Raw genomic sequence first — 72,089 nt, 5'->3', positions numbered from 1 at the left:
GATGTCGTGTGTAACCACCTGTGTTTCCCCCAAATTCTCCGTCCATACATTCGACCATCGGCGAAGCAGAGGTTTGACTTCATCCAGCTGGTTTGACACAATATCCGGATCTTTGGTCTCACAGGCCTCCACCTCTGCAGCATAAAACCCCAAGTATGCCCCATGCAGTTCTTCCCGGACCTTTGTAACAAAAGGTTCCCCATTGCCTGGCACCAAGTATTTTCTATGATGGAAATGAATGGTCATCTTTACTGCAGTGATAGAGTCTAGGCCCAGGAGCAAAGGCAATGACAGGTGCGCATCCTCTAGGATATAGGTTTCCATCCTCCAAGCTACATTATGGAGTAAATACCTCAGCGAGACCTTACCCAGGGCCCGGTGCTCAGTCCCATCGGACATAATAAACTTAATGGTCGAGGTAGCCAGAAGTTTTTCATTCTGTCTGGCTATTTTGTTCCACCAGCTTTTCTGCATCAATGTGAAATGGCTACCTGTGTCTACTACTGCGTCCACACACCAGCCTCGAATATGGACTGGGAGCACTAAGAGGGTAGCTAGAGTGGATACCACTGAGACACCTGCCTCAGTCTGTCCACCTTTTGATTGCTTGGCTGCCTTGGTGGTTTGGGTTTCCTTTTTACTGGCATGAACTTTCTCCCAGTAGCCCTTGTTAGATGCCCAATCACGTTCGACTGCACACCCGACCTTTACCAAACCATCCACGGTGGTCACAATCCCTCTCAGTCCCCCAGCCAAACGGGGGTTACAGGCATTTAATATTCGACGCACTACTTCCTCTTCCTTCATCTCGGGTCGCCATCTCAAATATAGAGCCCTATAGTCATAGGCAAAATCTCGGAAGCTTTGTGTTGGAGTTTGCACCATGAGCCGAAGTTTTTCTTCTAATTCAGTTGCATAATCTTCTGGGAGAAACGCCTCCAGGAAGTCCTTCTTAAAAGCATCCCAGGTGTGGATTGACTGTTTGCTTGCCTGCCACCAACTTTTCGCAGGACCCTTCAAAGAGGCATTAATCACCCCCAAAAGTTCATCTTCCCCCATAGGAGCAACAGACAGAAAAGCATCTGCCTGTTCAATGAAATTAATTATGTCCTCCGAGGTATACAACTCTCCCAATTTAGGAAACTCCATGCGAAGGGACGGTACGGCTGGCGGAGTATACGAATGCACCGTGCGGGCTGCCTCCCGGGGAGTGGAATGCGCGTTCACTGAACCAAAGGAACGCAGATTATTCCGCACCTCGCGCCGAAGATGTTCCTTCCATAGCTGATCACGCCTCTCCAGGCATTGCACAACATCCCGCTCCAGCCCAATAATCTGCTCCTCCACATATTCTCTGTTTTTCCATCGAGTCATCTATATAATTTCGCAAAGCGACTTCACGGGATAAGGTGCTGTCAGCCATGGATGAGATCCGCTCGTCCAGCGCTTCAATCCGCTCCGTAATCTCAGCAAGCAGGGGCGGAGTGCCATCATTATCCGCCTCATCAGATCCGGGCAAATCACTTAGGTACATCGATTGAAGCAGGCTCGCTCTCTCTCGGACGGCTGAATGTGCCCTCACCGTTATGTGGCGGCTACCGGCTACCACTTCCTCACACAAAGAGCCACTCGGCGGGGCGATCGCCTGCCCCGATTGCCCTAAAGACATCATGGATGATTTAAATGATGATTTTTAAAGAATGGACTAAAAGGAACCAAAATATGACAGATGCTTATTATACTTCCTCAGAGAGGGCACCACTCTGTAGCAACCGCACAATACGAATACGCGATTCCTACACTTCACCACCCGTACAGGGGGTGGATGATGTTTGAAAGTATAAGAGCACAACCATATTCGGTCCTCATCCCCTCTAGCCACGATCCCCTTCTTAACAATTTGTAGCAATAAAACACAACAGGAAATGGAACAGAAAAAATATATTAAAAGGTGCTGCTACATAAACTTAACCGGTGCTTGAGTGCTCCTAAGTGAACCCCTTCCCCAGACGCCCTCCCTGGCGCCCCGTATACTAACCCCCGGTTTGACACAGACAAAAGAAAAAGAAAAAGAAATAATGAGAAAAAACTGTTCTTTGATACGTTTAGTTTCACGGAGTCCAAAGATATAGAAAGCACGAAATCCTGGAAGCAGGAAACACAACCGTCCTTTAGCGGGACAGCTTCTCTGCGGACTATCACGAAACGAAATTCAGGAATCCGACTCACCAGACGGGAGCACCCGGAGAACACCAGACCCTGGCCTCTTCTCGGGGATTCGTCCTTAAAATATTTCTTCGGGGTGGCCACCCATGAAAAACAGACGTCCCTGGGCGAAGTAAAATCCTGAACAGTTCTAGAGCGTAGATAGTCGCTGCGATGCCTTGAAAATTGTGTCTTTGTTTCTTCCTCCTTACTGTCTTCCCCCTTCTTGTTCCGCCATTCCCCATAAAAAGAGAAAGTTTCCCGCCGAAAATCCTTGCCTCTCTCGGTGGTCATGGCAACCAATACGCCGGCATCAGGCAGCTGGAGAGTGTACTCGGGCGGGATCCTCCCAGAACGGGACGTCACCAATGGTGCCTGAAGGGCTATTTAAAACACCCTCCCAGTCAACATTAAGAAGTGACGGACAATTCAGAAGGCTAACCCGACTGTCCATTATGTAGCCTTGCTACAACATTTATTTATACAGTTATGATTATAAGGTAGAAAAATAGCCTGGACATGAAAGTGTCGCAGGACAGCCACATACATATAAAACCACACTCACTTAGATTACTCCCAATTGGAAACACTAAATAAATTAACATAGACTGAAGGCAAAGAGACAGAGCAAGAATGAGTAGTCTCCATTATGACAGTGATGGCAACTTTAGGTCTGTAGTTGTCAGTTTACATTGTGCTGCAACCTTTTGATTATATCCATTCTCTGATCCGGCTTAGTGCATACAGGCTTGTGGGAAAAAAAGTGGCATATCCTGGCAGCAGTGCGTAGCAAGCACTAGGCCCTAGCAGGAGGCATATAATCAAACAGGCCAATTCACAGTTGTCAGCTGGTCTGTCTCTGAGATTAGGATTTTAAAAAAGAAGTTCTTCTTTTGGCTGCTCCTGTTAGGTGTCGCCACAGTGGATCATCTTCTTCCATATCTTTCTGTTCTCTGTATCTTGTCCTGTTACACCCATCACCTGCATGTCCTCTCTCAACACATCCATAAACCTTTTCTTAGGCCTTCCTCTTTTTCTCTTGCCTGACAGCTCTATCCTTAGCATCCTTCTCCCAATACACTCAGCATCTCTCCTTTGCACATGTCTAAACCAGCGCAATCTTGCCTCTCCGACTTTGTCTCCCAAACGTCGAACTTGAGCAGATCCTCTAATGTACTCATTTCTAATCCTATCCATCCTTGTCACACCCAATGCAAATCTTAGCATCTTTAACTCTGCTAGCTCCAGCTCTGTCTCCTGCTTTCTGGTCAGTGCCACCGTCTCCAACCCATATAACATAGCTGGTCTCACTACTGTCCTGTAGACCTTCCCTTTCACTCTTGCTGATATCTGTCTGTCACAAATCACTCCTGACACTCTTCTCCACCCATTCCACCCTACCTGCACTCTCTTTTTCACCTCTCTTCCACAATTCCCATTACTCTGTATTGTTGATCCCAAGTATTTAAACTCATCCACTTTTGCCAACTCTACTCCTTGCATCCTCACCATCCCACTGACCTCCCTCTCATTTACACACTTGTATTCTGTCTTGTTCCTATTGACCTTCATTCTTATCCTCTCTAGAGCATATCTCCACGTCTCCAAGGTTTCCTCAACATGCTCCCTACTATCGCTACAGATCACAATGTCATTAGCAAATATCATGTTTAATCTCGTCTGTCAACCTGTCCATCACCATTGCAAATAAGAAAGGGCTCAGAGCCGATCCCTGATGTAATCCCACCTCCACCTTGAATGCATCCGTCACTCCTACCGCAGACCTCACCAAGGTCAAACTTCCCTCATACATATCCTGTACAACTCTTATGTACTTCTCTGCCACTCCTGACTTCCTCATACAATACCACAACTTCTCTCGAGGCACCCTGTCATATGGTTTCTCCAGGTCCACAAAGACATAATGCAACTCCTTCTGGCCTTCTCTATACTTCTCCATCAACACCCTCAGAGCAAACATCACATCTGTGGAGCTCTTTCTTGGCATGAAACCATACTGCTGCTCACTAATCATCACCTCATTTCTTAACCTAGATTCCACTACTCTTTCCCATAACTTCATGCTGTGGCTCATCAATTTTATTCCCCTGTAGTTACTACAGTCTTACACATCCCCCTTATTCTTAAATATCGACATCAGTACACTTCTCCACTCCTTAGGCATCCTCCCACTTTCCAAGATTCCATTAAACAATCTGGTTAAAAACTCCACTGCCATCTCTCCTAAACATCTCCATGCTTCCACAAGCATGTTATCTGGACCAACGGCTTTTCCATTCTTCATCCTCTTCATAGCTGTCCTTACTTCCTCTTTGCTAATCTGTTGCACTTCCTGATTCTCTATCTCCACATCATCCAAGCTCTTCTCTCTCTCGTTCTATTCATTCATCAGCCTCTCAAAGTACTCTTTCCATCTGCTCAACACACTCTCCTTGTTTGTGAGTACGTTTCCAGGATTTAAAAAAAGAAGTACAGAAAGAAAATGTACACAAGCATAGGGAGAACTGCAAGTCAGTAAGATGATGGATCTTAAACAGAAATGACAACAAGAAGCAGTGCTAACCACTGGCCCTTTTTGTTTATTTAATTAATTTGCGCACATTTTTATTATGAGAGAATTTTTATTTAGCATTTATCAGTGAATTTTTCTCCATTTTAAGAGATGTCTCTGAAAAATATTGTGCATATTCCTTGCAGTGTAGAAAACTTTTCATTTTATATTTGGTAAGAAAACTGAACTAATTTCATACTTTTGCAGTGTTCAGGTTATCACTATTTGGTAAAAAATACATTATTTACGTCTATATAAAGACATAACAGAACAGTAATTCTAATGCATGGTGTGAAGGAATCTATACAGTAATAGCACTAGCAATATGTTTTGAGTTGCATGTTTTTCAGCGTTTCAGAAAGCTGCCACATTGAGGAAAACAGGGTAAACGGTTTTGACAGTCTTCACACAATGCACAAAGAAATGTCTTTTGTCAGGTGATATTTATTTATTTATTTATTATCATTTAATTCTCATAAGCACAAAAGATGGGATTGTCATCTGACATTATGGAAGTGACTAAAAAGTGTTGACAGGAAATGTACCTACAAAATCTAATCACTTAATGCACTTTTTTGACAGTCTTGTTGCAATATGACTCATAATAAATTATATTTAATTTGGTCTATGATCATTTTCTTATAATACGGGGTTGTATCATATAAACAATATGGAAGGCAATTTAATACCTTTGAAAATTACAGGTGAACTGGCAGCTCTAACTTGCAGAAATGAGCTCAGGGCAGGAGAATCTCACCATTTATGGCATCCTACTCAGTCACAGTATTTACAACCAAAGGGACTCATTTGGAATAATTATTCAGCCTAGCAGCATACATGCGCGTTCAGGGTGTAATAGCAGAGCACATATTGGATTAGTGAGTAAAGGGCTTCACTATAAACTATAAGACTTCTAGTTCATTTGCCTTCACTGACTTGGTGTGTGTGTCTCTGAGCAATTCATGTAACTTGTTTGAGTTCCATTTATAAATGTATACAGTGTTGTAAGTTAAAGATTGTAAATATAAATTCATAGTGTATCAGTTGGCGCTGACTCTTGGGCAGGCTTCTGTCTGTGTGGAAACTGGCCATTCTCCCATTCCAGTGTGGCTTTTCTCTGGCTACTCCTGAAATTCAGTACTGAGGACTGAAACTGCAAACTATACCTGCCTGCCTTCTCCAGTTCCATGCACCACCTGAATAGGATTAGGCAGGTTTGAAAATGGATGGACACGTACAGGCTGTAAAGTATCTTTCATCACTCCATATCATTGGAATAATCTGTTTCCAGGTGGATCTGCAAAGGCAGCTACAGTTAATGGAGACACATTCGTTGATTTTGCTAATAACTGGACCCCCACACCACTCTATATGTGTTTATTATTGAGTAGTATTTTAAAACAAGATCAATTATACTTGGCTTTTGTTTTGTGTGGCTTATTTGCTGAAAGTATTTCACTTTATTTGTTTTTGAATTCTTGCTGTCTTTGTCAGGTTATCTGGATATAAACTATTTCATTTCCAGCTTTTGTAGGATTAACTGGATTTGAAGGATTAGATTGATTCCAGGGTTAAGTCTTTGCCTTAGCTAGATATTTTCCATTTTTGTATTTTTACAGAATAAATGGATAAGTCTTTCTATTATGAAGTTTTAAAGTAAGATTTTAGCCTTTCTGTATTTATTATCCAAACTGCAATCAGTTTGAGAATTTTTTTCTTTGCTGACACACCACATTTGCTCAATAAACTTAAAAAATCATTCATCACAACTGAATGCTTTATGGTAACTGCTAAACATAAACTATAAAGTATAATTATGGTACTCTTAGCCTATAGACTGTTCTCAAGGTAATATACTTTGAAATTTGGGCGTATTTTTACATAACATAAATTCAGTGCCATTTAAAGACTGTACTGAAAATAAACAGGCAGGGTACTCAGACACATACAAGTGCAGTCTTAATGATTAATGTAATTTTTGCTAGTGACAACACTGTATATAATACGATTGTCTGTTTTTGAGTTAGGTTGTCAGTTACATTTTTATTTAAAGTTAAGCTTTGCCCATATACCTTTAGTTATTAACTCTTTGAGTTAAGCTCTTGACTTCTGCTGCATTTTCATGTATGCATTGTGAAAGAAGAGAACCAACACTGAAAAAGATTTGGGGCACATCCATGACCCCATATAATGTAAAGCAGACAGAGAAAATACACAGTGTTTACACAAAGACAATGCAAAGTCTTTTTGGATGCAAGTCCAAACAAAGAACTGACAGCAGTGGTGGGGTTTGAGGTCATATGGGTTGCAGGTAGAAAGGTTTGGGTCCAGGACGGTGGACAATGGAAGTGACAACATTTATTTATATAGCACATTTTCAAACAAATGATGTAGCTCAAAGTGCTTTACAAGATGAAGAAAGAAAAGTAAAAAAAAAAAAAAAAAATATATATATATATATATATATATATATATATATATATATATATATATATATATAAATAAGACTAGGCAATACTAAGTAACAAAGAATAAAGTAAGGTCCCAAGGCCAGCAGGACAGTAAAAACAAAACCAAAAACTCCAGAGGGATTGAGAAAAAAAAATCTGCAGGGGTTCCACGGCCACAAGACCACCCAGCCCCCACTGGCATTCTACCTAACATAAATGATCTAAATCAATCATCATGGTTTTCAGGCTTCACGTGGAAGAATTAGATGATGATGGTCATATGGACATCTGGCCTTCAATCCATCAATGTACTGTAGGTACTGCATGGTGCCTTGATCAGGTGGTGGTAGCGCAGATCGAAGCAGTGGAAAGGCTTCAATAATCTGTTCTGCAGATGAAGGAAGACATAAGGCATCAGACAACAGTGACAATCCCTGGTTTGGCAGGAAAACTACCATCATCAGAGCCATTAAGCTGCCTCTCAAGTGCAAGCATTGTGACAATGTGTAGTAATATTTTTCCCTTAGATTTACTTATTCATTACATAAACTTTTGACACCATTTCTCAGCGCTATGTTGCTTTTCAAGTGGTTCAGCCATCTTATAGCATTTCATCGTTGGCAACAGTGTTCATTACCAGCCACATGATGGTTGTTGCTCTGCCTATGTCATCAGCAGCTGCAGACCATTTAAGATGTTGACGTGCAGCCCATGAATAGAAACAAAAAACAATTTAGACATTGTTATATTATTTATGGGAATGTTTAAAAGTTATTGGCTGCACCATTCTAACAATAGCAGCTTCTGACTCTTCTTAGTTATTAGATGTTCTGCTCATTTAGAATCTAAAGGCTTTTTATATCCAGGTTCTTTCTGAAATCTGTAAATCCAAATCTTTTTGGTAAGCCACCCCGTCACCACCGTCTATAATATACACAAAAATAATAATCATAATTATTATGTTAAAAATGGCAAAAAATAGAATCATAATGTTAAAAACATGTTTTTGACATGTGCTTCTGTGACCTGTGCTATTTCTGTAAATGTCAGAGTTCTGCGGCTTTGTCAGAAGCATCTGTAATTTATGAGCTAATATAAAAAAAAAAAATGGGGAATTGGTTACCACTTTGATCTGGTTATGGATGTGTTAAGCCATGGGATAAAAGACCAATCCCCCTGATACATGCTTTTGCTGATGCCATTGTAGTGTATTGTATAGCGTCAAAACTGAAGCCGTTGATAGGAAGTTTCCAGAATGGAGAAGGGTTTTGGAAGATAGATGACTGAAAATAAGTGGGAAGAAAACCAAATGTATGAGGCTTAAGGATTCAGAAGTTAGCCGGCAGGGAGAGCTATTTAAAAAGAGTGGATACATTTAATTATCTAGGATCAGTGGTAGCCCGAGGTAGAAAATTAGATGCAGACATAACCTGTACAGTACACTGTGGGTGGAAGAATTGGGAGAAGATATCAGGAATATTGTGTGATTGGAGAATTAAAGTGAAGGTTAAAGGTAAAGTTTTGAAGACAGTGATAGGACTAACAATAATATATGGAGCCTGAGATATGGGTAGTAAAGGGAGTGCAGGAGAAGAAATTAAATGTGGCAGAAATAAGAATGTTAAGATGGATGTGTGAAGTTACAAAAAAATGACAGAATAAGAAATGAGACAATAAGAGGTGCAATAATGGAGAGATATCTAAGAAAGTACAGGAAAGTAGGTTGAAGTAGTATGGACAGGTGATGAGGACAGACAATGAATATGTGGGCAAAAGAGTGGTGGGAATGGAAGTGCAGGGGAAGAAAAAGCAAAGATGGGGCAGAGCAGAGGTGAGTGGATAAAGTAAAAGAAGATCTGAAGGTAAAGGGTTCAACTGAGGAGGAGGTGCAGGACTGAGCTATAAGGAGAAGGCCGATTAAGCACATCAACCCCACATAGAAGTAGGAAAAGATGAAGAGGAAGAAGAAGACTACACTAATTACATGCTGAGAAACTTAAGTACACCAAAAAGATGGCTAGCTCAACTGACAAAAGCTAAGACCCACTGTTTATCCTAATACCACTTGTGTAGACTCCATTTACTGAGTTCCCTGCAAATGGACAGCTCTGGCCAAGTTACATGTTTTGTTGACATTTGAAGAAACAAATAGTAAATACAACAGCAAACAAATTATAATAATGGCATTTTTAAGAAAATGTTAATGTACAGCTACAATGTATTTGATGAACTAAAAAAATTTAAAAAAAGGATGTTTAGTACATAGTCATCTTTCTTAAATAGCTCACTTTCGTGTTAATGATTGGAACTGTAGTAAAAGTTAGTAGTGACCAGCATATTATGTTTTTGTATTATTATTGTTTGCAGTGAAACTCTTACTTGTTTGTGCTAAATCGCATGCAACCCATCACGACTGTAATTGAAAATATATTGTAAAGCTTTCTCAGTTCCCCCCCCCCCCACCCCCAAATCTTCCTACCCGAAATGCAAAAGTGTACACTGTTATTGAGTTGTATTGTGTAGTGACACAAATGGCATTATACTATTGTCCATTTCAATTGGATAGATTTTGGGCTATTTTTAAGGAGATTTTAGGCTAAAGTTCCAAGTGATATCTGGCAACCCTGGTGCGCATTACTAGGTTTGTCAATAAATATCAGAAGCAGGCAGGTCTTCTTGTTTTGTTTTTTTTTTATTTTATTTTGATCTGATATACTTTGTTAATCCCTGAGAGAAATTTGTTTTTTCATATGACCTTTCAGGGTCACAGCACAGGGTCAGCCATTGTACAGCACCCAAGGAGTAATTTTCAGATTAAGGATCCTTTTTGACAGTAATGGGATTTGAACCGGCAACCATTTATGATGCCAGCACAGATCCTTAGTCTCAGAGCCACCACTTCACAAGCTGAGTGGAAAGGCATCTTCTTGTGAGCACCTCACATGCTTGCAAGTGCTGTATTCTTTACTGATGGTGGTGTGTCTGGCAGTAAATTGAAGTGTGTTTATGACTAGTCTTGAAAGGATGTGAGTAAGAGAAAAGAAACATTCAGTGTTATATTGTTGAGGGGCACTGCATTTCTTTCAAAAATACCTCCTTCTGTTTTTTCACTAGCCAGGAACCACTTATCTGTGACAAGGTGGGAAACTGGTTCACAACAAACAATTACCATAATCAGCATAATAGAAACAGCCACTTAGGGACACACATTCAGAGGTTGGAATGCACATACATAATTAAAAGTGGATGTTCTGCGTGATGATGGACAGTACGTCAAGGTAGTGTAGCTTTTGCTTGCAGATTGTGAATCCATGTATGATGCAATTGTCTACTTAAGATATATATATATAAAAACTGATACTGTTTTACATGGGTAATTTACTGTATATTCCATAGTACAACAATAAAATTTCAGTATTCAGATAACAAAGGAGCCTTACCAGGAGTTTCAGATTGCATGCGACATGTAATTTATGTTGGTGCAATATCGGAATATACTTGGCATGCCAGCATATTTGTGAAAGTGAGTGTCATATTTCTTCTTAAAACAATTTAGAGTTTAGTTGAGTGAAAAAGCCATTAAACCCAAAGATGCCCAGTGGTTGGCAGAAGCAGTCAGGTTCTGAAAATTGGCATGCAATTGCACTTATAAATAGTTCTGTACAAAGTACAATTTTATGAAAACAGTGGAGCCTTGCAAATGCAATGATTTGTTTTAGATCATTTCATCTTGCAATTTTTCAAATTTAAAATACTATGTGGTATATGTGATAGATCATCCACAAACTGTATTCTCTGACAAAGTAAAACCATTGTATGAGAATGCTGCAACTAGAGGTAAAATGTTGTCTAATGTGTTTGTTCCGTCATAGGTGGCTGGGTCATGCTGAAGAGTGGAAAAAGACCTCGAACTGGACGATTTGTGAACATTAAATGTCACCAAATGCAGGTTGAACAACACAGTCCCACCTTCCTAGCATACCGGAAGGCATCAGAGGAAAGGACTTTAGAGGCACTGGAGGAGGTAAAGTGAATGTAGATGTCCCCAACTGACAAATTCTTGAATCAAAATTCCGTTCTGTTTGTTTATTCAGTACATGCTCTTTATTTCTTCAAACATTTTTGCCCTCTAGCAACAACTTTTTCCAAAACCTGTCAGACATGCTTTCATGCATAATCTACTATTTATGCACCCAGTATCTCTTAGAAGCACAGAGGATGCCTTCCTCAATATCACAACTAAATACTTTTTAATGAGGAATTTAATTCAATGCATTTCCTCATAACCATAGACATTAAAAGGAAATATTCCTCTTGTTCTCTGAAACAACAATTCAGTGACATATTTATTCCTCCAAAAAAAAAATCACAAGAATATAAATGTCACCTGATTTGTAATAACAATAAAGATCCAAAATAGCTAGTGAGACAAAATATTAATTTAAATGCTATAAACTGTGACTTTAACAAATCTACTAGCATTAATGCATATTAAAGCCAGAATATCAGGAAGAAACCTGAACTAAAAACGTCGAAATAGTTTAATTGCGCATATATAATTTAATGGTCCACTAAAATTTCAGAGCATGAGCTAAAGATTCTTTTTAATAAATGCAAGTGATTCTACTTTATTACCAATGTGTTGGGTGTTTTCCTATTCCATGGCTTGAAGAAGCATGCTTTTCTTATCCTGATCACTGACAGAAAGAAATAAACACAAACATTCTTTATTTGCATCTGATCATAAAATATGTTGGTGGGTACATAACATGCACTATTATTTGTGACTGGATAAAGACAGACAGAAGGGTGCATTTGTGTTGATGAACTAATACCTTGCTTGCCCCACAAAAAGATTATAATAGCACAATAACTTGAAAGGAAAAAGTATCTTCTTACCTTTGCTCTGTATTTTTTAAGAGATGATGAAACATGGTTTCTGGTTTTCTGAATGTGTTAGTGAAGCTATGAAAGTATTTCATTTGGAAATGAGCTGTTCAGCTTTGTTCAGACCTATAGCACATATAGTATCCATATTCCTTTAATAACTATACTAAAAAAACATATACTGATATCTGCTGCATTGTTGGTCCACTTTTGGCCAGTGCAATGTACACTGTCTGGTACGCATACAGTATACCAGACATCTCAAGTCCCTGGAAATTCTGTTTGTCTCTCAGAAATCAGAGTGTTCTCTCGGACTCTGGCAAGTGATTCCCAATCTCCTCAAAATCCCTCCTGGAACCCAGAGGTGACTGGAAATCTCAAGGCGGAAAATGATTTTGATACCAGCAATTAGTAGAAATGCCCCTACACACAGCCCCATCATCCCTTTATTGTACACACATCAGTCTAAATCAGCCTTGCAATGGCTGAGTACACCGTCACGTGCAGCTGGCCATCACTATAATCTGAAACAAAGAATCTATACTATTTAAAAAAATTAATATAATACACAGAAAAGCAAATGTACTTCACAGCATTCACTTACTTACTTATCTACTTATTTATGTATTTATTTATCTAAAGAGACAAATAAAGTTCTATCGATAGATAGATAGATAGATAGATAGATAGATAGATAGATAGATAGATAGATAGATAGATAGATAGATAGATAGATACTTTATTAATCCCAAGGGGAAATTCACATTTAATATATTAAATATGCATGTAAATTCATATTTAATATGTCATAATTCCAGATCAAACATGAGCACAAGGAGAACATGGGAACAGGTTAAAGTGAAGTACAAGAATATACTTCAAACTGGTAAATATTGGTATATAACTATTTAAAGAATTGTTGACATAAAGAATCATATATAATATAAAAAACATTAATTCTAAAGCTAATAAGAAGGCAGACAAGCAAAAAACAGGTGGAGGTCCACGCGGTCCACACCTAACCCCTGCAGAAGAGTTGGCTATCCAGCAAAATGCCCATCGCCCTGTTTCTGAGGGCATTCCAGGGCAACGCTCCTCCTCAGAGCCAGTGGCAGGATGCAGTGGTCACTTCATTTCAGGTAAAGGATGGTCATTGCATATATTTGTCATCGATGTGTGCCATGGGTATGTTCCATATAGTCCTCTTTTTTATTGGGTCAGTTGCAGGGAATGTCATATCCCTAGAACCTGTGTCTGACCAACGAGATATTGACGAAGGTCAAATATTTGATGAAGACATTATTCAGATCTGCGTACAATCCAGTGCCCCAATCACATTTGGAAATCCTGGGTAATGAGAATGTTAAGCTGATTGTGAGATTCTTCATGGAACTGTGGGTGTTTTTGCCCGTGTGTTGCCTACCTGCAATGGCATGAAACACCTCTTTTATTTTCTGCACACACAGGTGTCCAGGAAACACTATGAAAACCCAAAGGAAATATTTCAGAGCCAAACAGACTTTACGAATTGCCTGGCAAACTGCACTTTTAGATAGATTTTCCGCATCACCTACAGTATATAAAAAAAGTGCCGCTTGCAAAAAACCTTAAAGCAATGCATACTGCCTGTGTGGTTGTGAGAACCCGACTTCGCCTAGGTTGACTTCAAATATAAGGTGCTAATAAATCTTTTGAGGTACAATATTCCCCCTCAGCTAAAGCGGTATCTTTCGAAAAGAATTTCCTCCGGGAGCAATAAAGGATCTTGCCAATCGCGCAAAACCCTCTCTATATGAAATTCTCTTCTTATAATTTGCACACCGATATCAATTGGTCGCTCATTCATGAACGGTGAAGTCATGACTAAATTAATTCCATGCACTGACACTGATTAAGTGTGTGAGCTAATCCTTGTTTTCATAGAACAAACCTGCTCCGAGCAGGTTTGAGGATTTGGATTTGTTGCTATGACAACACATCCAACAAAAGTTTCGAAAAACCGACAGATCCAGGAGCATGCCAAATCGTCAACAATTACATCCGGCTAAACGATTAATCCACGTACGAAAAATACCCCCCCAGGGACTCAGATTGTGCCTCAGGTTTATATTTAAAGGCATTAATATTTCGATAGAGCAGTGTCCACAAAAGGAACAGGCCTAATAGGCCTTGATTCATTCTTTGAAGATCACCAGCATTAAGAATGATTCATCAAAAAGATGTTGGTACAGAGTGAATAATTTCTGTTGCTGAGTCAGCCAAGATGATGTAACTTACTTTCTCTGGCAGTGACATGGTTGAATTCAATCCACAATTCAATGTCTGGATCACACATTTAGTTTTAAATATAATGTGCTCCATTTTTTCATCACTGCATATTCACAAAAATCTTCAGTCCTCCTCCTGATTTTTCCACACAGTCAGATGAAACCCATCCAACATTAAAATAGTGTCTGAAATAAGATAATAATAATCTATCTACAAACTCTATGCTGATCTGTTATAATTTTTTTTTCATTCCAGAGTCGGTCAACACTGAAGAATCCACAAGATAACCAGCGTTTCCTCAGACCACTTTACTGAGACCCAAATTGATCATATTTAAATTTCAAATTTCAGTCACTGTTGGATATGCAAGTGAAGATAGGGGGTGGATATTGCATCTGACCATCACTAAATGACTGAAAAAACACGGACTGAAAAAGACACGGATAAACCAAAAGGGAAAAAAGCAAGTTTTAAAGTACATTTCCTGGAAGACTCAAAGAAAAAGCAGGAATTCAAATGCTTATTAACAGCAAATTCCAGGAAAGTTTACACATCCAGTAAGACCAGTGAGGAGTGAAAATAGGAAGGTACTTACTGACGTGAATGAGCAGCTATATGTAGGTAGAACACTTTAAAGAACTTTTAAATAGACAAACCATAGAATCTCCTCCTTAAATTCCAGAGGTAGAAACAGATTTACCCATCAATTGTGGCAAACCAACAAAAGCAGAGATCAACAGGGTGATAGTAAAATTTAAAAAGAGAAAGGTGCTGGAACCAGCCCAGATACCATCAGAGGCACTGAAGGTAGAACCAGACACGATGGTGGAGATGCACTATGGATTGTTTGAAGATATCTGGGAGTAGGAAAAAATGTCCAGAGAGAAAGCCATTTATCATATTAGCGAAGAAAGAAGACCTTGGTTAATGTTCAAATTATTGAAGCATTACACTATTGTCTGTACCAAGCAAGATTTTTGAAAAGAACATTATGGAACACCTGAAACGACTAGTGAACTGGAACCTCCAAGTTATATATGCAGGCTTTAGGCAGGACCACTCCATTTTGCAACCCTCTGCATTATAGTTGAACAACCCATCATACTTGCCCCTAAATGTCAACTTTGTGGAGTGTGAAAGAGCATTCAACAATTTGAACAGGGAAATGCTGTGGAAGTCATTATAATATTATGACAAATGATTTCCGCAAAAGCTTGCTAACTTGAATAAGAATTACTATCTGAGAATGAGGTGCAGAGTAATGCATTAAGGGCAACTGACAGAACATTACTAAATAAAGACAGGAGTAAGACAAGGATAATTGTGCTCTCCTTTTTTATTCTTCCTGACCACTGAGTGGATTATAAAATCACTGAGAAAAGAAATGGAATCCAGAGGACTGATAGATAGATAGATAGATAGATAGATAGATAGATAGATAGATAGATAGATAGATAGATAGATAGATAGATAGATAGATAGATAGATAGATACTTTATTAATCCCAAGGGGAAATTCATATACTCCAGCAGCACCTGATACAAAAAACAATATTAAATTAAAGATTGATAATAATGCAGGTAGAAACAGACAATAACTTTATATAATGTTAACGTTTACCACCCCGGGTGGAATTGAAGAGTCGCATAGTTTGGGGGAGGAATGATCTTCTCAGTCTGTCAGTGGAGCAGGACAGTGACAGCAGTCTGTCGCTGAAGCTGCTCTTCTGTCTGGAGATGACACTGTTTAGTGGATGCAGTGGATTTTTCATAATTGATAGGAGCCTGCTGAGCGCCCGTCGCTCTGCCACAGATGTCAAACTGTCTAGCTCCATGCCAACAACAGAGCCTGCCTTCCTCACCAGTTTGTTCAGGCGTGAGGCGTCTTTCTTCTTAATGCTGCCTCCCCAGCACACCACAGCGTAGAAAAGGGCGCTCGCCACAACCGTCTGATAGAACATCTGCAGCATCTTATTGCAGATGTTGAAGGACGCCAGCCTTCTAAGGAAGTATAAACACTGTACACACTAAACTTGAAAACATTAATTTTGCAGATGATACCACCCTTATCAGACTTGTTTAAAATTTCAGCTCCAATGGGACTCTACATCATCAGGGGCAAGTCAAAAATCTTGAAGGTCAATGACAACAGTCATACCTTTCATTTAAATCAAATGAAGTTTCTCCAATGTTGTTTTTAATTAGTTGTGTTAGTGAATTAAAGGAGTGGATGGATGAGAACTACTTGTCTTTAAACACAGATAAAACAGAGATGTTAATTGTTGGAGAGAATAACACTGATCACAACAATATTTTAATATTTTGTCATTCTTTAACTCAGTTGGAATCCCCATTAATTTCACTGAATCAGCCCGCAATCTAGGAGTTATCTTTGACTCTAGCATGTCATTTAAAGCGCATATTACAAAGTTGTCCAAATCATGTTTCTTCCATCTGAAAAATGTTAGGAAATTAAGGCGCTTTCTAAATAAACAGGATTCTGAGAAAATAATTCATGCATTTATCTCTAGTAGGATTGACTACTGCAATGCGGTGTTCACTGGATGTTCAAACTGTTCTTTATACAGCCTCCAGTTAATCCAAAATGTGGCTGCAATAATTATTACAAGAACAAGAAAATACAAACACATAACTCCAGTTCTTAAATCCTTACACTGGCTCCTGGTTAAGTTTAGGGCAGATTTCAAAATCCTCCTTTTAACATATAAAGCATTAAATGGCCAAGGTTGGGCTTACTTGTTGGAACTTATCATGACTTACAAACCAGAGCGCACATTAAGATCTCAAGATGCTGGTCTGCTTATGATTCCAAGGATTAATAAAATAACAGTGGGAGGTCAAACTTTTAGTTACAGGGCCCCTAAACTGTGGAATGGTCTGCCTGCTACTATAAGAGATGCCCCTTCGGTCTCAGTTTTTAAATCCCGGCTGAAGACTCACTACTTCAGTTTAGCATATCTTGACTAGAGCTGCTGATTAACTGTACAGACTGCATCTCTGTTCTTAGTCATTAGAACTATAACATACTGTAAGTAACATGATAGTTATAATTGGATACTAACCCTCACCTATTCTGTTTCTCTTCTCTGTACTCAAATGTGGCACTTGGTACCACGGCCCACCTGTCAAGTGGTTTTGCCTGCCTAAGGTAAAGTCATCCCTGATGGAGGATCGCAGGAATCGTGGGAAGGAGGGGTCCTTTCATCGGATTGGCTGACCCAGCGCTGTTTTAGCCATGGAATGGCCAAATAGGGGAGGCAGCTTGATGGATGAGGTCTCCAGGACTCTAAAAATATCCAAATCTTCTTATGTGATATCATCTACTGTTAAATTCTGCTCCGTACTTCTAAAATTTTTATTTTTATACTGTATTGAGGATTTGTTCTGTTCTGTGTATTGTATTGTATTGTATTGTATTGACCCCCTTCTTTTGACACCCACTGCACGCCCAACCTACCTGGAAAGGGGTCTCTCTTTGAACTGCCTTTCCCAAGGTTTCTTCCATTTTTCCCTACTAGGTTTTTTTTTGGGAGTTTTTCCTTGTCTTCTTAGAGAGTCAAGGCTGGGGGCCTGTCAAGAGGCAGGGCCTGTTAAAGCCCATTGCGGCACTTCTTGTGTGATTTTGAGCTATACAAAAATAAATTGTATTGTATTGTATTGTAACAGTGGAGAACCAATAAGAATTAAGAAAGAAGTCTTAGAAGACTTATCTTGGCAGTGTAACAGATGAAAAAGGGGGGAACAGAAGCCCATGTCAAAATGTAGATCAGCACAGCAAAAGTAACATTTCATTTTCCAAGGAAATAAGCTGCACTGCAAAGATAAACATACACAAACACAAATGTTAAGTCAGTGACGTTATAACAAAACTTAAAAATAGAACTACAAAGGCTACCATAAAGAAGAACTAGTGCTTAATTAACCAGGAACTGCGCCAAATCCTTTGTATCCACACAGCCAACAGCAACACTTGCCTATGGTACCTGGTGCATCAACATCACATAGATGAAGAAATTTTGAAGAGGTGATAGGGATGGTTAGGATACACCTTGAGGAAACTTGCAGTCAATGTCATTAGGCAGGCCTTAACCTGGAACCCAAAAGGGAAAAGGAAGTGAGAGCAACCTAAAAACACTTGGAGAAGGGACAGTGGCATCAAGCTAAGAGGACTCGGTGTGGGAAGACAGCTTGTAATGGAAGCACAGAACAGCCAATGCTGGAAAAAAATCGTCAATGTCCTATGCTCCAGAAAGGAGCAACTGGCATAAACAGAAAAACATCCCCATCTCAAGTTTCTGTCTGCCCTTCATCCTGCCACTGCCTCCTGTCAATGTCTGCTGCTATGCACTGTTAATTATTCCTTAGTTACATGATGGAATTGACACTGAAAGTAAAAAGCAGGAGCCTAACTGGTGTCTTTGCTCTAGCACTGCTGTTATTATTTATTTATTTAGCAGATGCCATTATCCTTGGTGTTTTACAAACCAAATGTAATGAGTAATTAGAAGGTACAAAGTTCGTAAATAACTGAGAATAAAATTCAAAGTACAGTATCAAAAGTGTAATGCATTAATTAGTCCCAAAACTGCATGAAAACCTAAAAAAAAAGAAATCAAAACAGTTTCACAGTTGATTAGGCCAGTACAGCTCTAGATAGGAGAGAGTTAGAATGTCTAAGCAGTCCCAAAACACTGTGTAAATAAGTGTGTTTTCAAGGGACACCTTAACATCAATATATTTGGAAAGGCTGAGATGTTTGTAAGAAGTTTATTCCACATTAAACTGTGCATTCTAATATTTTGAAAGCCTATTTAGATCTCCCAAGTTCTTGTTTTTTTTTCATATTTATATGTTTTTGGCTTGTTATTTGTTTTTTCGCAGTGGGTAGTGAGTGCTGCTACCTCACAGTAAGGAGACCTGGGTTCACTTCCCGGGTCCTCCCTGCGTGGAGTTTGCATGTTCTCCCCATGTTTGTGTGGGTTTCCTCCGGGTACTCTGGTTTCCTCCCACAGTCCAAAGACATGCAGGTTAGGCACATTGGCAATTTTAAATTGTCCCTAATGTGTGCTTGGTGTATGGGTGTGGGTGTGTGCGCTCCCTGCAGCGGGCTGGCGCCCTGCCCAGGGTTTCTTTCCTGCCTTGCGCCCTGTGTTGGCTGGGATTGGCTCCAGCAGACCCCCGTAACCCTGTAGTTAGGATATAGAGGGCTGGATAATGGATGGATGGATATTTGTTTTTAGTACTTTAGCTACTTTTTGGTTTCCCTAATCCAAAGAAGAGGTCAAAAACAAATAGATCTCAAAACACAAGGAGGAAGGCACAGAACTGTTCTGATTGGTGCTTTTTCATAAATGTTTCATGAGACTTTGAAGTATTATGAATAAAGTGTGCATTTGGTGTTTAATTATCTGAAGAATTTATTTCTAGTTTTTGTCTATTTTGTTTGTGGCTGTGCCATCTTGAGGGGTTAGTGTTATCTTTCCAGAATGGTGCAGGAATGTGTGATGTGTGACATCATCAGAGTGATGGTATAAAGGCCGAAGCATGCATTTCTGTGGTATCTGAGATTAGGATAATAACATTGTTGATATATGATTCTTCCAAAAAAAAAAAAAATCCTGGTTAACAAACCTGCTTTTGGTGCTATGGCCTTCGCTTTTTGATAGGCATTTTGAACTTGATGAAAGATTGATTTGTCTTTTGGTGAATAGGCTGGCTTGAATCTTTGGCTATGCCTCATTTCCTGATCCTTTTCATTTTAAGTTCTCATTGCGTTTTTCTGAGTCAGTACAAGAACTAGGCAAAGCCACTTGGGATCCCTAAACTAGAGGCTGCTATGAGGATAAATAATGCAGAGCAGAAGCCTCTAGATAGCCTTAACTCTTTTTAGAACATTAGAATATTAGAACAATCTAGACGAGAACAGGTCATTCAGCCCAACAAACCTCGCCAGTCCTATCCACTTATTTCTTCCAAAAAAAACATCAAGCCGATAAAGTGTTACTGTCTACCACACTACTTGGTAACTTAATGTATTCCAAGTGTCTATTGTTCTTTGAGTAAAGAAAAACTTCCTAACTTTTGTGCGAAATTCACCCTTAACAAGTTTCCAACTGCGTCCACGTGTTCTTGATGAACTCATTTTAAAATAGCAGTCTCGATCCACTGTAGTAATTCCCTTCATAATTTCAGTAGTAATTCCCTTCATAATTTCAAACACTTCAATCATGTCACCTCTTAATCTTCTTTTGCTTAAATTGTATAGGCTCAGCTCTTTTAATCTTTCCTCATAATTCAACCCCTGTAGTCCTGGAATCAGTCTAGTCATTCTTCTCTGGGCCTTTTCTAGTGCTGCTATGTTTTATTTCCAGGGCCCTTCCCTCATGTGACTGAAGCATTATTAATCTTGCATAACAACAGATGCTGAGATGAGAGGCTGGAGCAAAATGCAAGCTAAAAAGTGACAAGAGGATGGAGCCCAGGCTCTGTACATAAACAGGTATCTTTCACTACTCTGGGGATACTTACCATTGCCTATAAACATAATTATCTAGTTCCCTCCTTGCATACCCAGCTTTCACCTACCTCCTTAAGAGAAATGTTATGTCCATTATAAAAGCATTAGAACCTCTTCTATAGTGTGGATTTTGTAAAAGATGAAATTCAAGTAAACATATGTGACTGTTGGCAGCAGTTCATTATCCAGACTCTTGGCGCTACCTTTCTATGGTGCACTGGATGGGTGGGGCTGAGTGAAAGAGGCAGCTCAGCTGACGTCACCAAGAAGCACTCAGCTTGAAGTGTAGAGAAGCAGTAGCCGCTTGGCCTCTCCTATTAGCTCAAGCTGCTTCTCAAAGCTTTTCTAATCCAGACATTGCAAGTTCACGACTCGCCACCAGCAGTTATTACAGTGCAAACCTGTGAAATAAGATAGCTTGAGGCTTGAATCCATGGTATACACATGTGTGTACTGAATGTATACAGTGACCAGGAAATCGCTTGTGATCTTCTTTTCTTTGTACAGTACTACTGAGCTGTTCCTTCTGATTCCAACCGACATTCCTGGAGTCACTTCTTAACACTAGAATTACCAGAGTCTACGACAAAACTCGTAGATCCGGCCCACCTTAAATCGCTTCTTAAATCCGTTCACACCTCTCCGCCTGCGTCTTTTGTCCTCTAAATGTGCTGATAAAGACAAGCTGCCTGCAGCCGGCTATTCCATTCCCCTCCCCTCCGACTTAGAATGTGCACAAACTTTTCCCAGCTCATGCCTTGATTGATTATCTGGGAGTGAAGTGGAGTTTTAGAGTGGAAATAATAGATCGTTATTTGGAACACACGCATTTCATGTGTGTGCTGTTTCTACAGTAATCTGTGTAAACACATTGTTAAAACAGAAACTTTTTCATATTTTAGTAATAAATGTTACAAAATGTAGGCATAAACTATAGAATGTGTAAAGTCCAAGTTCCAAAGATCAAATAAACACTTTCACAAAAGCTTCAAGTACCATACAATAGTTTCCGTGGCGTACTGTGTGTACTGTATTATATTAACAAAAAGAGCAGCTTACTACTGAAAATGGCAAATATAGGAGTGAGTGGGGATCGAACCGGGAACTCTTGATTACACTTGGTTTGTGTCTGTACTTGTGCTGTTACTTAGAGAGTCAGATCGGGGGGAGGGGTGATGTTAGAGCACGTGAACTTATTCAGTGCAGCAGAAACAACGCACATGTTGATCTTTTTTTTCTTTCAGTACATGTGCCTTTCCTGTTTATTTGTATACCTCTGCCTGTCTGTCTCTCTATTATGCAATGCTCTGTCCGTCTGTCTGTGTGTTATGGATCTTGAAAAAATAAGTTATAAGGACAGTTGTTCATGTTAATTGCTGTCTCAATTGTTAAAAAAATATTTTAAAAGGAGCATCCCACATGAAAATATAACGATCTCATTAACTGACTGTACATACCAATTTATAAATTTTATGTCCGAAAAAAGAAGTAACACTTTAACCCCAGCAGGGAATTGAACTCATGTCCGTCAGGCACAGCCAAACTACTGCTCTCTGAAAGGCAAATCTTAGCGCGATACGCCACGGAAACTGTTGCATGGGTCTTGAAGCTTTTGTAAAAGTGTTTATTTGATCTTTGGAACTCGGGCTTTACACATTCTATAGTTTATGCCTACATTTTGTAACATTTATTACTAAAATATGAAAAAGTTTCTGTTTTAACAATGTGTTTACACAGATTACTATAGAAACGGTACACACATGAAATGCGTGCGTTCCAAATAACGATCTATTATTTCCACTCTAAAACTCCACTTCACTCCCAGATAATCAATCAAGGCATGAGCTGGGAAAAGTTTGTGCACGTTCTAAGTCGGAGGGGGGATGGAATAGCCGGCTGCTGGCAGCTTGTCTTTATTAGCATATTTACAGGACAAAAGACACTGGCGGAGAGGTGTGAACGGATTTAAGAAGCGATTTAAGGTGGGCCGGATCTACGAGTTTTTTCGTAGGCTCTGGTAATTCTAGTGTTAAGCAGAGTTCTTACCCTTTTACAAAGGTCAATGGAACTTTTGTCCACCTTATCCAGTTGCCTTTTTACAGTATATAAAGTACACTGCAATGTATGTAACCACGTAACCATGCTAACACACTCTCTATATTAAGCAATGAGCTCTGGATTCCAGATACTTTCTTGTTATTCCATATGATTACAATGTTTTGGTTGTTTCTTCAATTAGACATATCACTTTTAAAATACATATGTCTATTTTTTTGTTTGTTTTTTAAGCAGCTAACATTCTAATTACAATCCTCATGTTTTATTGCCATTGTCTCCCTTGTGGATCGCTAGCAATAGTTCTGAAATCTATCTGTTTGGAGTCAAACACAGATGACCAGAAAGCCTTTAGGGACGTAGACTGAGGCTCTGTAAGGCTCTGATTGTTCAGTGTCTACACAAAGCACTTCATTGAGAAAGCCCCAAGAGATAAATGCTTATGATCTCCTAAAATTAACTAAAGTGTGTATTTTAACCACTGCTTAATAGGAAGTGGTTAATTGTGGCCTAGCTCCTATCAGTTCTGTTCTCTTTCAGTTCACAAATGAGGTTTTATTATCTCTAGAGGATTTACAGTATTTTTTTATAATTGTGAACTGGCTGCTACATTATATCCACACTGTAATGTATTATAGGAACGCAAACCCTTGAATAACACAGCCTCCTCTGAGGTTAAAACAAAGGCTGCTGCCACAGTGAATAACAGCAAAGAGTGTATTATATTTTCCATTACTCATTATACAGTTAATGAAATGGATGTATAATAGATTTAAATGTATTAAAAATAGTTTCAAACTAGCCTTAATATTACAAAATATTGTGATCTTTTAGCACTTTGTAGCAAATAATTCTTGCTTAGGACACTATATTCACTTTGAGAATAAGGAAATTGAAAAACTTTAACAACTTTTCTCTAATACTTCAAAAATCTCAAAGAATCATCCCAGGAAAAAAACTGCAATAAAATAGTGAGACATCAGACTGGATTACATTATCAAGACTATAATTCAATGGTGTACCCAGTATACCATCAGAAACATTGATTTTAGGGCACTTGAAATAATGCACAAATTTCCTTTTATGATATAACAAAACTGTTTAGCAGGCTTCTAATCCTAAAAGGTACACATATCTGAAGCAAAACCAATATTACAATTGTGTCTTAAAAAAGCACTAACACAACTGAGTGTCAGCCATTAAGGAAGAGTCCAAATGTAAGTATGAACAGTTTGTAGATTAGAAACTGAGAGTTCTGAGAAGCTGGTAAGGTAAAGTAAATTAGGTTAAATCAACTTCATTAAAACCATAATAACCTGTGGACTATGTTACCAATGATTCAAGTTAAAAAGATGTTGTGTAAATGCAAAGAAAAGCTCCCAAATTACAAAAATACAATGAGAATACAATTTAGGAGCTGAATGAACTTGAAGTACTGTTTAAGAACGAATATTTCAGCTTTTTTTGCAATTGATTATAGTTTTGCATCAATGCATTCTATGAGGCATTTTACACATACTGCATCTATTTTCACGTCTGCGTTTTTAGAAACTGTATACAATAGATTGTAATAGCAATTTTAATTGAAATACTCTTAGAAAACACCAAACATCCTGTTAATATGATTCCCAATATTATTCAGAACATGAGTATCTTACTCACAAGACTTCCATCTGATTTTCCAATCTTTGCAATACACCATTCTGATATTTGCACCTTTTCCTTTATATGATTAAAACACACCACTTTATTGAGAAAACATCCCCCTTTCCAGCTCACTAACTTTTTCAGATATACCCAGTAAAATCCTTATCAAAAAAGTTAAAAAAAGAAAGTTTTAAGTTAGTATTAACACTTTATACATATAGTTGTGTGGCTGTGTGATATAACGGGTCTGCGGCTCTGAATAAATGGCCAGTTTTTAATAAGTAATCCGTTTGACCATGTCAGTCTACGTTGATGTGTTCACGTAGCTGCAGGGAGTTGATGAGGTACTTAGGGCAAGTCGCACCTGTACGTGAAGGTGCTATCATTCTCAGTTGCTTCATCGGCTCCTGCACCACGTGATTGAGGCTCTGCGCCCATGTAGCCGTTTATGTACAGGCCGGCACAAGAGATGGGAGAGAAAAAAGAAAGAGAGAGGGAGAGGAAAAATGAAAGAGGAAAAACGGAATGGGAGAAAGGAAGGGAGAGTAACAAAGGCTTGCAGAACAAGAGTACGGCTAGGGAAAAAGTGAAGGCACTGCGGTCTGGGGTCCTGCGATGGAGCGAGGGATCGGTGCTTTAGGGATGGATCATACCCATTGATTGTGCTGAGGAGTGGGTGTGATCAAGGTGGCATCCCCTCCAGGGATCCGAGGGTCGACTGCGGGGGCGTGAAGGATGATGAGAGGACAACCAACCATGAGCAGTCTGGTAGATGCCGATGGAGGCAGCCAATATGGGGGTCGGGATTGAGAGGACCGCGGCTGCTGAAGTCTGTCGAAGTGAACGAGCAATGGGTGAGGTGGAAGACTTGGAAGGAATTGGGCTCAGTTTGACCCGGTGTCTGGTGTTTTTTTATTTTCATTTTTTAGCCTGGTTTTAAACATTTGGATTTTTCATTGGTTTTTTTATAAATTATTTATGAACTTTGAGAATTGCACTTTTGGACACAAACTGTTTAGATTGTTTTTGTTGTTAATAAAAGCACTTTTGCACTTTGCACCATACCATTGCTTAGCATGATTTGTCCCCATCTGTCAGCTCATTTGGTTATGCTATCGACAGTATTGGGTTCAAAAGGCTTCCAAAACTGGAAGAGGGAGCTTGGAATGGACCCGCACCGTCACAGGCTGAGTAAAAAAAAAGTAACACATTACATAATAGACCACTTTTCAGATAAAAACATGATTACTTTGCAGGTATGCAACCCACAAGATACAAAGTAGTCATCCTGCATCAGCAAAGTTGCTCATTTGCGTAATTTCTTAGCACACAGGACTCTCAACATATTCTGTCAAACTTTTCTGAAGAAGCACAAAGATATGGCCAATGATGAGGAGCAGAAACACAGTAGTCAGCTATGGAATGCTGGAGAATGATACCTGGATAAATTTCTGCCACCAAATGTGAACCACGGCAGAGGCTCCCTGTGGGTTTCCAACTGCATTTCTGCAAATTAAGTCGGAATTAATGGACTCTTCAATGCTGGGAGAAGATTCTCATCGATCAGGTAACAGGCGGTACCTGGAGAGAAAGAAATGAGTGGCACAGTCCCAGTCTGTATAAGAGTTATGGCAAGTTCTCCATGGTGCTTGGAACAAACTATCAGTAGACAGTGGAGAGCTGATGGAGTTTTAAAGTGAAAGGGTGGTAACAGTTTTTTTTCTGTTCTTCATGCTAACATGGTGATATTTAGAAATTTTTTTATTTAATTCATTTTGAATGTATTTACACTTAGCAGAATATTTTACACATGCCTAAGCTTTTTGATAGATAGATAGATAGATAGATAGATAGATAGATAGATAGATAGATAGATAGATAGATAGATAGATAGATAGATAGATAGATAGATAGATAGATACTTTATTAATCCCAAGGGGAAATTCACATACTCCAGCAGCTGCATACTGATAAAAAACAATATTAAATTAAAGAGTGATAAAAATGCAGGTTAAACAGACAGTAACTTTGTATAATGTTAACGTTTACCCCCCCCCCCCCCCCCCGGGTGGAACTGAAGAGTCGCATAGTGTGGGGGAGGAACAATCTCCTCAGTCTGTCAGTGGAGCAGGACATTGACAGCAGTCTGTCGCTGAAGCTGCTCCTCTGTCTGGAGATGATACTGTTTAGTGGATGTGGTAGATTATCCATGATTGACAGGAGCCTGCTCTGTGCCTATCGCTCTGCCACAGATGTCAAACTGTCCAGCGCTATGCCTACAATAGGGCCTGCCTTCTTCACCAGTTTGTCCAGGTGTGAGGTGTCCTTCTTCTTCATGCTGCCTCCCCAGCACACCACTGCATAGAAGAGGGCACTCGCCACAACCGTCTGATAGAACATCTGCAGCATCTTATTGCAGATGTTGAAGGACGCCAGCCTTCTAAGGAAGTATAGTTGGCTCTGTCCTCTCTTGCACAGAGCATCAGTATTGGCAGTCCAGTCCAATTTGTCATCCAGCTGCACTCCCAGGTGTTTATAGGTCTGCACCCTCTATACACAGTCACCTCCTCGGGGTCCAGGAGGGGCCTGTGTCTCCTAAAATCCACCACCAACTTCTTGGTTTTGCTGGTCTTCAGGTGTAGGTGGCTTGAGTCGCACCATTTAACAAAGTCCTTGATTAGGTCCCTATACTCCTCCTCCTGCCCACTCCTGATGCAGCCCACGATAGCAGTGTCGTCAGTGAACTTTTGCACGGGGCAGGACTCCGAGTTGTATTGGAAGTCCGATGTATATAGGCTAAACAGGACCGGAGAAAGTACAGTCCCCTGTGGCGCTCCTGTGTTGCTGACCACAATGTCAGACCTGTTCCCAAGACGCACATACTGAGGTCTGTCTGTAAGATAGTCCACGATCCATGCCACCAGGTATGAATCTACTCCCATCTCTGTCAGCTTGTCCCTAAGGAGCAGAGGTTGGATGGTGTTGAAGGCGCTAGAGAAGTCCAGAAACATAATTCTTTCAGCACCACTGCCTCTGTCCAAGAGGGAGAGGGATTGGTGTAGCATGTAGATGATGGCATCCTCCGCTCCCACCTTCTCCTGGTATGCGAACTGCAGAGGTTCGAGGGCGTGGCGGACCTGTGACTTCAGGTGGTGAAGCAGCAGCCGCTCCATGGTCTTCACCACATGTGACGTCAGAGCGACAGTGCCGGAAGTCATTCAGCTCACTAAGACGTGATACCTTTGGGACTGGGGTGATGCAAGATGTTTCCCAAAGCCTCGGGACTCTCCCTTGTTCCCGGCTCAGGTTGAAGATGCACTGTAGAGGACTCCCCAGCTCAAGCGTACAGGCCTTCAGCAGTACTGTAAATATGCAGAATACAGTATATGCTGTTACTGATAAGAGGGCACCTTACACCCCAAACCCAGAATACAACTAGTAGGAGCACCAGTCTGAAATCAAAAAGCTCCCAGCAGCAGCTCCAAAGAACCTCAGCAGGCCTGTTTGTTCAATCTACATGTCCCATGCAGCCCTGGATATGTCCAAACAGAAGCACTGGGGGAACATTTCCCAAGGCATCTCCATTTATAATAATAATAATTCTTTGCATTTATATAGCGCTTTTCTCACTACTCAAAGTGCTCAGCAATTGCAGTTTAAGGGCCTTGCTCATGGGCCCAACAGAGCAGAGTCCCTATTGGGATTTACAGGATTCGAACCGGCAACCTTCCGATTGCCAGTACAGATCCCTAGCCTCAGAGCCACCACACATTTGTTCTCCCATCTGGGCCAGTTTCTTCTTATCATCCTGAATGGGATGTGAGTCCTTCTCACATCAGTCATGACAATATAGTTGTGAGATAAAGTTCATGAATTCTTTGGAATAATTTGGATTTTTGCATTTCATAAAGGGCGAGACCTCACTCGAAGAAATCCCTTCAACTGCTTGCTTTTCCCATGTATATGCATATGGGAACTTGTGCTCCTTAGAGTCCAGGGAGAACATCATGTTACCTACTAGGCTTTTCCACTGATCCATCCTGGGGCTCCTATCAAATGGATTTTAAAGACGCCTTGAAAAAACTCAAGATACATGGTCTCACTTGTTTAGTCTAGTGTATTTCACTGCCAAGCAGCTAATAGACCTCTTGCTAGTAAAATATTCTCTTGAACAGACAGGACCTTGAATGGTGTCCAATGACACCTGCAGTCTTTTGCACCCTATTACACTATATTCATAGAGTACCACCTGTAAATAATGAAATAATGACTGATGTATTTTTGTATATATCTCTTGTCACACAAATGGGCATGGGAGGCAGCTAAAGGGCTTGAGTAAGGGCAATTCCGAGTCAGACCAGGATGTGGCAGAGTACACCGATTCTTTTTCTCGCTTTCATGCAGACAATCCACAGGAGATTCCACCTGGCTCTGTTGATGTCACTTCTAGGTCCAAGCCTATGGAGGAAGTCCTTGTTGGCTCCGGCGCCTTTGATGTCATGTCCGGGCTCAAGCCTATGGTTGAAGACCCTTATGAGCCCAACCCCTCTGACTTTACTTCCTGTCTTCCCCTTTAAAAGCTTCCACCTTTTCCTTATTCCCTCAGTTCTGTTTTGGACTCTGATTTGTGCACACCAGTGCTATCTTTTGTTTGCAGTTTTGCAGCCAGGAAACCAATTATACGGGTGGCTGCCCCAAACCTTGCTATGACTTGTGATCAAGTTTGTGACAGTGCCGTAGTTGGCAGGATGGAAAGGTCCCAGAAGAGAAGGGGACAGGACTTGCAATGTACCCAGGTGGGAGCGTACCATGGGCGAGTTTTCAGGTGGGGAGGGTGTCCAGTGGTTCGAAGAGACCCGGTATGGGCTCCGCTCCCAGCACGCTTAGCTGGGCAGCCTAAGCAGGCTAGACAGTGTGCGGCAGGGGCTCACAGAATTGGGCTGCTCTGGATGGGGAAGGCAAGAGGGCCACATTATGCTCTCTCGGAGGACAGTGCCTGCCTCCCTGTGAAAACAGAGCCCCAATTTCCACCTAGGGGTGCCCCAGACTGGCAGGTAAGTAAAGTCAGAAACTGGAGGTTGGACCCAGAGCGGCCAACCCACAAACAAGCCTGGGCCTTATGGGCAATGGTAGGGCAGTGGTTATGGCCACATGAGAACAGGCCCTACCAAATAATAGAGCAGGTGGCCTGCTACCAGCTCCTAAAAGCTCTGCCCCTTGGTTTCACCCAGCCAGACTGGGGTATAGAGTTTAAGATCATGAGAGAGCTCATGGAGCTCTTGGAGACATAGGATGGCCTCACAATCTGAGGGAGCAGAACTGTCTCTGAGCTGAGCTCAGCCGGAGTATGTCCCAAAACCTAGCCCCACCCCTACAACCCAGAGCTTGTGCCAAAGTCCCCGGAGTTGCAGGCACGCAATCCACTTGGGAACCAGGAGGAATGCAGGTGGAGGGAGGGGAGGGGTTGCCGATTAAATGGGCGATTATGCAGCTGAGGTACTACCTGTTTGGCCGGGAATTCACCCTTGTCACGGACCATGCACCTTTACGGTGGATGGCCCTGCACAAGGAGTCGAATCCACAGGTCACGCGGTGGTTTCTTGACCTACAGCCGTACAAGTTTTTGCTTGTTCATCATCGGGGCTCTCTCCATGCCAACGCCGATGCTCTTTCTCGGGTTCATGACCTCTCGGGTAGGGTCGCCCGACCCTAAAGGGCTTGAGTAAGGGCAATTCCGAGTCAGACTGAGTCAGTCTATATATATATAATCATCACCTGTCTGTCTATCTGTATGTCTGTCCGCTTTTCACGAGAGAACTACTTAACAGATTTAGATCGAGTTTTTTTCCATAATTTGCTTGAGTATCCCGGCTGATTTTGTGACTTCTCTCACTGCACTATGTATTTGTGCGAATCTGAGAGACATGCAGCAGGCTGAGGGGAGGAGGGCAGGGCCCTCCTCAATCACGTGTCAGCCTCGGGGCATTTCTTACCACCGCTTAGCTAGTGAATGAGAGAACTACTTAACGGATTTAGATCAGGCTTTTATCTAGAATTTGCTTGAACATTCCGGCTGATTTTGCGACTTCTGTCATCATGCTAAAAATCATACTTCTCTTGAAGGAGCGATATATATTTGCACTAATCCGAGACAGAGGCTGCATGCTGAAGGAAGGGGGAAGCGGGCAGGGCCCTCCTCATGTCCTGTTTCACTGCTACATGGGCGGAGCCATGGGGGGACAGCTAGTATATATAGTATATATAAGCACTTTGAGCTACTTTTTTTGTATGAAAATGTGCTATATAAATAAATGTTGTTGTTATTGTTATATATATATACGTTATATATGTATATTGCTCAAAAAATGAAAGGAACACTTTTTAATCACAGTAGAGCATCAAGTCAATGAAACTTCTGGAATATTGATCTGGTCAGTTAAGTAGTACAGGGCATTGTTAATCAGTTTCGGCTGCTTTGGTGTTAATGAAATTAACAACAGGTGCACTAGAGGGGCAACAATGAGATGACCCCCAACACAGGAATGTGGCAAGTGTATGTAGGCAGTTCTTGGAGGATACCATTGAACTGATACCATTGACTCGCCTGACCTAAATCCAACTCTGGGACATTATGTTTGGGTCCATCAGACACTGCCATGTTACACCTCAAACTGTCCAGGAGCTCAGTGATGCCCTCGTCCAGATCTGGGAGGAGATCCCCCAGGACATCATCCGTCGTCTCATTAGGAGCATGCGCCGACGTTGTCAGGAATGCATACAAGCACATGGGAGCCATACAAACTACTGAGTACGATTTTGAGTTGCTGCAATGAAATTTCAGCAAAATGGACTAGCCTGCCGTATCATTTTTTTACTTTGATTTTCGGGGATAATTTTCATTTCCATCAAACAATGTGGCACATTACCCAGTCCATATCAGTATAGATATCCAGCATGATTTTTTCCCATTGAGATCTGATGTGTTTTCAAAGTATTCCTTTAATTTTTTGGGCAGTTTATATATACAGTATATTGTCACACACATGTGCTTAAGAGATACCTTGAAGGCTCAGTTGAGGTATGCCATTCTACACAGGGATGGGAAGGACCACTGTTGCTAAGTCAAAGTTAAAGTGAACTTTATTGTCATCTCAGCCATATACAAGTATACAGATAAACGAAATTGCAAAGCTCAGGGTTCACAGTGTAACAACATGACGTGCAAATAATAAATTAAAAATAGAATTGAAATTTAAATTTAAAATTAAAACACAAATAAAACAAGACATTGTGCAAAGACAAGACAAAGAAGTAGCAGCCATATTGATGTGTAAGATATCCATCCATCCATTTTCCAACCCGCTGAATCCAAACACAGGGTCACGGGGGTCTGCTGGAGCCAATCCCAGCCAACACAGGGCACAAGGCAGGGAACCAATCCTGGCCAGGGTGCCAACCCACCGCAGGACACACACAAACACACCCACACACCAAGCACACACTAGGGCCAATTTAGAATCACCAATCCACCTAACCTGCATGTCTTTGGACTGTGGGAGGAAACCGGAGCGCCCGGAGGAAACCCACGCAGACATGGGGAGAACATGCAAACTCCACGCAGGGAGGACCCGGGAAGCGAACCCGGGTCTCCTAACTGCGAGGCAGCAGCGCTACCACTGCGCCACCGTGCCGCCTGTGTAAGATATGTAATATAATAAATAAATCATAAATAATAGATAAAGATAATACAGAAATTATCAGTGTATGATAATAGTTTTTTAAGACGTGTAAACAATGACAGGTCAGAATGTTTCACAGCAGAAGGATATCAAGAGTGTCAAAATACTTAAAGGTCAGTATGAGATTTTCAGTTCTTTTCTACATGCACACTCGTCTTTGCAGGAAAGTGGCTTGCATGTATAAAAGTTCTGTTTTTAGAGGAGGTTGAGGCCGTGTGGAATGTCCCAGGGGGCAGCCTGGTGTTAAGGAGTCTAACAGCTTGGGGGTAAAAACTCTCCTGCAGCCTGGCAGATCTGACTCTGATGCTGCAGTATCTTCTCTTGGATGGCAGAAGTGTGAAAAGTCCATGTGAGGGGTGTAAGGGGTCCTGCACAATGCTGCAGGCCTTGCGGACACTGCGTTTGTAAAATATGTCCTGTAGTGAAGGGAGAAGCACCCCAATTATGTTCTCTGCTGTCTTCACTATCCTTTGCAGGTGCTTGCGGTCGGATATGTTGCAGTTGCTATACCAGACAGTGATGCAGCTGGTCAGAACACTCTCAATGGTGCCTCTGTAGAATATGGTGAGAATGGAAGGGGGAAGACTTGCTCGCTTCAGTCGCCTCAGGAAGTATAGTCTCTGCTGGGCTTTCTTGATTAGTGATGAGGTGTTATGTGTCCACGTAAGTTCCTCAGTTATGTGCACACCGAGGAACTTGTTATTCCTAACAGTCTCCACATCTAAACCGTTGATGCTGACTGGGATGTGGGCAGGACGTGATTTTCTGAAGTCCACGATTATCTCACCCGGTCACTGAGAGAAAGAAGGTGTTTATTATGAAGGATTGTTATGCTACTTTAACAATATTTACAACAAAGACATTTGTAGAAGTTTTTTTTTGTTGAAAGTTTGTTGTCATTTAGTAAAATGTGAGTGCAGTGAGGTTGTGAATTTATGTCTGACCCATCCCTGTGAATATTTTCAGTATATATATATGTATAAACAATTATTCATTCAGTTTATATTGAACTATGACATTTTAGGTTTTTTTTGGGTTTTTTTTGAGGACACTACATTTTTTTAATGTACAAAATTTATAACAAGATATTCCATTCAGTACTTTTAAAGGAAACACATTGACTGTTCAACAAAAAATCCACCACATTTTTTATACTGTCAGTCACTGGCCACAACGCTGAAGTGGGAAATATTAGTAAACCAGAGTCTTCTTAATGGTAAAGAACAAGGCTTTTAAGTACAATAGCAGATATAATAGCATGTTGTGACCACTGACTGATATGATCTATTGAGTCTCAAAGACGTGTCCCTGCAGTAATGTACTGAATGTTTTACAAAGCTTGTGCTGAGGGATTTTTATGTGATCATGACTAAACCCTGCCTTGTGCATATTAGTTCTTTTCAGATAACACTTTGCCCTCTATAAAGGTTATGTTGATGGCTTAGTAGTTTATTATCCTGTCATTTTTGCTCAGCTCTTTAAACAAACCAACCCACTGTGATTTTTGCAATAAACCCCACCCTACATCCATAACTTCTTTTCTCAGCTCCCAAGTCACTGTCATTTTAATCTAACATTAACATTCTAATAGCAAACACAGCATGAAATAAAGCCAAACAAAAGCAAGCACAAGTACAACTCTTAGATGAAAAGCAGCCCCATCACAATTTTCCTAATAGTACACACACATACACATATGCTTGATCAGAATTTCTTGTGGGATTACACTCATCATTCAAATTACAGACTTTGCTTAGGGCAGAGATTTCTGTGATAAAATGAGCTTTACTTTTGGCACATTTAAAACAAAGCTGTCAAACGCATAAATGTTTTGGCATGCAGTCTTCTCTTTATTTGTAATGATATACATTCATTTGATAAAACACATTCTAGCAAATGAGTGGAGGCCAGGTAGGCTCAAACTCACAGCAGGACTCTATTGATTTCTATGGCTTAGACATTTTCCGATGCAGAAGACTGTCTGCTGTTGAATGTGAACAAGTTCTTTAGTGTTTGACAGGCCTGAAAGGTAGAGGCAGCTTTCTTTTAAGGAAAACTCCATTGACTTTAATTTTATAATTTACTCTATGTATATAAAATACTAAGTTCAATGATTTTGTGCAATGATTTTAAGTGACATTTTTATGTCACGTTTTTTGTCATGCTTTAAATCGGGTCTTATTTTAAAACCTACATATACAGGCAGTCCCCGGGTTACGTATGAGATAGGGACTGTAGGTTTGTACTTAAGTTGAATTTGTATGTAAGTTGGAACAGGTACATTATTTTAATAAATGCTATTGTTGACCGACTGTAACCAAGTGCTCTGAATTGTAAAGGTGTAGATGACAAACAAAGGAAGTAAAGAACCCATAGCATGGCACATTAGAAGGATCTATTGGAATACTTCTTTATACACAACATTTGTAGTAAAATCGTTGATAGAGTGCATCATCTGGATCTAACATGTAGATCTGTGCATATTTGCGTTCGTGATTTGGGTCAGGGTGCACTGTTCCAATACGATGTAATATTTGTCTACATACGTGAAAGCAGTATGGGCCATTGCCAGCTGGTGGCCTGATATTTACCCCCGTAGATGTAAAAGCAAATGAACTATTGTAGGATCTAATGCAGTCCATAATGTTTTTACTTTCGGGTACATTGTTAGTTAGAAACATCCGTAGATATTAAGGATATTCATCTAAAGGAGGCTGTCTAACCTGACCCCTTTGACAACAACGTGTAAACTCATTAGTTGTATTGCCAGTTGTTTCTTCAGGGAAGTTAAGTGAATGACAATGATAGCAAATGATATTCATTAATCCTAAGGAATGTTCATTAATAGTGGACGCACTTAAAACCAAAAAGCCGTCAACCTGGGTGGGACGCTACAATACTTTCTAATTTTACTGCTTTCATATTGTGTACATTTGTCTGCATGTGTATCGCGCCATTGTTCGTTTGAGCCTTTTGAATTCCACTGCTTTCATAATCTCTTATCTGCCTTTTTTTCTCTCCAGTGCCTTTGGGTGTCTATTCTCTGTATTGTGCTTATACGCTTTCTATGCGCTGAGAGCACATGATTTATGTGTTGTGTAATTGTTTCAATTTGATTATCTTCACTTTTACTTTAAAACTTCATTAAAAACAATATTTTCTGGAGACACATTGTGACAACGCAACGTATAACTGCCCGTGAGTGAATATTGTATCTGTAATAAATAATTCTAGTTTTTCTGTTTGTCCATGTGATTTATTGATTGTCATAGCAAAAGCTATTCTCACGGTAAACTGTAAACATTTTATTACGAATGGCATATCACGATCTCCTTTGGTGTGTAATGTTAGTCGCGGAATATATACATCACCTTTCTTTTTGCCTGTTAACATTTGCATCACTTCTCCGAGATCATCAATATACACCCGACCGAATTGTGAAATTTAACTTGTCGTTACTTTAACTGTTGTGGGACCACAGATTCTCATAGCATATGGTCCATTATTGTGTAAATTCACGTTTTATCCATTGAATGATGCGAATGCGAAAAGACTTTGTTGTCTACACTTTTTTTCAGACCTCAATTTGGCCTGGTATTTTTTCAATTATACCTGGTTCTGATGATTAATCACCTTTTGTTTGCGGTAATGCAATCGTTTCTATCTTTTCTTTGATACTGTAGTGACTGACATGACAAAGTGTCACAAAAGTTTTACCTGAACAATCGCTGACTTCCTAACCCCAAACACAACTTTCTAGCACCCTCTCCAACACCCCCCCCCCCATTACCGCATGAAATCAATACCCCGCTATCAGTATCTATCTATCTATCTATCTATCTATCTATCTATCTATCTATCTATCTATCTATCTATCTATCTATCTATCTATCAGTCAGAGACAACTTCCTGCTATGCACGTAACAGTACAATCAGGCTTGCTATTGAGAATGAATGGGGGTACCGGGGGGGCAGCAAGGGGCGGTTCATCACCAGCCCACCTCAGTCACCTCCACTACAGTATGCTGCTTGCAGTGTCCGCCCACCGAGAACAAACACGGTGCGGCCAAAGGCGGGTAGTGAATCACCCAACCCCAATTCAACAGGCAGCCATTCGAGGCATACTACAATGCTACCCCCGCCGCTCAATTCAGCCACAACCGGGTCACCGCTTGCAGCATTACCAGCCGTGTGTGCTGGGCGGGCAGTGAAACGCCCCCCTCCGCTCCATCCAGCCTGCGTCCAGTCAGGAGCAGTAGCTGCGGTGGCATAGTGGGCGGGCAGTGAACAATTGTCCTGCACATGAGTGATAGCTGTGGCCCCGGTGACTATGGACCACAGGTCACAGCTTGCCTCCGGGAGCCGCCCGAGGGACACTACACTGCACGAGCAGTGAAATCGCCCCCCTCCAGCCACCGCTTGCAGCATCCCCAGGCCGAAGATGACGGAGCGGCAGTTACTGAGGCGCATGCGTCGCAACTGCATCCTCGTTCGTAAGTCGTAGTTCGGATGTTCGTAACCTGGGGACTACCTGTATATGTTTGGTATCATTCTTTTCAGGATTTATCAAACTTTAATGTGATGTTGTTAGATTTTCAGATTCTTATTCTGTTTTTAAATTATAAACGAAAAGAGACTTTGTGCCAAGAGATTTAACCACACCCGGTGCTGGAAATAAAAGACAAAGAGTAGTACAGCTGCTGTACAGGCTTTTAAATGTTCGAAGTGCCATGCGAGATGCAGACCATGTGGCACGGCAGCAGCAGCAATCCAGCAGCTGATCGAGCAAAGAGGAGATTTAAAAAAAAAAACTGTATTTGTTTCCCATTGTATCCCCATTAAGAGGGGGTTTCGTAGGAGCGACCACGTCTCCTTGGGATGCGTTCAGCCCCCCACTTCACAACGTGAGCAGCAGAGATGCGAAGTGGCTGGCACGTAGGGCAGGCCAGGGTGGTTGGCGAGCGAAGCGAGCAGGGGGCGAACCTCCAGTAATAAATAATAATAATTAATATGGACATACAGCATAACTAAAATATAACTGTTTTCCTTCTACAATGATCTTCTTTTATAATACGTTACCATGGCTGTCCGTTTGTCTGTTCAGGATTTTAAATCACCTGAAATTTGGTACACATATACTACGTGACCTCTACTGGCCGCTTTCAGGGTGATGATTGACCTCCAAGGTTATCCCTCTTTTTATTTTTATTTTATTTTATTGTAGAATCAACTCTCGGCAGCGCCCAGCAGGACGGCCATGCGGCACATGCATACGGGCACTGTTCTTATACCTACCACCTTCGCTGTCACTTCCCCTACCTCTTCATATCATTCTTTAGGCAGATTGAAGACTTACGTGCCAGCTTAAGTGAACAATTAAGGAAAATGCACTAAGTAATTGCAAAAAAAAAACCACTAACTTAATCAGTTTTAACATGAAAAGATGCCAATGAAAGAAGAGAAGACGCGGGCCGCTAGAATGGAGAAAAGAAGAGCTGCTCAACAAGCAGCAAGCGTATCAATCCTCTGAGCAAACAAATGCTAAACATACAGAGAAAGAGTATGAAAACTATGAATGCTCAAGTCAAGTGTATTCACTGCATGTTATCATGCAGTGTGCCGTTACTATCGAGCAATAAAGAAGAGAAAATGCAGTAACACAAAAAAGCCTTCAACCATATATATTCATTAGCTCATTTGTTGAATCTAGCTTTTCTAAGACTGGACAATATAGAACCAAACCCTTTCTTGTCAAAAGCTACAGCAAGCAGCAGAAAAACAGTAAGTCATGCTGCTGACCTTTACGTTTCTTCAGACAGAAAGAAGTTAATCCTTGTGGCAAGAATTCAACCTGTCCTATTGATAAACATTAAGAGCAAGGAGAAGTTACAAGACTCCATTCACCTTAGCCTGCAAGTACTTACTTTGCCTCTTAGGCTCCATAAGGTTTAACTGACTCCAGTCTAGTGTATTCAGAAACTTACCACTCACAAAGGTACAAAGAACAAAGTAAAAAATGTAAGGAAAAAACTACACTGAAAATGAAACAAAAAAGTCGCAGGTATCAAAACAAACGCAAGAAAGAAAATCAGAGTTTATAAAATTGAAATGTCCGAAGGTTGGAGACAAGAGATGCAAAAAGATCAGAGAAACTGTTGGCTACCTGCTGCAGATGAAGTCCTGAAATGAAGTAACATTAAAATAATCATTAAACAATGATGAAAGTATGAGTAAAGTAAAAGAGGTGGTAATGTCCAGGTACCATACAGGCAAGGAGACGGCTTTTGAACATAAGACACCTACAAAAATATGAACAGCAGCAGGAAAGCATTCAGGTAAAAGGTGGTAGGAATTAATAGCTAAACATTATTAGTGAAAATACACATATTCTAGTAATAACAAGTGCAAATCAGAAAATAACTCTAGATAAAGGAGGGTGGTAGCTCATTCTAATGCATACACTATTTGTGTGATTCTTAATATTTCTGCACTATATATCATTTTTGATATTATCGTTTAATCACCTACTCGTTTCTTCCACTCTTTTTTTACAGATATGTGCATTTTCCCTCCCAAAGTGTCCACTGTACAATACCACTCAAAAATCCCAGAAAAGTAGAGTGTTGCCTGCCAAACTAACTATGTCTTAGGACTTTACAGGGAAACTCTACTCCAGTGTGACGATAGAGAGATGTGCTGGACACAGAATGTACTCACCATGAATACTATTACAGACTTTGAAGAACTGTGCCAAGACTCATAATCACAATGAAGAAAGGCAATATACATCAATGCACAAATATGTTTAAAAACATTTTGTATTCTTACAGAAACTCTTTGGATGAGAACTGTGTATTTTTATTTAGTATCTCAAAAGAGAATGAATAAAATCTGAGAACATTTGAAAACTGGAAATGAATAAACTTATAAAAGGGTGCACACATGTATATTATATATTATAGGGATATTAAGTTTACAGTACATATATGCACATTACTATTAGTTGTTGTGATTTGTATATTTATTTGTTTAGATCTCAGTATTTTTTTGTGTTTTTTTCAATTTTTAAAGATGATGACAAATGTTAGTTATCTGTCACTATAGAAAATATATATGGAATTAGAATGTAAAGGTATGACTCTTAGTTTATATCAATTAAGAGAGCAAACATGGCCACAAGCATTTGTAAGGCTATGCAACTTCTTTTCATAGCATATCCTTGTGTTCCTCCAAACATTGCCTCACATCATCCTTGCATAGATGATTCATCAATGACCCAGCTCAGAGGGGAACCATTAATAAAGTAAATTGCAGTGGAAAAGATGTGCACAGTTAATAAGAGAAAGAATTTGTAATTCTGTAGTAAGCAATTACTCATGAAAATAAACAAAGCATCCTTAACAAAACTGATGTAATACCTTTAAACAGCATATTGCATATACAACAAGAGAACTTTTTGGAATTAGAATTTTTTATTATAATATGAAGGTATTAAACTGTGATCCTTTCTGTGAGAATGCATCAAGCCTAGACAAATTAACCGCAGTTACATCCTATGTCAAAAGCACGTTGAAAAATGGCTTATTACTGAGAAAATTTTGAATGGGACAAAATGGAGTGGAATCACTTGTTGTGTCTGTTCTCTACTTAGTGAGCAGAAATCCTCAAAAGACAAACTCCAGTTGATTTGCACTCAGATATTCTACAGGCATCACAGAAGACCTAGCAGGTGAAAATAAAAGACATGAAAAAGAGAAAGAAAAACTTAGCAGAATGTCAATGATAAATGCAGTTAGTTCCATTGCTATATTGCATAAATGTTTACAGAAATTGAAAAATACATAAATATTAACAATAATAATGATAATTTGATTCAAATACTAACATTGGGTTTTGAAAAATGTTTTGAATACAGTCCAAAATAATAGGTTATTTGAAACTTCCATCATAGAAGGACTACTATGGATGCAGCATGTGAAAGCACAACTACACAATTGTATGTTTAGATCGATTCTCTTATTGATACTCTTCTTTCTGTAGAGATTGTGTGTTTTGAGTCATCATTATTTGCTATTAGCAGGTCTTGTGTTAATACAGTATAAACCTAATGTTTACTTAGTCAGTTACATGGCAAGTGGACCACACCCTGCTTTTCCTGTAATATGTCACTTTCTGTCGGGTTTACTTTTAAAATCTTGAAAATCTGGAAGTAGGGGAGCAAATTCATTTGCATTGCCCGCCTTCATTGACAAAGTCCTGCATTTTCCTACAGAGTTTCCTACAGACATCAACGTTACTCCATACCCTTACACACCGAAGGTCTATAATAGCACTATATACATCCCTTGGCTATTAAATATCAAATATGTGCATGAAAGCATGTATCTAAACACAGTCATACACATCTACAACCCATAGAAGTTAGAGCAAGTTTAGCTGTTATTGACAGAAACCTATTCATATACGATGTCACACCCCCTGAAAAAGGCTCTTTTTATTCAGCACTGACCATACATAATGATGTCATTATTATTTTGCTTTGTTTCTTCCTACAATATTTTTGCAAATATTGAATTTCTAAAAAACTTTAATTTTCCTATATAGTCTCACAGCAACAAAAATAACACTTAGTTATTTTCATAGCTAACACGTCTCTTTGCCTTTTCATACATAAATATGTTACTACTCTTATCATTCTGCAAACAGTAATGGTCCAGAAGAACAGCTCTCGACTGTTACTGTATTGACCAAGCTTAAACTATGACAGAGAACTTCTGCTTGCCACATATTGGACTAGTTTCCCTGTGGGTAGTCCTGTACTCATTAAGATTTAGTGAATATCTGAAAACTTAATTTTTATAAATTTTTTTCTTCTTTTTTGTTTTGTTCCTTTTTATAAAACACTTTACAAGCACTACTTTGTTTACTATTAATTTGATGATATAAGTCTAGTATATATGACCTGACTTATTTGTTTTTTGTTAATTGTTAATGCTTGAGTATAATCTTTACTTTGCCTTCCACATTATTTTTTTCTATTATTCTTTTCCACTTATTATTTTCTGCTAGCTTGTTACATTTATATGTATTTTGTGTGCATTTTTATAATTTTGATTCATTTTTTGTTTTATTTATTATATATTTGTCCAGGCTTGTTTTTCTATTTTACGTGTATACTTAATTGTTAGTTTAACACATATCCCCCATTTTAATCATCTCTGTCTTAATTATTATTTTTATTTGTGTAATCTTTTTAGCCATCTACATGTCTTTTGTTATATACAGTGATCCCTCGCTATATCGCGCTTCGCCTTTCGCGGCTTCACTCCATCGCGGATTTTATATGTAAGCATATTTAAATATATATCGCGGATTTTTTGCTGGTTCGCGGATTTCTGCGGACAATGGGTCTTTTAATTTCTGGTACATGCTTCCTCAGTTGGTTTGCCCAGTTGATTTCATACAAGGGACGCTATTGGCAGATGGCTGAGAAGCTAGATTGCTTACTTTTCTCTCTCTCTTGTGCTGACTTTCTCTGATCCTGACGTATGGGGATTGAGCAGGGGGGCTGTTCGCACACCTAGACGATACGGACGCTCGTCTAAAAATGCTGAAAGATTATCTTCACGTTGCTATCTTTTGTGCAGCTGCTTCCTGAAACGACATGCTGCACGGTGCTTCGCATACTTAAAAGCTCGAAGGGCACGTATTGATTTTTGACTGAAAAACAAACTCTGTCTCTCTCTATCTCTCTCTCTCTCTCTCTCCCTGCTCCTGACGGAGGGGGTGTGAGCTGCCGCCTTCAACAGCTTTGTGCCGCGGTGCTTCGCATACTTAAAAGCCAAACAGCCCTATTGATTTGTTTGCTAGAGATTGTTTTCTCTATCTATGTGACATTCTGTGCTCCTGACATGCACTCCTTTGAAGAGGAAGATATGTTTGCATTCTTTTAATTGTGAGACAGAACTGTCATCTCTGTCTTGTCATGGAGCACAGTTTAAACTTTTGAAAAAGAGACAAATGTTTGTTTTCAGTGTTTGAATAACGTTCCTGTCTCTCTACAACCTCCTGTGTTTCTGCGCAAATCTGTGACCCAAGCATGACAATATAAAAATAACCATATAAACATATGGCTTCTACTTCGCGGATTTTCTTATTTCGCAGGTGGCTCTGGAAAAACAACCCCCGCGATGGAGGAGGGATTACTGTACTAGCTGTCCCCCATGGCTCCGCCCATGTAGAAGTGAAACAGGAGAGCAAGGAGGGCCCTGCCCAGCTCCCTACTCCTGATGTCTCACTTCCTCCTCCCCTCGGCCCACAGCTTCTGTCTCGGATTAGTGTGAATATATCGCTCCTGCAACTATGATTCTTAGCACAATGAGAGAGGTCGCAAAATCAACCGGAATGTTCAAGCAAATTATGGAAAAAAAAAAACCCAATCTAGATCCATTAAGAAGTTCTCTCGTTTCGGTAGCTAAGCGGATATAAGATACGCCCCGAGGCTGGTGCGTGAGTAAGGAGAGCCCTGCCCCTCTCCCCTCGGCCTGCTGCGTCTCTCTTGGATTTGTGCAAATAAATCAGTACCGCAAGCAAACTATGATACTTAGCTCAATGAGAAGGTTGCAAAATCAACCGGAATGTTCAAGCAAATTATAAAAAAAAATACAATCTAAATCTGTTGTTTTCTAATGAAAAGTGGACAGGCATACAGACAGACAGACGTTGGATTTTATATATAGAGATGATATTACTAAGAGCAGCATACACCATTGCACGTGTAAATAATTTCAGAGCAGAACTATTTAACATCTATTTTCTAGCAGAAGACCTTAACCTTCAATTGCTCCAGGGGCACTGTACAATGGCTGACCCTGCGCTCTGACCCCAAGGGGTATGCGAAAAAGATGCATTTCACTGCGTGTTGTCCTGTATAACTATGTATGTGACAAATAAAAAAAAAAAAAAGAGGAAATAAATTTAATTTATTTCAGGGCTCAAAACCAGGGAAAAGCCACTGTCCTTAAAATTCACTATAGTAGAAAGGAAAAGAATCCCCCAAGGTTAAAGTTTTACTTTTCAAAGTAGACTGTTTTCTCTTCTTGACAAAGTGGGATATGTGTGCAAAATTTTGTTGAAATTAGACCAAGGATGTGGAATTGTACAAAGAACAAATGCACACACACCCACATTGACATTTAAATATAAGATACTTGTGCTATTTATTGTTAACCTCCTTAGTGTTAAGTTTACCCCAAGCAAAATAACCCAATAAATCTGAACATCTTTTCAAGAAGAAAAAGTGTTTTCATGTGTAACTAAAACACGTAAATACCAAAACATCAACCTAAATAAAGTAGGAAAGATATGTCTAGTGACCACTGCTCTACTTTTGAAACAGTCACCAACGCACATCACAACACAGTAGAACCGGGTTTCTTTGCACACTTTTTTTTTCTTTTTTTTTGTTGTTTGTGCATGAGATTGTAGAATATCAGTGTCAGATCTGCACAAATGACAGCTTCTTGTGTTATTGTAGGTTACCACAGTGCAAGGCTTACTGACTTCTACATTTCCCTTGATACAGATGTTGACAGTTGCCACATTTTGAACAGTGCTAAAGGGGCCAACACCATGCTTGTCCTTGTACTCAATCACAGTTATTTTGCCTTTTTGTCAAGCAGCTACTGTCACACCACTCTGAAACTTCCCAAGACCAAATTTACTGGCCATATCTTGGCAGTTTCATTATACAGTTCTGTATGATGCTACAGTTTCACTTTCCGTGTTAACGTCTGATGAACAATTCACATTATTCCAATTCATCACTATTGCTCAATTTGAGCTATGGCTCAACTTCAGTTCATTCTAAAACTGTCTTTACAGCTTTTCATTTGCCATTGTGTTTTTAGCTGGAGTCTCCACCCCACTCATGAATATTGATGAGTTACCATAGAGTGGCAAAATGCATATAAATTTTAATGATTTTTGAAGGATGATGTTATTTCATGCACTGGATGGCAGCAAAATTCAGTCATGAGCATGATTTCGGCTAAAAAATTAAAAGCGGATCATTACACGTCACCCTGAGTATGACTCGTGGTTAACATTAATCGCATTGAATTCAGAGCCCAAGTCATATTTGAGGTTAACATCAAGGAAGTTAATTACTCAAGCATCTTCAAAATTATATATTTTTTCCTTTGTTTTGTTTTTCATTTTAAAAAGTATAATCATATATACCTATTGCACTTGTTTTACTCGATCTCCTGTGTATTCTCCCTTTTTATAATTATTTTTTTTTTTATTATTTTTATAATACACTAAACCAGCCATAGCCTACTACTTACATCTCCTGAGTGTTGTCCTCTTAGATTCACCTGGCTCCTTTTCATGCCTGATCAGACAGTATGCCTGTTACATCAGTACTGTAATCGGGAAGAACTTCTGGATCAGGCAGGAATCTCTTATGATAGAGGACGCTCCTCCTGGCGTATTAGGTAAACACATAGCCCTAGAAGGCAATCCCCCACTGTTCTTCTGTCATATTGGCACTCCCAACAGAAAAGGAAACACTAACCATCCAGGAGGGATGCCAGCCTATCCATACCAAGTATCACAGCTCATGAAGTGTTCAGGGAGAAAAGAGTCTAACTCGGGAATTAAGCATTGGTGTGACTACTTGGTTTGAGATCCCTTGTGACTTTGTAATCTAATTCAACCAATTCAAACAGAAATCCTGCTAACTAAAGCTCAAATTGGCTCCAGTCTGCCAAGGAAAAGATAGATGTGCAGCATTTTCCCACAGAAATGATGACATCTTATGTGATGCACTGCAATCAGCAAAATATTGCATTACTAATTATTTAGGAGTATGGCTCTTGATGTACCCTTTAATGTTTCTTTGTGTTAGAAGGTCATTTAGAAATAAGAGTGGGATTAATAAGCATTTTGTTTTAGAAGATTAATATTTAATGCACTGTCCATTTGGCAGAGCTAATCTTAATTGTTGCTGCTCTGCACCCAAGAGAAGACCCTTCATAGAAATTACCAATCAACAGTAACATACTGATGCTTATTAGTCATTCTATTTATCTTAAATAGAACCAATCACAACACCTGCAATCTACTCATTCAAACAGTTCAGTATCTAGCCGGCAGGTAATCCAGAATTTTGCCAGAAAAATGGTTACTCCAATTGCAAGTGCAACCATATAACATCAGACTCTGTACAGGTTCCCAGGTTTATGCTTAGGCTCGATGTTCAACTCCCCTGTTATGAACAAAAAGTAATCAATCAGCTTTGTTAACAGACCTTCTTAGTACTTACACTCTTCAGCTTATACCGCAATCAAAAGAGAAAGGCGTTCTTTTTGAATTCATTTACTAATAAATTAGAAGACAATGAATTGCAGATTAAAAGTAATCTTCTAAATCTAGCACCACCATATCATATCAAATAACCCCTTGCACCCGATACCTAAGAATTTACTTAGCCTGTTAGGCGATATTCTTAGTTTTTTAAGTTCATATTTGTTTTTTTTTTTTAAATAAGTGCTGATGTATCAAGACAGTATTCCTCATTCCTCTCTGCAGTTAGACATAGCCTCCTACAGGATTCAGTGATGGAAAAGAATTTGTTTTCTCAGTATACATTAGGTGATGTGCTGTAATACAAAATTTTAAGATAGATTTTTAATTTTTAATATTAACTGCCATTTATATCTTCAACAATGTCCTTGATTAGTAGGTTTACTGTTGTAAAACATTTGGATGACTAATTATGTTTCAATACAAAAAAATATTTTTAATGGGTGATAATTCTGTGAATAATAGAGCAATACTGACTATATTTAATTAAAAAGGCTAAAGTGTTAACTTACCTGAATCCATCTAAAATTTAAGTGCCATCTTTGACATAGACCTAACCTTCAGTCATTACATTACTGTGCTTTGAAAAACCTGCTTTCTCCAGGTTAGGAACACACTAAAGTTAAGGCACTTTCTTAAGCTGCAAGACCATCTAAGACAGGATAATTAAATCGTCACAAGCAAAACTGATCTAATTTAATGCTTTATAGTAAGAATGTTTGAATCACTCATTTACTACTCTGCAGTTAATTCAAAACATGTCATCATGGGTCATAACTAGCACTAACATGTGTGACCGTATCCTAAAACTCCAAGTGACTTCATTGGTATTTAATTAAGTTCAGAGCCAATTTTAAAATCCTGCTTCTCACATATAAAGTTGTAAATAATCTTCTCCCTCACTCTTACCTTATCTTACTTATTGTTATGTTTGTATGGACTGGGAGGGAAGTCCAATTAAACAGGATTATATTTACAGTATGACAGAGACAAAGAACATTTTCTTAACACTAGAATTACCAGAGCCTACGAAAAAACTCGTAGATCCGGCCCACCTTAAATTGCTTCTTAAATCCGTTCACACCTCTCCGCCAGCGTCTTTTGTCCTCAAAATGTGCTGATAAAGACAAGCTGCCAGCTATTCCATCCCCCCACCGACTTAGAACCTGCACGAACTTCTCCCAGCTCATGCCTTGATTGATTATCTGGGAGTGAAGTGAAGTTTTAGAGTGGAAATAATAGATCGTTATTTGGAACACACGCATTTCATGTGTGTTCCGTTTCTACAGTAATCTATGTAAACACATTGTTAAAACAGAAACTTTTTCATATTTTAGTAATAAATGTTACAACATGTAGACATAAACTATAGAATGTGTAAAGCCTGAGTTCTAACGATCAAATAAACACTTTCACAAAAGTTTCAAGGATGATACAACAGTTTCCGTGGTGTAGCACGCTGAGATTTGCTTCTCAGATCGCAGCAGCTTTACCGTGCCTCACAGACCTGAGTTCGATTCCCCGCTGGGAATAAATTGTTACTTTTTTTTTTCTTTTTAACCTCAAACGGACATAAAATTTATAAATTGGTATGCACTGTCAGTTAATGAGATCGTTATATTTTCATGTGGGATGCTCCTTTTAAAATATTTTTTTTTAACAATTGAGACTGCAATTAACATGAACAACTGTCCTTATAACTGTTATTTTTAAGATCCATAACACACAGACAGACAGAGCACTGCGTAATAGAGAGACAGACAGGCAGAGAAGTCACTAGATATATAAATAAACAGGGAAGGCACATGTAGTGAAAGAAAAAAAAGATCAACATGTGCGTTGTTCCTGCTGCACTGAATAAGCTCACGAGCTCTAACATCACCCCTCTCCCCGATCTGACGCAAACCAAGTGCATGTATGTACTGTATAATATTAACAAAAAGGGCAGCTTACTACTGAAAATGGCACATATAGGAGTGAGTGGGGATCGAACCAAGGACTCTTGATTACACTTGGTTTGCGTCTGTACTTGCGCTGTTACTTAGAGAGTCAGATACCACACAGCACCCATTTAATAACACAATAATGAGTAAATAATGAGTCCCAATTCATATAAATGCACAGCTCCTCAGTACAGTATGATAGGACGCAACACCATGCAAGGTGATTCAACACAAAAACCAGGACCTGGAACACATTATCCAGAAATGGTGACCTGTACAAAATTCAAAGCTCCAAGATTTTCTTTTGGAATCTGACATTCTGAAAATATGGCTCATCCAATTATGGATGGCAAGTAATAATTGCAAGCAAGCTGTTATGTTTCAGCACAAGATAATGTTAACCAACTTTGGGTCATCACAAAGCCTCCTCAACAAGCTGAAATTGCCTGCACCCTTGTGACATCTAACACATCAAAAGTGGCTCCAGAAAGTAAACTGACCTGGCATGTCAAAAGCTGCAAAATGTCCTAATCAGCAGAAGTGGATATTTCCATAATCTAAATCCACATAGAATTCAGAAGATAAGTCTTCATTCTAACTCAAAAGGAAACACTCTTGCCAGAGAACTCAAAGGTTCCGATTATAATGCCTGGTGTTCCACTGAGCCCTAGCAAAATGTCCACTTTGTCGTGTTCAGTTGGTGCTGTTTTATCTTAAATAGCGATGTTCAATCAACAATGGATAAGAGAGCTGATACAAATTAACTAAGACTACTCAAAACCAAAAAAATACCCCACAAGTAGACACAGTGGATACCATCACACTTCCTGTACCTGTTGTGTAAATGAGGAGGCCTCTTCTCTGTTTGGGAAGAACTGGAAATGCTTGAAGATGTGTAAGAGTTGAAGTGTGTGCCTATGCAAACATAGCTGATCTAAGAATGAAGCCAGAGGAACAAGGATAAGAATATTAGCCATGTTATATAAGAATGATATCCAACTTTTTGTTTTCCTGTCACTGGAGATAAAGGTGCTGAAGGGGGTACAGAGATAAACAAGCGGGATGACCAACATTTTTAAACTGCTGGACTCTCCAGTAATCTGTTGATGATTTTGGGGACATTTGGATTTATGTAAAGAGGTACAGGGAAAACAAAATTGCTGAGTGAATTTTGTTTTTTGTTTCTTTTTCTTTTTTCAAAATACCTTTATTGTTCCAGTACAGAATCAGATGCCTATACGCATTGATTTATTTGTTTTATTTCAAATGCAAATGATATTGTTTAATATTAGTTATTATTAGGTTATTATGTACATTAAAAGTTTCTCTTGGTAAAAAAATTATATATATATATATATTTTTTTTTTTCAAAATAGGAATTTAACAATTAATACTATTTAAAAAGAAAACAAAATCAATCAGACTGATATCCAAGACGTTCCTAGCACTTATTTGTGCTTAATTGCAACCTGAATACGTAGATCTTCTGACAATTCCAAGAAAAAAAAAATAGTGTATGGGACCAATGCTTAAAATATTGGGCATCAAAACTTTGCAATAACCTAATGATGTACCTTCCATTATTAACAAAGCCCCTGTAAAGTCAACATTTAAAATCTAGGCTTAAGACCTGTAATTCTATCATAGCATCCTACTATATAAAAGCGGTCTGGATTGTCCTTCCGTCCCGTGAGTGAAAAGCGTAGCGGTATTCCGCTTATCACAGACTTACTACTTGCAGCTTGCGGTATGAAGTGACGCGATGTGAGCAGAGTTCTGGTGCTCCCATCGTTCCCTTGCTTTTGTGCGCGATGCACTAGAAAAATAGACAAAATTATGTCTCTGGAAATAATTAATGCTGATGGAGTACAAATGCCTCACCGTGTAGTAAATATCAGGGGAGATGGTGCTTGCTTATTCTCATCTATAGCTTATTTAGTGCATGAAGCTCTGTCTTTAGCGGTACAGATTCGGGCTGACATTGTACGACATGTTTTAAGTAATTGGTCAAGGTTTCAGCCATTTACAATGATGCCATCAGGAATCTCTTATACAAATGAGCTTCAGTATCTCACTGAAATGTCAAAGTCTCAAACTTATGGTACCATTTCTGAGCTAATGGCAGCGGGAGAGTTGTTCCCCTATGAGTTTCAAGTATATTATTATGGAGTCCTACACTCCAAGTTTGGACAGGCACTCAAGGGGATAAAAAAACTTAGGTTTTCGGGAGATGTTATGAATGGGCACTTTGATGTTCTCATTCCCTACACTTACCTGTACATGCCTGATGTACACATAGAGCGCACACAAATTGAGGATAAAAGTCAGTCGCCTTAAAAGGCGGGTGAGCCTAGTAATCTTATAAGATCTGCTGCTGTAGTTGTTTTACATTGCTCTAATTTTAGTCATTGCTTTTGTCTTGCCATGACTATGTTTGTCCAAAGAGGCACTCCTTCCTTGGAATGCATGTGTGGACACATATGATGAACCTATTTTCAGATTCTTGTATCCATATTATATAGTGTAAAGAGGAGACACAACCATGTTATAGAGTTTTTTAAAGAACTACATATTTTTACTATTATTAAATATTATTATTATTTTAGTATTTAAGAGGAAACAATAGATTTCCATTCCTCGTCTATATCATCCTCTGGGCAAAGTGAGATGGCAGTAAGGCCACAAAAGAGAATGGTGGGCTACTTTTCTAGAGAAATGAAGCTGAAATTACAGGAGGCAATGTTGAGATTCTATAATACTGTGATGAGGCTTCAGTAGAAATATTGCATTTCATTTCATCTAAAATATTCAGAAATTTAACAGTTCAAAAAGTAGCAATAGTTTTATTTTTTCGATGAGAGTTCAATATGAATAGTTCTTGGAGAACATAAACTTGAATTTTGAAATGAAAAGAGATGGAGAGGAAACTTTTCAAGGTGCAGTATAATAAGGCTATAAAGAATAACTATAATGGTTAAAAACAATTTAAATGGGACCAGAAGTTTTATTTAGGAAGCCACAGATGGAAAGTGAAATGTCAGTTCCCACAACATGCAGAGGGGCGGGTTCCTAGCGCTGCCTAGGGGGTTATAACTCAGTCTTCTATGTTTTTGAAGTCTGACATTAAGAACAACAAAACACAATCTTTCTTGCGGTACTTTGTTGTATGAGCCCCTCTAGGAGTTTCAGACTTCAGTGTGTCTTATAGCCCCGGCAAATTTCACTGTAGTACTGCGAGATGCTGATTCCAGTAAACATTGCATCCGAAATGAATTAAAAGAAATATACAAAACCATGTGATGACCCTTTTGTGGCTTCCTCCCACATATTCTACCTCGTATATCTCGAGACAAAGCTGTATTCAAATCATTGCTTACAGTAAATTTAAAATAAACAAATTTGATTTAGTTAAGCAACATACATTATGTTTCTGCTGAAACAAATTTGTTTATTTTCTACATTAGTATACATCTTCAGTCACATTTATTGAATTTAATTGTTCTATAGTTTAGCTGTCTTTCTCATTTTAAACATTGCTAACAATCTGCGTATTCAATATAACATGCGTTACATTCAGCTAAGCAGGTGTGTTCTTTATACTTGAATTTGAGATGGTCCCACACAGTGTGCGCTCCATTTTTTTAAAATCTTTTATTATAAATATATCCACAACATTCATTCTTTGATTCTATTTAAATGTTTTAAAATTGTAACGACTGATGTTAACACCTGCCATCTTTCCAGGAAAGGCTCTTGATGCAGGAAGCCCTGGCCTCCTTTGACTTAAAAATGAATAAATAAATGGATTAGTGCCATTACTGGTGTTACAAATGGTCATTTATCTGGGCAAATTCTTTTACTGTTTTCTTTATCTTGTATACAATTCATTGTTCCTGCCATATTCTATGTTTTAAATACACATCATTAAAAATATCTGGAAACTTTATATGGTTTGCTCCAGTTTTATTATCTGAATACAGACTGTAAACAGCATGCAACTTCTTTACAATGGAAATCTGTACAGACTCAATGAAAAACTTCAGGAGACCATGAAAATTGTCACGATAATTATGACGGTGATAAGGATATCCGATCCACATATTAACTGAGTAAAATTTACTTGAAATAATACCTACTCACAAGTTAGATTATTTTCATCCTTAAACAATCTGCTTACACTAACTTTTATTAGTAAAAGCATGTTCTCCCTTTCCTAGTATTACACAGTGATTTCACTTCATTTTTCTAAAATTCCTTATCAGGCAAAAAATAATTTCAAATTTTAGCAAGATTTAGTGGATATAGTTTAATTATAATTAAACTTGAGTAAGCATACTGGAACTAGGGCTAGGGATGATAGAATTAATATATAAATTACAAATTGTACAATACCAGTTTCTCTGAGCTCAAACAGCTATAGGTTTGACAGGTTCCATTTCTTTTCAGGCCTTTTAATTCAATATCTTGCCATTTTCTTAGCGAACTATAAAAAAGGTTCAAGCAAAACCAATGGTATCAAAACAAAGCAGAGAGATACAATTTTATGCATGCTTCATGTGCTTTGCTTATATACACAAACCATTGACTGTGGGCAACATGGATATACAGAAGTGTGGAATTCTTAAATTATCGGATGTATTTGCCTGTGTGTTTTACAATTGGGTGAAAATTTAGGAAAACGTCTAAATAACAGTCAAAGTCACCACTGTAATGGTTTTTATGTGGCAACAATGTTACAACAAGCCTAAGGGAGCCCTCTGTTCACTATACATCCATCCATCCATTTTCCAACCCGCTGAATCTGAACACAGGTTCACGGGGGTCTGCTGGAGCCAATCCCAGACAACACAGGGCACAAGGCAGGAACCAATCCCGGGCAGGGTGCCAACCCACCGCAGTTCACTATATAAGACTGAGTAAATATGGGAAAGCATTCATATATAAAAGTTAGAATAATCTGCATAACTCAGCTATAAAAAACATCAGATTGCACCAGTCAACATACAGATAAATAGTATAACTCATAACACATCCTACATTTTAACTTATAGAATGGTCTCAATATATTTAGATAGATCAAAGGTTTTTGGCAAACATCTTATCATTAAATAGTAACTTCTTTCATAGAAATACTATAGTCAAAAAGATAAACGTCATATGATCTCACCATCCTCATGGTAATTGTGTAGCAAACAGATGGTACAGAAATGCTTGGTTATTCAGAAAATCAGAAACTCTCACAAACACACAGATAAAGTTTTCTCCAACACAAAATGTATTTTCACTCCAGTATGAAAGTTTTACTCTACTAAACTTTACTAGCATAGACACTTCAGTATTAAAAAAAAGGTTATTGAGTGGTTGGCTTGCTGATGATATTTTTTAACAGTGTCACCAGGTTATTATTATTTAGCCTTAGTGCTAAACTGTTTTTAAATTGGTCTTTTTAGTAGAAATATGAGTAATTGCTGCACATTCAAGCTTGGCCAATGCAGCTAACACTAAAGCACAGAATATTTTGTTCATTTTTAACCGTCATGTTGCCAGTTAAAAGGTGTGAGCCTTGTGGGACAGATGTATTTTCAGTTAAAAAAGTAAATTAACAAAGTAGTATTGAGAAAAGAATGTATGGTCACACAAACAAGTGTCAGGGTCATTCTGATAAAGAGTAAATAACTAGCTCCAAACTGCCAAATGGAAATTACACCATAGCAAAAAAGCAAATGGGAAAAAGCACTGATCCACTTATTTTCTTGTAAATGAACTGCTGTGAGACACTTAACTAACAGGAGTACCATTAGGAAAGGGCAAATTTCATCATTCTGGCTGTTTTCACATTCAACTAATTGCCAAGAAGTCCGGTGGGTCAAAAGAAAATCAAGTGCACCAGGGATTACAGTTTCAGTATTAATAGCATATGACACTGAACTACATTGGGAAATTCTAACTGAAAGCATCATTTCCGCTTATTGTTTCATTGTCATTCAAGGAGAAGAACTTGGTTACTGTGGAATTCAAGTCACCTTTATTGATGAAATTATCATTAAACTAAAGGATGAAATATTATATGTGTAGTGAGATTCATTATGAAGTTATAGGAGATACATGGAAGTGTCAATTAAAAGCTGTGTTTTAGTTCAGCCTCTGCCTAGGATACAAGTGTGTTCTCCTCATGCTTCCAGAATTATTCTTTTTTACAATAATATCATGTGAACTTTCATAAAAGGTTTTTTTGTAATTTCATAAATTCTTTTTCTTTGCAAATGGGGTAAGCCAACTGTGTGCTGTCAGAAGGCCTGAGGGCTCTGCTACTTCATGCATTGTAGCAGGCTTGCTTTTCTTTTTTAGCCTTGCAAATCATTGTATCAAAGAGCACATTAATTGCAAGGCATGATTTGTATAATTAATGTGAGTTTTGTTCAGGAATAGTTATAAAAACATTTCAATTAGGGGACCTGTTACTACTTGGTCCAGAATAATTGGTCAGCCTTCTGTTTGTAATCATAATCACAGATGGGCTGTGAAAGCGTCAGAGTTTAATTAAAGGCTGTGCTCTTGACCAGCTTGTTCTAATAGAAAATATGTTGGCTGTATGCATAAAAAGAGGCATAAATGTTAAACACCATTACAAGTTACTATATAAATACAGAAATATAACATAGTTTATTACATACACAACATATTTGTACATTACTTACATCTTCAAATATATAACAAAGAATCTAGGACAATGCATTGGATAGCACCGCTGCAGGGATCAGGAATCAATCTTAAGTTACTGTTCCTGTCCAGTTTATACTTCTTGCACTTTTTACCAAGGTAATTTACAGGTCTTTCTGCATTCTGAAAAAAAAACATATTAGGATAATTCTAAATTGATCATTACGAGTAAGTGTGGGATTTACCATGTGTGTGGCTTGCATTGTATTAGTATCCCACTTCTTGTTTCATTTCTGATGACACTCTTGGATTTGAATTATTAATAAATCGATAATTCAAAAATGGTATCTACTTCAAATTCTAAATATAAAATCAAAAACTGAAATATATTTTGCAAGGCATAGTTTAAACATGTTGCTTTTTCAGGCTGCAAGTATCTTCTGAAAGACCCTGGGAATGCACTTTTTGGCTACCCTGCTGAATCATCTTAGCAAATACCATCCTTATAATATGCACACAATAAAATGTTTCCACTCATTGGAGTATTCTAACAATACTTTTGTTGTGGGTAGCGTATTGTGTTCCCTTAGGTGGAAAGTGAGTCATCCATCCAGCTATTTTCTAAACCCATTTCTTCTAAGCTTAGAGTCACAGTTGAACTCTGAACCCATTGTCACACTCACCCATACACTTACACTTACTTGAACATCAAGCCAGTTTAGGTTTGCTCCATGCTTGTCCACCATAACAGACCCTTTTATCACTGAGAGTGGACTTTCTGCGGTAGACTCCGACATTAATTTATGGATTTACCGCCTGCAGACTGAATTGAAAAAATTAAATGACAGCCCTCCATTCATTCATTTTTTTGAACATGCTTCTAGTAATATAAGATTTACTTTTGTTACAAACTGACCTGATATGTGTTGTCTCAAAATGATGCACATATCAGTTTCCTTCTAAGCCCTGTTACTACTAGACTGAAACAGACTAAAAACTTAAGTATTATAAAAACAACATTCTTGTAATGCTAGCTAGTAATGACAGTGAGACGACTGGATAGCAAAGACTTACCTATATACAAGAAAAGAGGAGAGAGAACAGAATGACACATAAGCTAATGAGGTGAAGGCACCACAAACTAGTTTGAAATGTTGAAATAAAATTAACAGGTTGGCACATGAAGGTGACAATTTTGAGGTGTTGTGGAGGATAGTCAGTAGGGTAGGGGTATACAGTATACAGTGCTGTGGCAGTTTTATATACAAAGTGCCAGTTCAGTAGCCATGGACAGCTGATGAGTACCTCATCACAAGTTCACTGTTATGGTATATGTTGAATCCAAATCTGAAGCAGATATGCAAAAAAGGTTTCACATGTAGTTTAATGTACCTCAGTGAGGACAAATTCCTTCTTATAACACTATTTGTGTTATCTTTATGTGAATTTCCCATCGGGATTAATAAAGTATCTATCTATCTATCTATTTTAAAAGCGGTTCAATAAATTTCCTTGTACCGGGAGTGTGAAGTATGTGTTTGTTGGACCATTGAGAACTATAACCTTCTTTTGGCTGCTCCCGTTATGGGTTGCCACAGCGGATCATTTCTTTCCATATCTTCCTGTCCTCTGCATCTTGGTTTGTGTCACCCACCTGCATGTCCTCTTTCATCACATCCATAAACCTCCTCTTATGCTTTCCTCTTTTCCAATTGCCTGGAAGCTCCATCCCTAGCATCCTTCTCTCATAATACCCAGTATCTCTCTTCTGCAGATGTCCAAACCAGCGCAATCTCGCCTCTCAAGCTTTGTCTCCCAACCATCCAACCTGAGCTGACCCTCTTATGTACTCATTCCTAATTCTGTCCATCTTCGTCACACCCAATGCAAATCATAACATCTTTAACTCTGCTACCTTAAGCACTGTGTCCTGTCTTTTTGTCAGTGCCACCATCTCTAACCCATATAACATAGCTGGTCTCACTACCATCTTGTAGACCCTCCCTTTCACTGTTGCTGGTACCCATCAATCACAAATCACTCCTGACACTCTTTTCCATCCACTCCACCCTGCCTGCACTCTCTTCTTCACCTGTCTTCCACACTCCCCATTACTCCGTATTGTTGATCCCAAGTATTTAAACATCCACCTTTGCCAACTCTACTCCCTTCTTCCTCACCATTCTTCTGACCTCCCTCTTATTCACACACGTATTCTGTCTTGGTACTACTGACCTTCATCACCCTTATTCTTAAAATTCAGTAACAGTACACTTCTTCTCCACTCCTCAGGCATCCTCTCACTTTCCAAGATTGCATTAAACAATCTGGTTAAAAACTCCACTGCCACCTCTTCTAAAGACCTCCATGCTTCCACAGGTATGTCATCTGGACCAACAGCTTTCCCATTCTTCATCCTCTTCATAGCTGTCCTTACTTCCTCCTTGCTAATCCATTGCACTTCCTGGTTCACTATCTCCACATCATCCAACATTCTCTTACTCTCATTATCCATCCATCCATCCATGTTCCAACCCGCTGAATCCGAACACAGGGTCACGGGGGTCTGCTGGAGCCAAACCCAGCCAACACAGGGCGCAAGGCAGGGAACCAATCCTGGGCAGGGCGCCAACCCACCGCAGGACACACACAAACACACCCACACACCAAGCACACACTAGGGCCAATTTAGAATCGCCAATGCACCTAACCTGCATGTCTTTGGACTGTGGGAGGAAACCGGAGCACCCGGAGGAAACCCACACAGACACGGGGAGAACATGCAAACTCCACGCAGGGAGGACCCGGGAAGCGAACCCAGGTCTCCTTACTGCGAGGCAGCAGCGCTACCACTGCGCCACCGTGCCGCCCTACTCTCATTATGTTCATTCAAAAACCTTTCAAAGCACTCTTTCAATCTGCTCAACATACTCTCCTCATTTGTATGTTTTCCATCATTATCCTTTATCACCCTGACTTGCTGCTCATCATTCCCAGCTCAGTCCCTTTGTTTAGCCAATCGGGTCAGGTCCTTTTCTCCTCCCTTTGTGTCCAACCTCTCATACAATTCATCATGTACCTTATCTTTAGCCTTCGCCATTTCTCTCTTCACCTTACACCTTATCTGCTTATACTCCTGTTTACTTTCTTCATCTCTCAGATTATCCCACTTCTTTGTTGCCTACCACATCCTCTGAATACTCTCCTGTACTTCCTGGTTCCACAACCAGGACTCTGTCTTTTTTGTCGTTTGCTCTGTCCATATGTCATACCGAGCATCCTTCTAGCTGTCTCCCTTACCACTTCTGCTATAGTTGCCCAGCTATATGATAACTTTTCACTGCTACCCAGTGCCTGTCTTTCTTCCTCCCTGAACTCCTTACAGTCTTCCTTTTTCAGCTTCCAATATTTGATCCTTGGCTCTGCCCTCACTCTCCACCTCTTCTTGCTTTCCAACTTCATCCTACAGACCGCTATCCTATGCTGCCTAACTACACCGACCACTGCCACCACTTTGCAGTCCCCAATCTCCTTCAGAATAACCCTCCTGCATAGGATATAATCCACCTGTGTGCATCTTCATCCACTCTTGTACATAACCCTATGTTCCTCCCTCCTCTTAAAATGCCTATTCACCACAGCCATGTCCATCCTTTCGGCAAAATCCACTACCATCCGACATTCCGAATTTCTCTCCTTGATATGATACCTACCCATCACCTCCTCATACCCTCTGTTCCCTTCACCAACATGTCTACTGAAATCCACTCTAATCATCACTGTCTCTCCCTTGGGTACAGTCTCCACCACATCATTCAACTCTCCAGAAATGTTCTTTATCCTCCATCACATGATAACATTCATCATCACACCTTCAATTTCTAGCTTCATAATCAACACTCTTCCTGACACTCCTTTCACCGCCAAAACAATTTTGACATTATCCTTCAGGATAACTCCCACCCCATTTCTCTCATCCAAACCATGGTAAAACAATTTGGACCCACTTCAGATACACCTGGCCTTACTCCCCTTCCAACTGGTCTCTTGCATCTGGTCTCTTCTCTTCCTTTCTCAAGCATATAGGCTAGCTCTCTCCCCTTACCAGTCATACTGCCAACATTCAAAGTTCCTACCCTCACTTCCATTCTCCTAACCTTCCTCTCCTCCTCCTGCCTCCAGAAATGCCTTGCTGCTGTTCTTCTTCTCAGTGAACAGTACCCCAATTTCCTCTAGCACCTGTTGGCTAACAGTCCTGGTGGTGGTCGTTGTTAACCCGGGCCTCAACCCATCTGTTATTGAAATCTGCATTGTTGTCTGCATATTGATCTGGCAAAATTTTAGCACCGGATGCCCTTCCTAATGTAAACCTCCTCATTTATCCAGGTTTGGGACCAGTATAAAGAAAGAAAGAAAGAAAGAAAGAAAGAAAGAAAGAAAGAAAGAAAGAAAGAAAGAAAGAAAGAAAATACATTTTTTAGGAATAATTTTGATACATGATTCAACCTTTTGCTCTGTGTATGGAATTTTTAAATAAAAACTGGGATATGCTGAATAATTTGCAAACTCATTTAGAAGAATGTATTGTTAATGGTGGAGCTCATTCAAAAATGTTCTTTTCAAAAAATAATATTATTTAATATTATTTAAGACAAGGTAAAAGAACTGCAATGATTAATAGTTTCTGACTACTTTATTCCTTATTGGGTGTTATGAGTCAAGTGACTAAGTCAAGTGAACATTCATACTATCCTTTTAAAAATAATTATATCCTCATGTTGCGGTGTTCTGTCATTTTTATTTTCTGGATCAGTAGATGAAACTGAACGGGAACAAAATGGAGGACGTGTTGCGGTTGAAACCAATGAGACAAATCGATCTTTTGCCAAACCAGAAGCAAGACAAGAATCAGTACCGGAAAACAGAAATTTAGTCAGAAAAATCATCTTTTTAGTGTATCCACACATGAATACTAAAACCGTGCATAATATGACCATGTATAGAGTTGCACCAATGACATCATACAAGCATGCTCCTGGAGGATTCTGAGAGGATGCCTCAGCAACAGCCAATGCAAAAATCTCAAAATGGACACGCCAGTCAATATTCAAAATTGTGCCGTGAAAAGACGACAAAAAATTACAGCTTTGTCAGGAACCAATATAGAACAAAGTAAATGTTTACAGTGATCCCTCGCTATATCGCTCTTCGACTTTCGCGGCTTCACTCTATCGCGGATTTTATATGTAAGCATATTTAAATATATATCGCAGATTTTTTGCTGGTTTGCGGATTTCTGAGGACAATGGGTCTTTTAATTTCTGGTACATGCTTCCTCAGTTGGTTTGCCCAGTTGATTTCATACAAGGGACGCTACTGGCAGATGGCTGAGAAGCTACCCAACTTACTTTTCTCTTTCTCTCTCTCTGATCCTGACGTAGGGGGTGTGGGCAGGGGGGCTGTTCGCACACCTAGACGATACGGACGCTCGTCTAAAAATGCTGAAAGATTATCTTCACGTTGCTACCTTCTGTGCAGCTGCTTAGTGAAGCGACATGCTGCGCGGTGCTTCGCATACTTAAAAGCTCGAAGGGCACGTATTGATTTTTGCATGTTTGTTTTTCTTTGTCTCTCTCTATCTCTCTCTCTCTCTCTCTTTCTGTGCTCTTGACGGAGGGGGTGTGAGCTGCCGCCTTCAACAGCTTTGTGCCGCGGTGCTTCGCATACTTAAGCCAAACAGCCCTATTGATTTGTTTGCTTTCTCTGTCTTTATGACAGTCTCTACTCCTGACGCACACTCCTTTGAAGAGGAAGATATGTTTGCATTCTTTTAATTGTGAGACAGAACTGTCATCTCTGTTTTGTCATGGAGCACAGTTTAAACTTTTGAAAAAGAGACAAATGTTTGTTTGCAGTGTTTGAATAAAGTTCCTGTCTCTCTACAACCTCCTGTGTTTCTGCACAAATCTGTGACCCAAGCATGACAATATAAAAATAACCATATAAACATATGGTTTCTACTTCGCGGATTTTCTTATTTCGCGGGTGGCTCTGGAACGCAACCCCCGTGATGGAGGAGGGATTACTGTATATCATATTTCCCAAGCTCAAAAACCCCAGAATAGCCACTCAAAAGTCCTAGAACCTCATCGGGGAAGCACAAAAAAATTCATAAAGAACAACAGTCACAATATGCACCCATTATAAAGAAGATTTTATTTCACTCAGTTGTACAAAAGCTGATATATCTTGAAAATCTATTTCTTGTTATGAATGGTAATTGTTTTATTAACATTTCTTTATTAGTAATATTCATGTTGGAAAATATGCTTCAATGGAAAGAAAAACATTTATATTTTATACAGTATACGGTCATTGTTATTTGTCTATGCATGTCAATGCTGTCCTTATGGTATTAACTCTCTTCTTGTGTCCCAATATGGTACCAGTTTACTTATTTGGGTTGACAGATTAAAAATTTCAAAACTCCTGTTATGAAATAATATTTTTAACTTTTGCATGATTATTTTTTGGGTCTCAGCTTGCCCTATGAGTTTACATTTTCTTACTCTCCTTCCTTTTTTCTTTCTTTGACTTTGATTGCTTGTCTATTCCTGCTTCTGCTTTTATCTCTTGTGAAACCCTGAAGTAGCAGGTAAAACTATTATTTAAAAAGTGAAAGAAATAAGTTTAGAGGACTTAGTGTGCAAAACAAAGAACAATTAATGCAGCCAAAACTTTTACAGCATTAGAAGATTATGTTATGTTATTCTAATTACAATGTATATTGTGATCTTGTTATTTCTTGTTAAAATATACTATAAATATGTATGTTTAAATGACACTAAATGTGATAAAAATTATTCCATACTTAAAAAACGTACACTTGTAGATTATGCCCAAATGACAAAAGCTGACAATTTAAAATAAAAAGATATATTTAACAATTTAGTATTTTTTTATATTTACAGTAATGCAGAGCATAAACACCTTAAACTGAAACCATGGGGTAACAATACACTAGTCAGTTACTTTTAAAGCACTTCTATATAAAGGCAAAAAACTTAGTTATTGTCACTTCTGAAATAAACAGTAAATCATGCTTTTCCCTTTTTCTCTGCAACCCATTACTTATCCAGGTCGTCTATACTCCAAACATAACTCCTGCACCACATAGACTGTTCTCATTGTGCCACTTTTCATTAGATATGTACACTTATGTAAAACTGGCATTTAAACTCTTCCCCAATGTCACCCTTTCAAATCACAGTAATTCCACTTAGTCCAATACACTGTCAAAAAGACATGGTTTATGCCAAGGAAGACTTTGTTGTATATGCCATCTTTCTACAGTTTTAACTATCACACAGAATAAAGTAAAATGACCTCCACCCACCCACTTTAGTGTATAGACTTGATGTTATCATCTTTCAGAGTGCTTTGGCCCATCAGTTAGTCAGCACAACAGATTTAATTTGAACTATATGATATAATCCCTTATGCTAAACTGTTCATGTCACATAAAACATGTTTGTTTTTTGATTCTGTTCAAGTGAGGCAGATGATGCCAAAGCTGTTTTACAGTTAATACACACTCAATTTATATTTTAGTATTCGTGTCCTGTTAAAGCACTCCTCTGAAAAAGTGAAGTATAAATGTGTTTGATATGAACTACAGAAATTATTACTTCATCTCTTTGTCAAGTTTTTGAGTCTGTCCTGTAAAGAGGGATGTGAATGTTCGAGCCTGTGTTAAACCTGAGGATAGGGACAAGGCTTGAAAGGTGCAAGTGGCTAAGCCTATCTTGGCCACAATATTATTTAACATGTAGGAATGACACTGTTTTAAGCTGTAACACTAAACAGTAATTGGGATACAAATGAGCACTGTGAGAAAATACACATCCTGGTAGGGCCCAACTACCTAGCTGGGATTCCGAGATATTACATCCTTGATAGGGAATGCATTATAAATGTGCAGTAACCTTCTCAGTGCTATGTCTGTCTCCAGCCACCTGTTGAGGCAGACAACTATGTAGTAGATCGGGTCCAAACTTGACCAAGACTGATGGATAAAGCAAGCAGAATGCAGAATTGAATGTTTTTTCAACACAGTCACTTCAAAACAAATTACAGAACGTCATGATCCAAATATTTACAGTGAAAGAAAAAAGTATAATTGGCAAAAATCCAGTAAATTCAAAAAATCCATATAATCTCTCAGTGTGTACACAAAAAGTCAGGAAAAACAAGATCAAAATTCAAGGTTATTGCCCAATATTTATAGTCTGGATTAATTAAAACAGTCTTCTAAAAAAGAAAGAAATAACCAAAATAAAGGGTTCTGCGGGAACTCCATAACACTAGAATCCTTAAAGCCTACAAAAAACTCGTAATCCCAGCCAACTTTAAATTCCTTCGCACCTCCTTCTTCAGCGTCTTTTGTTTTATAAATGTGTCGATCAGCACAAGCAGCAAGCAGACTGCTGTCCTATCCCCCCTACCGATGGAGCTCTCCCAGCTTAAGCCTTGTTTATCTCAGTGTGAGGTGCCTGCAGTTGTATAGGGTAAATAATAAATCATTATTTGGAATACATACATTCCTTGCATGTTCCGTGTCTACAACGATCTATGTAAGTGTAGGATGACATGAAATGCAAGAAATGTTGACAAATACCTAAAACACAAACATTTTTCATGTTTTAGTACTAATGACAGAATTTTGACATGAAGGGTATAATGTGTGAAGCCTGAAGTCCAAATATCAAATAAACATTTCGCAAAAGGTACACTTATAACAAAACAAGTGTGCTTTTAGTCAAGAATATAACCGGGTACAACACTGACACAGACCGCTTTGGTGGTACAGCAGTAAGAACTGTTGACTCATAATCAAGAGGTCACAGGTTTGATCCTGGCTGCTTCCCAGAATTAATGTTTTGAATAGTGAGCTGCTCTCATTGTTACTATTATACAATAAGAACATACATTTGATTTGAGTCTGTAACAGCCGGTTTAAATGTTCGGTACTTGTAAAGGTTACCATGTTTTTCTTTTTTTCTTCATTCAGTTTTATTCTCTCAGTCGCATTCACGCTCTCCCCAATCTACTCTCTATGCTAGTGTTTAGATCTGGCAGTGCCATGCTGACACTTCACTATGCAAGCAATGGTACGAGAATGCAGTCAGACTTCTTTAAAATCTAAATAAACTCCAGTCTCCTCAAATAAAATGCAGGAGCCTCCACTAATAGGAGTACCTAGGTATTCCAATGCAGTAGCCAACCTAAGCATCACTCAGCCCCCCTTTGCTGGAGTACATGCGCTCTCTCTATCACTCTGTCCTATATGCCTGAGTCAACCCATGACTTGTGATCTCTCTCCGGGCAGAAAGGTTCAGCTTTATAAAAAAACTTACTGTCTCAGGACAGACCAGGCTCTAATTAAAATTAACCATACCTTTAGCCCAGGGGGAACTGGGATGACTCATCATAAAACCACTATGCACACAGATCTGTAAACACAAATGAAATGGTTGAAGGTTTACTCCATCTGACATCACAATTAATAATTCATAACAGAAATCAACAAAGACCTAAAACTAAACCAACAATAACTACCCCGAAAATAGACACTTCCCCCTAACTGATGTTCCAGTCCCTCTTTGATCCACATTTGCATTTAGCCCTGGGGCTGCTTTAAAAAATCTGACATACCTTCCTCACATATAAAAGTCAACCGATGGGGCAGGACAGAAGACCCGTGAGGACTTTTTGGAGGCTAGTTCTATTCACTACTTTACCCTCACATATTGGTTATGCCCAAGCTTTAGCAATGCAATGCTTGGTGCTGTGCTTCCGTTGCTTGCAGTGGTGCTCACTCTAGATGTCTGTTATTTCATGCTAGCTCATGTGATGAGGCTCACAGCATCACAATGTTTACTTCCAGAAAAAACGAGGCAAAAATTTCAATTTTTTTTTCCACAAGAAAAAATACTATTATGTGTTATAGAAATAGAAATATGTAAATACCAAAATGTCAAAGTAAATACAGTAGGAAAGGTATGTCCATTGTCCATTGCTCTACTGATGCAGAATTAGTACAAGTCCTTCAATTAATAAGTTTTGAAACAATCACCAACACACAGCCAGATTCTTTGTGCACATTTCTTATAATATTCTTTCTTTTGCTTCAGAATGAAAGGGTATAAAGTCAGTGCCTGATCTGCAGGACCAATGCGTCATTGTAGGCTACCACAACACAAGGCTTAGTGATTTTCACATTTCACTGGACATGAACATTGACAGTTGCTGCATATTGAACACTGCATAGAGGGCTAACTTCTCTCTTGTCCTTCCATTTGATCACAATCATTTTGCCTTTTTGCTGTGCACCTACTTGCACCACGGTGAATCTTGATTCAAATAAATTCACTAGGCATATTGCAGTAATTCGGTCATAGAGTGCATCAGTTTCACTATCTGTGTTAATATTTAAGACAAATTCACATTGTGGTCACTAAAGAACAAACTAAAACTAATCACTAACTGAATTAACACTAGAATTACCAAAGCCTACCAAAAAACTTGTAATCTCGGCCCACCTTAAATCTCTTCACACCTCTCCGTTAGCATCATTTGTGTTGTAAATGTGTCGATTAGCACAAGCAGCAAGCAGCCTGCTATCCCATTCCCCCACCAACCGCCACAGCTCAATTCGCAAACAAGGATCTCAGCGCTCAGTGTTTATCTTGGAGTGAAGTGCCTGGAGTTGTATAGGGTAAATAATATATCGTTATTTGGAATACGTACATTTCATGTGTGTCCTGTGTCTACAACAATCTATTAAACACATAGTTAAAACAGAAATGTTTTTCATGTTTTATTATTATTTGACAAAATGTAGACTTGAAGTGTACAATGTGTGAAGCCTGAAGTCCAAATATCAAATTAACACTTTCACAAAAGGTACAAGTATGACAAAAAAGTGCATTTTTATTCAAGACTATGACTGAAGAAAAAGAAAGCAGGTTTCTATACTTACATAGATCATTGTAGACACGGAACACACATGAAATGTATGTATTCCAAATAATGATATATTACTTACCCTATACAACTCCAGACACCTCACACTGAGATAAACAAGGCTTAAGCTGGGAGAGCGCCGTCGGGAGGGGGGATGGGAGAGAAGTCTGCTTGCTGCTTGTGCTGATCGACACATTTACAAAACAACAGACGCTGATGGAAAGGTGCGAAGGAATTTATTGTGAATTATTACTAAAACATGAAAAATGTTTCTGTTTTAACCATATGTTTACATAGATTGTTGTAGACATGGAACACACATGAAATGTATGTACTGTCATCCCTCACCTATCGCGGGGGTTACGTTCTAGAGCCCCCAGCAATAGGTGAAAATCTGCGAAGTAAAAACCATATGTTTATATGGTTATTTTTATATTGTCACGCTTGGATCACAGATTTGCACAGAAACACAGAAGGTTGTAGAGAGACAGGAACTTTATTCAAACATTGTAAACAAACATTTGTCTCTTTTTCAAAAGTTTAAATGTGCTCCTTGACAAGACAGAGATGACAGTTCCGTCTCACAATTAAAAGAATGCGAACATATCTTCCTCTTCAACGGAGTTCGCGTCAGGAGCAGAGAATGTCATTGAGAGAGAGAGAGAGAGAGAAAAGCAAACAATCAAAAATCAATAGGTGCTGTTCGAGCTTTTAAGTATGTGAAGCACCATGCGGGAAGCATATCGCTTGACAAAGCAGCCGTAAGGAAGGGAGCAATGTGAAGGTAGTCTTTAGCATTTTTTGAGGAGCGTCCGTATCCTCTAGGGGTGCGAACAGCCCCCCTGCTCACAATATATTTGAGGAGTTTTATTTAATATGTAATACGTGCTCTGATTGGGTAGCTTCTCAGCCATTTGCCAATAGCGTTCCTTGTATGAAATCAACTGGGCAAACCAACTAAGGAAGCATGTACCAGAAATTAAAAGACCCATTGTCCACTGAAACCCACGAACCAGCGAAAAATCCGCAATATATATTTAAATATGCTTAAATATAAAATTCCACGATAGAGTGAAGCCATGAAAGTTGAATTGTGATATAGCGAGGGATTACTGTATTCCAAATTATGATATATTGTTACCCTGTACAACTCCTGGCACTTCACTCCAAGATAAACACTGAGAACTGAGAACCTTGTTTGCGAATTGAGCTGCGGCGGTGGGCGGGTGGGGGGGGGGGGGGAATTGGTCATATAGTAGGCTGCTTGCTGCTTGTGCTGCTCGACACATTTATAACACAAAAGACGCTTATGGAGAGGTGTGAAGGGATTTAAGGTGGGCCGGGATTACAAGTTTTTTCATAGGCTTCGGTACTTCTAGTGTTAATTCAGTTAGTGATTAGTTTTAGTTTGTTCTAAAACTTACTATACAGTGTGTTTTGGTTGTAGGCCTCACACCACTCATGAATTTTGATGAGTTACCATAGAGTGGTAGAATGAATAGAATTTGTTTTTTTTTTTAAGCAGTATGATCTTAATTTATTCTCAAGATGGCAGCAGAATACTATTTCAAGTGTTACTCTTGTTTAATGCTCTATTTCTCATCGAAACAGCTTAAGCCGAGCAAACACTCAGGGTTAACCATTTTAACATAGAATTCAGAGTCTGAGAGATGTTCAGGGTTAAACCCAATAATGTTAAGACCCCAGAGTGGTAGCTTTCATTAGCAGTATACTCCTGCTATGCCTCAAATTCATGCAAAGAATCCTTGGACTTTAAATTCTACAGAAGCTTCCATGAGTCTAGATGTGATTCAGAAATGCTTCTTTTCAGAATGTTATGACACGAGAGATACTCCCGAGTCTATGCTTATAAGGCCCTCCACCTCCATGTTTGGATAAGATTGGAGTTGGCAGGTGAACAGAAGAGAGAGGGCTGGCCTGGTGAAAAGGAAATAGGAGGCCAGTGTGTTGTGGATGATGTAGGAAGCAGTACTTTAATTACTGGTTGAACTAAATTGCTTCATAGAGTAAAGGCTGACACAGTAGGATTTTGAATTTGTATATTTTATTCATTCTTTCTACAAAGTTTATCCTTCACTTTACCTTTCCCTGTATATTGTGTGTTGTCAATAAAGCATCTTACCTATCCTTTAAAGATCTGTGTGGAAGTATTTCTCTAGGTATGGGGTCCAATTCCAGAGTGCCCCCATCTTGTTATACACATTGAAGATATCATCATTTTAAACTTTCTCAACAAATTAAATGCTTTGATAGGAAACTGTTTTACACAACTTTAAACTGTCAATTATGTTGCATATGTATAAAATCTCTACAAGTATGAGTGTTGAATTACTGCAACATTCATATTATGAGTAACAAATCTATTATAGCCTTTCATTTCTTTGAGAACTCTTAAATTACTTCATTTTTTTTTTAGATATTAACCTTTTCTTTCCAAATAGGTAATAATGAATGAGAAGTAAACATAAAAGCAAAACACACGATTAAAATAACAGTTTGTGTAAAGGAGACACTGAGATTAATTAAGAAACTGGTCTAAATTTCACTGGCACATTGAAGCAGAAAAGTTGGAAATCACTGCCTTCTATTTTTAACTCTGCTTTTAATATCGTATACTTTTTCAGTTAGTAAATTTTAAATTTTTAAAAGTTCTGTGTAGCATAGCTATACGTGACAGACTTTGCAGGAATTAAAGGATAAGTTTTCTAGTCTTATTGTTTGTCCTCTTTTAATTAAGAAAATGACTTTTCATAAGATGGTTCTCTCACTCGTAAACTCAGAATGAAAATTTTCATTTAATAGCAACAGAAAGAGCTCCCCACAAAAAGCAATAAAAACGAGTGTGGTAATCTCTTTTATTAATACTGATAGATCAGACAATAGGTTATGATAATGAATCCTTTGGAGCTGAAAAAAACAGTCTTTCTCGCCAGACCTCTAAAATGCATTTTGAGTTCTCTCAGCTCTGTGAGTAAATTATAAAGTCAAAGGTTAACTTTTTCCCTTTTGAATAACATGATTCTGCTGTAATTTATCACTAAATCAATGTCAGAAATATATTTAAATGTACTAATAATTCAGAAAATCATTTAAAATTGAATTATATTTGCAGCTGACTACAAATTGTGTTCTAAACATTTACCATATTATGTCAGATAGCATTTCTCAAGAGACTTATTGCCTTCTGCTTTTACGTCTATTTTAAACTTTCATTTGATTCTAATTATTTATTTAAGAAAGAAGATTGTATTTTTTTCAAGGTCTTCATTGTTGACGCATTTAATTACAGGTACACCCACCTACTGTATATCACATTTTAAGCCTTGCAGAAAGTACTTAATGTTTCTAATTAAGGAAATAATTAGTCCATTTCAGTAATTAAAGTCTGAAATTTCTCACACTAATCCTGACAATTAGTCAGCCTATCTATTTTTTAACAGCTTGATAAGGAAATGCCAAAAAGCTCTTTAGTAAATAGGTGATAGGAGACATAGTAAAGTAATTATTTGGAACAGTGTAGTTTCATGACTCAGGGCTTCTTAATGAAAAGGAAAAAAAATTAAGCACGATATTCTGAGCAAGCCTGAGGCAATCTTTGACCAGGCACAGTTTAGTTTGAACTTCTGCCATAACTGAGCAATCCGTAAGGGGTCTTACCAGAAGATTGCCAACCTTGCTTCATTGTTTTGAATTTGCTAAGCATAAGATGTAATATGGAAAGTGGTAAAATTGCTGCCAGGCAATGAATGTCCCACGGGTTTTGATTCCACATTCGGGTGCCTTCTGTGTATAGCTTTTATGTTCTCCCAGGTTTTCTAGGATTTCTTTTTAAAGTCTAACAACATTTGTACCTCTAAATTTACTTTGGTTGTGTAATAATAAAGATAAGTAATTACATTTATATGGCGAACTACTTCAACCACCACCAATGTGTAGCACCCAACTGGATGATGCAACGGCAGCCATTATTGCGCCAGTGCGCTCACCACACATTAGCTATTAGGTGATGAAGGGTTGAGAGAGACAGTCATTTATAGACAGGAGCTGATTAGTGGGGGCAGAATGACTAGACCACAATGGGCAATTTATCCAGTACATTGGGATAAACCCTACATTTTTTGAAAGATGCCCAAAGATCTTTAAGGACTTTGGTTTTACGTCTCATCACTCCATATTTAGAACACAGTGTCCCAATCACTACACTGGGGCATTGGGATCCACAGACAGACTACAGAGTAAGCAGACCCTGCTTGTCTCACCAATACCTATTCCAACAGCAACTCTAGCTTTACCTAGATGGTCTCCCATCCAAGTACTGACCTGGCCCAAACATACTTACCTTCTGAACCACTGATAGTATGGCTGCTGATTTACTTTACTTTGGTTGTGTAATAGTTGAGAGTTGTAGTTTCTGTGCACACAACGGATTGATGATCCAGCTTTTCTAAGTCTGAATTTCCTTTCAGTGTACATGCTTTTTTTTGACCCTCACATAATGGACTCCCATTCAGATCAGGATAGGTTTCTGCCTTAAATGTCTTACAGTCTGGTTTGGCTCTGGTGCATAAAATTAATAACATCAAAATGTGGGCAAGAAGGATGTACCCTGAGGAAAATGACAGACTCCAATCAAATTAATATTTTTATTGTATAATAGTAATAATAATAGAAGCTCACTACAAAAAATGTAAATGTGGGGAGGACCTGGGATCAAACCCACAACGTCTTGCTTATGAGACAGCAGTTCATATCTTTGAACCCGCCAAGCAGACATGTCTATTTTGTGTCGAGTGATATTTGGTCTTCGGTTTTTTCACATTGACAACAACATGTGAATTGAATAATTTCTTTTTCTTCAGTTATATTCTTGAATAAAAACACAGTTTTTAGTGTTTATATGATATTTGACTTCAGTCTTCACACATTATACATTTTGCATCAGCATTCTGTCATTATTACTATAACATGAAAAAATTTCCTGTTTTAGTTATAATAATAATAATAATAATGCATCTTATTTATGTGTTCAACATTTCTTGCCTCACATTTCCTGTCATCCTACATTTACTCAGATAGTTGTAAACACGAAACACACATGAAATGAATGAATTCCAAACAACAATATATTATTTACCCTGTGCAATTCCAGACACCTAACTCTCAGATAAAGAGACTTCAGCTCTAAGAATTTTGTGTCTGACTTCAGTTGCCTTGATGGGGAATGGGATAGCAGGCTGCTTGCGCTGACCGACACATTTGCAAAACAAAGGTGCTGATGAGAAGGTGCAAGGGAATTTAAGGTGGCCCAGCATTATGAATATTTTTGTAGGCTTCAGGGATTCTAGTGTTAAAACCTTGCTTCACATGGTTTAGTCATCCTTACATAACATAACTTAATATATACTATACTATACTTCCTGGTGTTCACTGCAACTTGTAATCGTTAAAGATTAGTCTCCACTTCTCAGCATTTCTGATAGAGTAAGCAGAATCAGAACACATATATTGCATAAGAGCTTTGTTTCTGACCTGCAACCACTGCTTTAAAAATTGAAAGGCTGATGTGCAACCATGCAAGGGATTCCATGTGTTTGCAAAGCAGTCTTATTAATTTTCTCTGAGGTCATTAATATTTGTCCATTGCACTTCCTAGAGTAAATGAATACACTTCTCTCAACATGTCTGATCTTTACTTTAACTGCATCAGCCAGGTAATTTGCAATCAAAACTGCAATTAGTGTAGTTAAATGTGAAATACAGAAGAATCATAATAACACCCTCAACCTCAGCTGTAATGAGGATTTCTAATATGTAAATACTGACACTAGACTTTGCAGTTTATTATGCTCCTTGCCACCCAACACTTATTTTAATGTTAATTATTAAAGGCTTGCATTTAAGATAATTTGATATTTTTAATTGTATTTAAAGCACAACTTTACTGCATGTAATCATCACATCATTTTGGGCTCTAGTAAAGCATGATGTTTTCAAAGAAACATAAAAGATTCATGTTTTTATTGTGCATGTTTAAAAACATACCGTACACAGTCATAGTGCTTTAATTATTTGATTCTTCTCTGAATGTTAAAAAATGAAAAACAAAACAAATATGTAATTAGCAGTGTGTGGGTGTCTTCTATGAAACTCTTGCATGTTCTCCCCATATGTACACAGGTTAGGATCTTCACTTTTATCCAAAGTGCAAAGGGTCAAATATTATTAGTTCACTTGAGCTGCTTACTGTTGAACATACTACATACAGTACAGTCCTTGGTAGTTCTGGTGTGAAAAAGATAGCAGAAAATCTCTGTATTAAAGCAGTATTCATTAATGTTACAAATGAGATTTAAAGCTGATTCATTCAAAGGAAAAACTGCTAAAAATCTTCACTATCCATTTGCATCACAGTCTAAAATTAGTACTGCATCAGCATACACTATTTCCAACAATAAAAAAATTAAAAAAACAAGTTACTAATGACTTGGCTGCACTGGTTAATTTGTAATATTTGTGTTTTTCTTTTTTACTTCCACCCACTTTGTATTTTTAAACTTCAAAAAGCATCTAATGCTAATTGTTAAGTGTATTGTGAACTTAATGATGTTCCCAGTCAGCCAATGTGATCGACAATGCTGCACAATACTTTTCCCTGTTTCTAATTGCACAAACTTTACCACGAAGATCCCTTTCCCTCAGCTCTTCTATTTGT

Source organism: Erpetoichthys calabaricus, chromosome 12, assembly GCF_900747795.2.
Source record: "Erpetoichthys calabaricus chromosome 12, fErpCal1.3, whole genome shotgun sequence".
Taxonomy (NCBI): Eukaryota; Metazoa; Chordata; class Cladistia; order Polypteriformes; family Polypteridae; genus Erpetoichthys; species Erpetoichthys calabaricus.
This window is presented reverse-complemented; position numbering follows the sequence as displayed.